The sequence below is a fragment of the Perca flavescens genome, chromosome 5 (assembly GCF_004354835.1).
Source record: "Perca flavescens isolate YP-PL-M2 chromosome 5, PFLA_1.0, whole genome shotgun sequence".
Taxonomy (NCBI): Eukaryota; Metazoa; Chordata; class Actinopteri; order Perciformes; family Percidae; genus Perca; species Perca flavescens.
Window position 1 is genome coordinate 765,262 of NC_041335.1, and position 62,369 is coordinate 827,630.

A 62,369-nucleotide genomic window follows, 5' to 3' on the forward strand; every position below is an offset into this window, starting at 1 on the left:
ATACTTTTTTAAGATTATTTTTTGGGCATTTATTTTTGACAGGACAGATGAAGACACAAAATGGGAGGCGGGGGGGGGATGACATGCAGCAAAGGGCCGCAGGTCAGAGTTGACCTCTATATATGGGCGCCTGCTCTACCAGCTGAGCTATCTGGGTGCCCCGATATCACACATTTAACACAGTTACATTTAGAGCTAAATTGTTAAAGCTAAACTGGATTGCTAGCTTAACTGCTTAAGAAGGTTAATTAGTGAGAATAGATGGAAAAGTGGGAATGGTTTTAATGAGTATGAATTTCATTGAGAAGTTGAATAACACCACTAATGTAAAGAAATGTGGACTATTTAAAGGTTTTTTGAGAAGCTGACGCTAAACTGAATTATTGGCTTTTTAAAGTTCAATAACCCCAAAAGATGTAGAACATTGTGAGGTCTGAATCTATTTTCTAGCTGAAAGTATGATTAAGTAGAGAAGAGAGAGCTGTGAGAAAGAAATATGAAAGAAATTGTTTGAAAAATCTCAAATACACTGCACTGCTGAAAACCCTGGAAGATGAAATATAAAACTGTCAGAGTTAGAAGCTGAAGCATTACCTAAATAAGCTAAGAGCTGAAATAGAGGAATCTAAACTGTAATACTGTCAAAAGTGGAATCTCAAATGAATGGACTGAAAATGCTGAAAGAGGAAATAGTTTGTATTATTATCAGACATATCCATTGCATAGAACAAATACTGTAAGCATGACCCTAAAGAGCTGAGAGGTACGACTTTGCATTGAAAAGCTGATAGACAAAATGCATTAATCACAAGCATGTTCAAAAAATTGTATAAATTAAATAATATAGGTTAAGGCATGGGAAATGCAGATGGATTGTACTTTTACTGTATATATGACCTGAAGTTTACTGAAATGTACTTTGAATTAAAAGTAAGGTCTTCGAAGTAACTTTTATTTTGAGTAATGAGGTCGAAGTCTGGCCGCCAGACACTATGTTCTGCTTTTATAATAATAATAAACATTTCAAACGTGTGTGGACGCATATGTGTCCTGAGCCATATTAAGGACCGCCTACTGAACTCTGAGCGGAACTACATTTGTTTTGCATATATTATCATATATGTGTGATTAGGCGTGGGACAATAGGATCTCTGTCCTGTTATGGTTCAGCAGAATAAATCTGCGTATTGCATTGCCAGACCTATCTCCACAGCACTGTGTACACAGCTCGCCGTGTGAGTCGGAGCGCTCAAAGCAGCGAGTGTTAAACTGTTTAATTCACTATAAATTCTTCACAATAAAAGTCCCCGTTTTTTTATACTTTCCTGTTTCATAATATAGAATGTCGAAAAAAAGTCATAGTATAGTATGTCGAAAAAAAGAAAAAAAAAGTCATAAAGTATGTCAAAACAAGGGACAAAAAAGTCATAGGGGGAAGTTGTATGTGGGGGGTTGGATTAGTGAAAGCAGACATCACAGTAAGGGAGCAAGAAGTAAGACTGCCCTCGCGGCTCATCTGTTGTATGGGTGCTGGTTCAGGCAGAGGTCCTGATGATGTCAGATGGTGGCGGTCAAGTAGAGCCCATTTGGCTTTCATAATCATCTATTCAACTATTCCTGTGTGTTTTAAAAAAAAAACTATCCTGGTGGGTAATAAATGATTTGAATCAAATTAATTTTCCTGAATCAACAATGATTTTTAAAATGTTTTTGAGGAAGTATTCATTGGCCCTGTTTCCATGGCAGTGTGACACGTCTTCCTGTAGTGGAGTGCTTTGAGATATAGGCCAGATCTATTGTTACCCCAGCTCCCAGGCCGATGTGATACCTGATTGAATCAACCTTCTCAATGACATCTTTGATCTAAAACCTGCGCGCAGATATTAAAAAGTATAGTATATATATATATATATATATATATATATATATATATATATGACCAAGCATCGCTTTTTGACACGATGGGAGTGAGAATGTGTTGGTCAAACAGGACAGAACTCCTCCTGGCTCATTTCGAAACAACAGCCCAAGCCAACATCCTTCTGCAAGTAATTTATTGTTGTAAATACTGTTACAAACATTCTGGCTCTGGTACGGGAATGTAGCTCCAATAGCTAGAACATCACAGAAAAAAAGCTAGCAAATAAATAAACATTGATGCTGCTTTACAGAAAGGGTTTTCTTTTTTAATCTTTAGACACATTGAGAGTTAACATTTCAGTTACATTCAAAATGAGTGCACTTATAAATACTTGGTAGCCAACCCTGCTGCCTGCCACCAGTGCTTGTTTCCTTGGTTAGCTTCATTGTGTCATGCTAGCCTACGTTCCCTGACAGACCACGGAGAGAAAATATCACACACACCTTAAATGACCTTGTGCTCTAGCTGCATATATTTACATGAATGTCATTTCACACATTCAGTTTCCTACATTCCACTCACAGTACGAGACCCTTCACATTGCTTTCTACTGACTGAAGTGTGCCTACAGGCCAACCCAAACACACAAAGCCATTAGAAGTATATACCTTTACATAGTTTCCTATATATTTCATCTATATGTGCGATTTTATATATCCAGCTGGTTTTTGTTTGAACATGGAGTACATTGGTTGTAATTACACAACACCCACCCAACACACCCACACCCACACACACAAACACACACACACTAGAAGTAAGAACAGCCTAATCACGTAGCTTTAGAGAAACCCATATCAAAGGTCCAAAAATGGCTGCCATTGCCCATATTCCTCTTCAGCATCAGCTTTAACATCATGTAAAGTCCAGTATAGTAGAAGTAGTAGTAGTAGTAGTAGTAGTAGTAGTAGTAGTAGTAAGGCCAAGATGAACTCCATCGATGAGGTCAGACAAAAAGCAGTGGGTTTGGAAGTTGGGGGATACATGTTGCTGTTCAGCCTTAAACTTGGAGGCATGTAAAAAGAGAACACAGGTCCTGTTCACATCGTCCATAAGGGAAATACAAGTTTGGGTGGTGTAGACAGGTACATTCCTAGAGATGCAGAGGAGTTGGTGTTGGGTTCAAATGCTTTAGTAAATTGGAGAAAAGAGGCTCTACGGATTCACACACAATAAAAAGTCCAACATTTAGTAGCCTTTTAAGCTCTTAACTCCAATGAGTCGTTACCACTTTAAACATCAGTTTAACCTTAATCATGACTACAACACAATCCTTGTTGACTCGACAGCAAAGCAGTAGTCCACAGCATAAGTCATGTGTGAAGTCTATTCAGCCTATTCATAGTGGTTTAGGTGAACTAGGAAGGACATGTGTCCATCATCTGTAACATGAAAAGCCCAATAACAAGCTGTCTGCCCCCAAAACACATCAAACAGCTCTGTTCATGTGCCACATGAGGACAGTTGGGATTAGTTCTGTTTATCAAACAACTTTAAATTAACAATTTGAGCCTTAATTTAGAAGTTAGATTTGCATCTTACAAATAAAATAACTGGTTCACAAATATACTTTTGCACTCACAAACTAACGCCACTTGAGTCAACATGAAATTTACAGATATTTTCTATATCTCACAAGCTATGCTATCTCCTGAGTTCAACCAATCAGCTCGCCTAGGTTTCACCTGAAGCACAATGGCTCGGAGACATTTGTATGTGACTGCAATAACAATGTGAACCACAACATCTTTAATCCTATTTAAAATGTTACACTTTGGCTCTAAATGTTCCGTGGTTATAATACATAAGCAGAACCAGAACCACATGAACACTCTTAGCCAATGATAATCAACATGTTTACTAAGTGGCATAAAAGGCAATGTTTCATAACTTTTAATTAAAGGGTTTTTAATCTACCAGATGGAACTGTGCCATGATCTAGGGACAACTGAGCCACAGACTTCTACTTTACTAGGTCAACTGTATTTAAGGGTTATAATTGATCTCCTGGTCCATGGAAATGATGTGGAGAACATCTTCAATCAAGGTAAACTAGTTTAAAAGGGGCCTATATTGGTTTTAGTTGTAACATACATCTTCAAGAGTGCATGCATGTTAAAACATAGACTTTAACATGTTTGAAGAACACACTGCTAACTTCATGCTAGTCTGTGGCATGTGTTCCCAGTACTTCTACTATTCAAAGTACCTTCAATTCAAAACAGTATATAATCAAGAATATCCACAGAGGCAGCCACTGATTTCCACCGATTCAAAAATTGTCTGAAAATCAGCTGGTAGAGACTGGAAACCTCAACAACAATAATGCTCACTGTGATGGATTATTTCACCCAAGTTTCAAGTTTTTGCTAGCTAATTTTGTAAAAGATGGAGAAAAAAAGTACATGTTTGAAAATGGCCAGCAGTAATGCAAAGAATGAAACATGTCACACCAGTACAGTCATTGTATTGTCATTGTATATCCAGTCTTATTAAAATTACCATTCAAATGTGAAAACAAGCTACTGTAGTGTTGTTTTGTGTATAAATACACAATAAAAATATCAAAATACACCCAAAACATTAAAATAAGAATAATCTAACTCTGAAAATTGTTTGTTAAGGTGAACCTGTGGACAGTTTGGTGGACGTGATCTGAAGACTCCACTTCAGTGACTTCAGAGAAACTACAGCTTTGTCAGAATATAACACACATTGTAAATCAGTCGAGTGAAAATGAAATCAAACTGTACAGATATCACCTTCACAACTCAAAATGGTGTAATAATCCTGGAAATAGATTTCCCATTTATTTAAAATGCCCCTCCTTCCCACTATTTCTTCCCATTGATCATGACTGAATTATTATCATCCATCACATTTATAAGAAAAATACAAATTCCCAAAATGCAACATCTCAACAAACAATTACCCATTCACACATTTGGTTATTAAATGATGCTACGTGTAAACGGTGTACGGAGGATGTCTTTGGTGATCACTGTAAATGTCTCTCTGGCATTTACTTCATTAATGGAAAATGTTTTAACCTAATAATTACACTGTTTCTTATGACTTTAATGGTGTGTTAAAGAGTGCATCTGGGCTCAAGCGTTGGTTGTTGGTTAGTGTAAATTCTAAAATAGTGTCCGAGGCCACTATTTACCTTAAATGAATGAAAGAGACAGGACCTTATTCATTATGTTTCATCATATTTTGTTTAGAAGCCTCCATGTTTTCTGAGCCGCTCCTTTTTTAATGTGCTATTGATGCAAAATCAACACGTCCTCCCTGTTCACTTGTCTTGATAAATTCAGTATAATGCACATTTTCACTAATTCCATCAGTACAACAACAGAGTCAAGCCATACTCCCCACTCTGCTGCTCTCACTGTTTTCACTCTCATTTCCCAGTTCCTATTTCTGTAAAGCTACTGCCAATTCCACCCAGCACCTCCTGATCCAATGTTTCACATTAAAAGCCCCCCCCCCAGTTTGGGAGTGGACTATAATCTGGACTTAAATAGATCCCTAATATGAAGGACAATTGCCACATGTCTGGACTGGAACTAATGGCCATGGGTTTGACTCCTCTATTCTACTTATTGCTGTCAGCATTACTATGGGCTACTGTGCAAGTACAGTGCCCTATTTTGTTGAGCTAATTTTGGTCCCATTTCTCTTTACTATATGGATTAGTCCTGTAGCACTACTGTTTGTCTATCGTTTGTTTATGTATTGCTTGTACATTTGTCTGTAATAAACAGAATTTAGAAAAATAAGTAAAAGAAAAATAATAAAAATAAAAGCCCGCCAGTGACTCAAAGGGCATAATCCCTCCGTTCAAATGTAGGCTTTTAGTGTGAAATGTGCAGGAAGTGTAAGTTTCACACACGTGAAATAGAAGCATCTCGAATAATTAAATATATAAGAACAGTATTTGTGTTATAAAGACAAAGTGAGAGGCTGTGCCATGGCTGTAGTTGTGCTGAACAATTAGTGTTGTGGAAATATTTTTTAGGGGCCGGCCTTTATTTCCCCTTAGCTGTCACTTGACAATTTAAAGTAGCTTGTATGTTTGAGTGTTATTGTATCAGAGCAGTGTTTAGGCGGCTCACTCCACTCTTCTATATATTACTCTATTATCCACTTACAATATACAACCAGCAATTAACAGAAGCCAGATAAAAACCAGAGTTCCTGGTACTGTTTGTGTGCAACACAGTAGGCAGGGGAGTGCTTTACTTTCTCTTGCCCAGTTTTGGGGGAGGAAAGGGACTAGAATTCATATCTTGTTACAGTAGTTGAGAACAGCCAGGGGTTATTTAGACTCCCATTCCTGCATATTGTGCAAACACCTGGACATAGGGACATGGTAGGTCATCAGGTTTGGTGTAAAAGGGTCCCATGAGTCAGCTCTATGTTTGGACACGCTGGTTGGGTCTGTGGTGTAAGGGGAGCATTAGTTTAATGGGGGTATTACATGCTGACTGGAGCTCCTGCCTGTGCTATGTACAGAACATACAGACATGAAACAAATGGAATGGAAACTATGGTAACAAGTGACTACAGTAGAGTTGGAAAGCTTTGCTGTTTGCAGCGGCAACTCTTCTATAATGCAGCAAATGTGTGGAATGTGATGATAGGGAGTGTGAGTTCACACACTCATTTGTCAGCAAGATTCACATACTCCCTCTGTGGAGAGCTCTGCAAAGAACACCAACGCACAGTACTTAGAGTGGATTACAGCCGCAGGAGGAGAGCTGAAATGCAAGCTTGGTCTCATGAAATGTAGCTACAACATGAAAAAATAGTTGCCTCACATGAATGATTTGGTGGAGGAAATTTAACAAGACAGGCTGTGTTCTGCCAGTGAAACAGCAGGATGGCAGAAGTTACAATCAGGGTGTGAAGGTCCACCATCACAGTTCTGCTCTTTAAAATAAGGTTTCTAGTGTGTGAGAAGTTCTCATCCTTCTTGTTTAACAATGACCAAACCTGTGTTAGTTGCCTAAACTGAACATTAAAGATACACTTGTGAACCACAGAGAAAAGTTGAGGATCGTGGGGCACTACTAAGCGCTTTATAATACATCAGGTGTAAACACCCTTTCACCAATTGTACATTTAGCCAAAGCAGGAAAACAAATCTTTTAGTGACGACAGATTTGGGTTTCTAGTTAAGCAACAAAACAATCGTACTAACAACTCACTGTAGTCCACCAGCTGTGAACAGGAGGGGGCAGGATGAGTGCTGGGCTGGGCAGAGGTGGGTGTGGGGGGGGGACAGCTGATTAAAGGGTGTGTGAGCTCAGGGCTTTGTCTTGTTAAATGTAAACTGGCTGCTCCTGGGCGGTCAGCAGGCGGTACATGGCTGCAGGCATCGTCTTCATGTGGATCTGAGAGAGTCACAAACACAACAAAGCATTTAATTCATGGAGTCAATTATAGTAAATGCCTTTGATGATCAAGTGCCAAAGGCTGGCAGTCGCTGCCAACCCTAGACATCCCAGCAGACAGGGGTAACAGCCACTGCTGCTGCTGTTGTAACTATTGTAGCTCTCCTTCTTTCTCTGTGCTCTCTTGGCAGACAAAGTTAACAACGTTAAATGATACGCTGACAAAACTAATGTAGGACAACCAAATGGACATGTTGCCACCTGCAGATTAAAGAAGTTTAAAAACTATATTCCAATGCGTGGCTCGGATCGGATTTGGTACCAGGTACTTTTCTTGATTTCATTTTCCACTGCAGATAGTACCTCTCTAACCCTTACCCTAACCCTTGGTCGTGCATTGGTAAAGTACTTCTCCTAGCTAACTGGGTCCCTTTTATTGTTGAGTAATCAAGTAAAGATATATGAGAAGTGGCTAAGCTAATCATAATCAAACATACATTACAAGCTGCTCACGCTCTGGGTGTACTGGCATGCACCTTTGGGTGTCATGTAGCTGCTGTTGCTGTTTATAACCAAGTACACAGCACAGTTGAAAGTCCTCGCTGCAAAGCCTTTTAGGAGACATGTGATGCTGTTTCTTCTGCTCAGCAACTGAGCTGTGTCATTCACTGCTAATACCTCTAATAATCATATGGCCATGCTGAAGTCATGTGATAACTGCTGCTTATTACCCCTTGGTTCCATCAAGTAGGAAGTTTCAGTAGGGCTTTGATAAATGGATGTATAATCAGTGCCACGTTGAGCTTCGACAAAAGTAGCAACACGTTGAACACCCTGTTGTGTGCTCTGGCTTTTAACGGGTTTACAGACACATCTCTGCTGATTGGGTATCACCTGTGACACAGCCAATAAACGAGAGACACACCAATCAAACAAGAGAAAACATATCTTAAAGCCTGTTGCACAGCGTTCAGATAAAACATGTCTTTCAACACGGAAACCGTAGCAAAACGGTGCACACCATTTTGAGATTGAATGTGCCCCTGACCTGGATACAGCGTTGGAAGCGGAGCCCTATTCATTCCTATGAGAGATGCTCAGTGGCACATCAAGCCAAAAAAGTAGAAATGATCAGCACTGGTTTTGCACTGTGCGGCCCACTGAGCTCCGGTTTAACGCTCTGCTAGAGTGTGGCTCTTCTAGACTTTCCAAAATGTTATCGATAGTGAAACGAGTCATTTTGCGGGGATTGTGACCGGTAATTTTTTACCCCCATTGATTTACAGAGGTCTATTTTGCCATTTAAGTCTGTAAAAAGTCTTTTAGGGCCAGACGATCACGTGCTGGCCCCGGAGTTGTAATTCCACTGTTTCAACGCTATGTCTAATTGGCTTCAAAGCGCGGCGCACTTCCCGGGGGCCTGCTTAAGCAAGCACCAAACAGTGTACTTGCATGCAGTTCACTTAACTTCAATAAGGGTGTAAAAGAGTTAGTTCTGTCTATGTCCAGTGTGATGTCTCACCTCTCCCACAGCGCTAGACAGGATGTGGACAATCTTTTCGTGGGGCGTGGCCACCACGCTCTGGCTGTTAATCTCAATGATGCGGTGACCCACTCTGACTCCGCCACGTTCGGCGATGCCCCCACGCATAAGGCTACAGATCTGATGATGGGACGGATCAATTCTTTTAGATGACAAATCATATTTTACTAAAGCAATTTAACAGAACTGCAAGAATCATTCCACATAAAAACTGTGCTACCCACAATGCCATTCTGGACGCTGAAGCCCAGCTGGTAGCGGAGGTCTGGCCGTCTGATGAGTACAGTGGTCACTGGGGGACATCTGACGAGGTTTAGCTTGATCCCAGACTGGTTCTTCAGACCCTACGAAAAGAAAGCATATGGAATCAGCAAAATGTCAAAAGGTTGACACAGATCTCCTGAGGACTGGAAGTCATGTTTGATTAACATCAACACAATGTCCAAGAAATTGGCAATAGGTTCATCCAACTGAAAATAATGCACAGGTGGCAATCAAACAATTATATGAGTGGAAATTAAAGACTGATGCTGGAGAGAATGGTGCTTCTATCCTACATTTAATTTGAGATTAAGATTGGTGAAACATATCCAACAAGTTGTTTTTAAAGGAACTGAACAGACATTCCAAGTCGCTGCTAAGCTGTCTAATTTGGGCTCGGACCACTGAACTTCACTGCTTGGCAAGCTGTAACTGTAACTAATGGACTACTGTACTTAACCTTGGGAGTCTATTTCTGATAGACTGTTTGTAAGTCAAGTGGTTCTTCTTTCAATAAAATGTTGAATATAAAAAATGGCACACATCACGACACAGACGGATGCTTTCACAGGCTTTCCACCTGCACACACAGCCTCTTTTATATAGCCCTCTCTTCCTCAGAATTTTCATCCTATTGACCGTTCGCAAAACCCCGCCCTCGAACGGTCCTCGTCCAATCCTAGCTCAGCAACTGTAACTAAGGAGAAGGACCCCCATCAAACATTGCGATTTCAGCAAGATGGTGAAACGATGCACCTATGGCACCTGCAAGTCTGACACCAGGTACCCCAAAAGTTTAGAAGGAGGGGTCTTTTTTTTCACCTTTCCAAAGCCCAAGACCCAAGCGGAAAGATGCCGACAATGGATTAAGCAATGTGGGAGACCTCACTCACAGCTAAATGCCTCGAAGATTAATAATCATAGCTAGCTACATATGTCTGCTCCAAGGTAAGTAAAGCTAGCGAGCTAACTCATGGCAGTTCGTGTAAATGTGAAGCGTATTTTGTGGCCACAGCACAAAAAATGGTAGGGAGTAATATAAAAAGCCGAAAATCCGCGGCACGTCTCCCGGTGTTTAAGGCGCCCTTTCCCCGTAAGTTTATTCCTAAACCAAACCTCCGCCATCCCGTTATTGTGGCGAGTCCCCAGCGGGCTGCCTCGCGGGCGCCTCCCGGCTTATGGAGCGTCCTTTTCGGCCGCCTCCCGGCGTCCTTTCCCCGAGAAAATAACTTTACATTTACACGTAAAAAACGAGAATAAAGTCTCCGTGAACACGTATCAATAGATTAAGAATAACATGGACATTTACACGAACTGCCGTGAGACCGGCTGTTAGCCTGTCAAGCACATGTTGTTATCGAAACAGATAATTTAGTCATTGAACACATCCCTCCGCCGCATATTGCAGCCCTTTCTGTCGTGCCCTGGAGGATATGTCTGCTGCATTACTCCAAAACCAATCACTTATACCAACAGGTATGGAGCAGCCATGGCTATGTGTCTGGTTCTCAATTGTTTGATGGGCGTAGTAACAGTAACTAGGGGGCGTGGCTTTAGCGAACGGTGAATTGTCAAGATGCCCTTTAATACACAACATTCTGGAGAAAGAAGTTGCCAAGCAACACCTTGAGGTCTTGGATAATAAATGTAGTCATGAAAAATTTTCCTCTGGCAATATGATTTGCTGCCATGGCATGCCATTTCATCTTTTTGCTGACAACACACGGTTGTACCTTCCATAGCCTCACTTTGCCAGACCTTGGCTAGTCCACACAGCATTCCAGGATGGGAGAGAAACGTGCTCTAGTTTATTGGCATTTCTTTAAACCAATCACAATCGTCTTGGGCGGTGCTAGGCACAGGGAAAAGCTGCGGTGCCTCTGCAAAATAGCCTCGGGAAGGAACTTGTTTTGGTGGAACGTTCAAAATTAGTTTTAGTCGTGCAACAGAAAACTCAGATTGGACAGATAGTCTAGCTAGCTGTCTGGATTTACCCTGCAGAGATCTGAGGAGCAGTTAACCATAGTCCTCACAAATCCACCGGAGGTTAGAACGCCAACACAAAGAAAGCCCAAGGCAAAGGATATCTGGCCGAATTTCTGTCGCCAACGGAGCAATCCCGGAAGTGGAACGTCGAGGATACCTTCCATAAAGCACAACGCTTCTACAGGGCAAACTGAAGTCAAAAAATTATTTTCTTCAGAAGAAGTCAAATATTGTTATTATCGGCTCTCAGCATATTTCAGAACAGGTACAGCCAAATCATGAAAGCTGTAGCTAAAAATCTTCAATCCTAATTCACATTTTAATCACAATAAGCTTGTAAAAAGACACTGAAACGGCCCCACACGCCTTCACCTTATCAAATCTGGATTACTGCAATGCTCTTCTTACCTGCTTCAATCAAAGAGCCTTTGACAGGCTACAGACTGTACAAAACTCTGCCACATATCTTTACATAACTACAACGTAATGGGATTACATTGCACCAGTGGTGGAATGTAACTACTGTAAGTACATTTACTCCAGTACTGTACTTCAGTAGAATTGTTGAGGTACTTGTACTTTTCTTTTCTTTTCATGCCACTTTCTACTTCTATTCCGCTACATTTCAGAGAGAAATATTGTACTTTTTACTCCACTACATTCATCTGTTACAGCTTTAGTTACTAGTTACTTTACACATTAAGATTTCTGCACACAGAACACATGTAGTTTATAAAATCTGATGTTTGATTCTAAAGTAAACTAGCCAACAATATAACAGATTTTTTTTAGCAGTGGGGGCATTTTTTGAGTTACTATATAGGCCAACTTTGATCTTGACATATAGGCTAAGCATTCTGTAGCAAATAACAATAAACCCACTATTAATTACATTATCTTAATGGAGTGTCACTACGTCAGCACACAAACAACGAAAATCACCAGTTAACTTAGTTTAAATTTGCAAGACCAGGCTTAAATAAACTGACAACAGAAGTTATACCACTTACAGTTCTCAAGAACGTACACACACCATCTCAACTGGCTTATCATCCGGACAGCGTCTTTTTTTCCTTTCTCCCTTTTTCTGCCGAGTGACGCGTGTGCCCACTCGGTGTATTCTCCGACATGCACTCTAACAATGCAGCCCTATTTCTGATACCGTGGTTAAACACACAAATGGTTGGATCCTTTACACTTTCTACAATGGTTGAAAACAACAACTACATTTTCCTGATGATACTTTTACACACTTTTACTGAAGTAATATTTTAATGTGGGACTTTAACTGTAACAGAGGTTTTTTTACAATGTGGTATTTATTAGTACTTAACTTAAGTAAAGGATCTGAATACTTCTTCCACCGCTGGATTACACCTCTTTACAATGTTTTTGAATTGTTTCTTGACCTTCATATCTATGCTGGGGGTTCGATGGCCGAGTGGTTAGGATGCATACATTATACAGGTAGCTGTAATGCTTGTCATTCCCTCTCTCTGCATGCATTTACAGTCTGTATCTCTACTTTGTTGCTCAGATAAAGGTAAAATGCCTAAAGAAACATCAAACTAAACTAAATGAGCTCGAACTAAATCAGCAGAAAAAAGAAAGCTCACATTTTCTGCTTTTATGTTGTATTACACTTTGTAACTTTTGTTAGAAAATGGCTCTATAAATGAAGTTTAATTGTGTTTTGTGGAAACACAACCAAGCTGGAGGTACAGCTAACCGCAATCAACCGCAAGGGTCTGTGCAGTGGTAAGCAAGAACTGTGGTAGCGGTGCACTTCTATCATCAGTATCTTCATTCAGAATGTCCGTTATTTAAAATAATACCATACACGTACCTTAATGATGGTCTGGCAGGTGGACAGAGGCAGTCCCACCAGACTTGTCCCATTAACGGACATGATCTGGTCTCCTATGTTCAGTTTCCCAGACCTCTCAGCCGGCCCAGCATGCATCATGTTGGCAATGATGACAGTGGGCAGGATGGAGCCCCACCCACTCTCCACAATGACCACGCCCAGAATCTCACCCTTGGCTTTCTCTATGAACACCTGAAGTCCCAGCAGACAGGAACAACACAAAACCATGTTAAAGTCAGATTACATCATAATGCAAAAACATTAAATGACAGTTCAACAGTTCTGAGTAGTAGGAACCAGTAGCAGTGGTAAGGAAAATACTTTTTTTTTTTTAAAGAAATACAGTATATGACTTTTATTTATAGAAGAAATGAGTGTTGAGGCACCAGTACAAAAATGAATAATACACAGTTCTACTTACATCTTTGCAGTTCTCAGACTTGGAGAAGTGGATGAGGTCATCATTGTACATGTCCTGAGTGTTGAGCAGGTCACTGTACTCCTTCTGGCTCAGATCCTCTGGGTTAATGCCATTGGCTCGTAGAAATTCCTGGTAAGCCACACTGAAGGCCTGCCCGATCGACTGGGCAATCAACTGGGCCTAGAGGACAGCATGGGCCGGGGGGGTGGGGGGGGGGAATGGCAGACTTACACATTTTGAAATTGTTATCATTACTTAAATTATCTTATGGTCAACTAACAATAGTCAATTTCACAGCTGACTAACTTGTCCCTTTTGACAAGCGAAGACATGATCTAACTTAGCTGTTGGACTCACATCCTCAGACTCAAACACGTGGCAGATCATCTTGTACTGGCGCTTGCTGTCTTGGCCTGGGTCTGAGGCCTCCACATTCTCCTGAGAGTCGGATCGAGGCATCCTGCGCCGGGCCATCAGGACCACGATGTTGCCAATGTCAGCAATGTAGGAGATGGTCCGCAAAGGGTGGTCCATCATAGTCTCCTGGGAGTCAAAGAACCTTACATTAATATAGCAGCAAACAATATTTGCTATGTAAAGATAAAGTGGAGTAACAAATAAGGTCACACTCCGTGTGTGTTGTAGTTGTAGCTTCTCTGTTCTTAGTTTTGGGAGCTGGTCCAGCAGTGTGTGCATGTTAGTGCATGTGGGTGTAAAAAACGTACAAAAATGAGTACAGCCCCTTTAAGGTCAGCTCATAACAAAGATTATATAGGTCCGTATTGGAAGTTATATTGTTCCCCTGAATAGATCTTCACTGAGAACTCCAAAGTATTTCCATCCATACAGTTACTAATCTGTTTACACGGTAGCAATCTATTTGAAAAGATTTTTTCTACCATTTTCTACGGTGTCCGAGAGGCCTTAACACCTTTTTAGACCTTTGACTAATTTTATCTTACTTGTGTTAAGTAACTTATGTAGTTATTTGAACCCAAACCACGGTTTTCCTGAACCTAACCAGGTAGTTTTGTTGCCTGAACAGGTTCTGCCCTGCAGGGGCTGAAGTATGGAAGTAAGGTCAGAGAGCACGACAACTATGTTGAACAACACTCAACAACTAGGAGGGCACATGGAGAGCGCAGACCAACGCCCTATCTCACAATGTTAAGGAAAGCCAAAAAGGAATTTGTGCATCTGCCCCTTGATTCTGATCTGCTCCAAAATGTAATGCCAGAAGGTTTTCGGTAAACCTGCTGACAGACAGACAGACAGACAGACAGACAAACCGAACCGAAACATGAGCTCCTTGGCGGAGATAATACCAGCATGTTTGTTGAACGTCGCTATGTTTAGTCGTGTTTATACTGGGACAAAACTCAGGAAAGATATTCTGCTGTTGGTCAGAGTACACATACAAAGTACACAGGCAAGTATAGTCACCCCTGATGTCTTCTCATATGTCATATGTCCTATTTAGACATTTCAGAGGTAAGTTGTGTGGCCTGCTTTATTTCATGATCAGAAAGTCTTTATGGTTCTGGTTAGCAGCACACAGCTAACTGTGTAGCATCAAGAACAACATAAGAAAACTTGGCTCCAATTCAATATTTGTCAGAGATCTTTTAAATTGCAGGTAATACGAGGGCCTTTTCTCAGTGAGGTGACAGGAAAAAGCACTAGGGATGTTCCAATCCCAGTATCAGAAAAACCTCTGATACCGCCTAAAATGTTGGTATCAGTATCAAAAACTACTGGAATCTATATCACGTTATTTAATCCCGAAGACAATCTACTACTAAGTAGTTTATTTATGTTCTTTTTCCATTATGTCTGACTGCCAAACTGGATAATAAAAGAACATTCTACCATTCATTGTTTGTGTTTGTTAAGGTTTCACAAAGAGTTTAACCTGAGCCGTACCAACAACAAAGATAGAAATCATATTCCATCCATACAGGGATGGCAGTATACTGCTGTTAAAACATGATCAAATATATGACACACTGGTACCAGAATCAGTATCGGGAAGTTTTGGACCATCTCTAAAAAGCACTGCAGATGTGTGTTGCACGTCAGTCCGAGCGAGTACCTGGGAGTCAGCGTTGAGCACTTTGATTCTCTGCGTGGAGATGAAGAGATCCACCTCTGTCATGGGCTGAGGCTCACCCTCAGGGGCCTACACACACATTTACACAGCAATATTAGACACACATTCATAAAACACAGACATTAAAAAGGCCAAAACGTTCATTAACAGATGTTCCTGAATGAAGAGACATTCAAAGTTAGAGGTCAGTGACGTCTCATTACTACCAGAGCACAGGGAACAAACAGCTGTAAAATGATGAATTTGCACTTTCTGATCCATAGTCCTCAAAGTCTGGACTATAACAGCTCATAACAGGTAATACCAATTTGTCCTTTTTTTGATGCATTTACTGAACTGAAAATATTAAATGTATAACACTACTGCTGATCATTTTCCAAAGAATGCCATATCAGAGCTTTTTGACTGTTTTTCTTTCTGTACATTATGAAAGCTCCAGTGAACATCACATCTGCTTTGTAATCAGTCCTCACATCTAACTCTCAGCAAATAACTGAATAGGCATATTTCCCAAAATGATGAACTATTCCTTTAAGTCTCATTGATTTTTATAGCAAGTGAATGGAAACTAAAGGAAAGATACAAACAGTACACTCTAATTGAGAACAGTGAAAATAGTCTCCATAAGATGCAGGAAACAGCATAACATATTGATCTGAGGAACCGTTAGCATCATGTCCCTTAGTTTGATGGAATATGTTAGTGTTGGGTCTCAGTAAATGACAGAGTGTGTTTCAGACCTGTACACAGCATGTTATGATTTGACACTACATAGTCAAAATAATAAATAGTAGTATAGTAACAAATAGTCTGAGCAACAGTTTACTCACATGCTGGGGGCAAAACTGTAGCTTGAATCATAAATATCCCTAATATTCAAAAAAGTTTAATATAGTTTTTATAATTTTTTCAAGTGTGCTTATTTACTCTGACATACTTCCTAACCTGGGTAATTGACTAAGAACAAGCTTTTAGTGGTAACATGTGGCGATGTAATATCTGCATTACCTGTAAATGTTATTATATTCATGATAATGTAAATTAATTCCAATTTTGGGAACATAAAGTCCAATGAATCCACCAAGGTGTTTCCCTCACTGTGCCCCTGGTTCACTCAATAAGCAGGTACAAAGATTATTTTACAAATGAGTATTATTATATACATATTTTGGATGAGGCTTCACAGGAAGATGAAATGCCATTCCTCCTTTTCTTCTTCCTAAATGGTAAATATATTTAACATGCGAGCTAGCTCAGGCTCTCAGCTCACACGCAGACACACCTGCTACTCTAATGGTACGTGTCCATTGTCAGCGTCATTTCCACGCTTCATATTCATTTCTATGGTATCAACTGTGCAATGTATTCCTGTGCGTCACGGGGACTTAGGAGAAGTAGGGAGTCGTGTTGCTGGCTCCTCATTTGCATAAAGTTGAATCCAGCCAACTTTATGCAAATGAGGAGCGACCGGCTCAGCTTGAAAAAAGCTGACGAAAATCTCTTAAACTGACCTTTGTCAATCTGAAATGAAGACAGATTTAGCAGCTGCATGGCCTATTTGTTTCTTAAAATGTTTTCGGAAACACGTTCCAGTGAACTATTTTTGTAAAATAAGAGATCGTATTCCGAACGAGCCGCCATGGTCGGTTTTGAAAACCGGGAGCAGACATACCCACGTGACAGTTTTGTGTCAGTTGCACCCCTCGCGGTTGAAGGAGGGTGTAGACTGGTGTAGACGTGTTCTTTTTCCGTGAAAACAATGCGTTTATGGACATGTGCTGTTACATTGGACACGACTGCTTCATCATAGCTCATGGCTTGACCAACCTGCGTCCGACTCAGCCGCCCTTTTTTTGTTCAGGAAAAGCACCCGAATCGCATGATAGCACCTACTTGCTTGTGAGCTTCCTAAAGTCATGCATGAGAACGTGATGTGATGAATGTGGTTGGTAGCAGTGTATTGAGACATTCTGGTGAAGATAGGACTGGTTTAGGGAGGAATGGTTCGGTACTTGTTCTCGCCATGTAACGTGTCAGTATTGGAGACTGATGCAACTGCTGTAAATCCAACAACAATATCCATTTAACATTCACTGGGTACACTGCTTCCTCTCTGTTGCACACAGCGACTTTGAGTGGAGTATCACTTTAACACCAGTCTTATGTACTGTTAGTATGTGTCACATATCTGACTGTCAACATTGATCCCAGGACACAGTATGTGTGTGTGTGTGTGTGTGTGTGTCTGTCTGTGTGTGTGTGTGTGTGTGTGTGTGTGTGTGTGTGTGTGATAGTTTAAATATTTGATGTACAAAAGTGACCAGATGTTTTCAGGACCACAGCAGTGTTTTTAGGTTTTGCTACATCATCATATTCTGTGCTCTTTACAGACAGTTGAGAATTATTAAGTGTGTCCAAAAAAGCCTTGACAAAGGCCAGGACCTAAACACTGACTGAACGCACAGACTGTTGTTGTCAAGAGGATCACAGTTTTATGTTTCTCCAGGCTTTTTAAGGGGTAGATTTGTGCACATAAGACTAACAATGAGACAGGGACTGATGGAACATGCGTGATAATCAAACAATATTATAAATATAATATAATAAAGGATTTGATTCAGTAAAGGCATCTCAATACCAAAAACACATCTAGGAGGCTGCTGCCAGTAAAGGTGCTTCTCACTAACTGACTGTAAGAACAACAACAGCCTGGAACTTCAGTTCCTACTGCTACAGAAAGAACTTGACAGTAATATATAATAAGAATAAGAATAAGAATAAGAATTAGCTATCTGTAATCTAATGTGAAATACGTTTGGATTAAAGCAGGCAAAAACACTAGTGTGGTACTTTGAGGTGGCCGAATCTTTTACAGGACTTATTTATGCACGTTTTTCATTAGTTAGGAGTCTCCACTCAGCCCACCCAGCATCACATCTGGCATTCAGTTAACAATCCAGCTGCTGCAGTCACTGAGCGTCACACAGTTTATACACACCGATGGGTCACTGAAACCAAAATGAAAGAAATGCTAGGCAGTTATCATAATGAGAGCGTGTGCATGTTTTAGTGGTGCAGCAGGTAATGTATGAAATAAAGTGACCATTTCACAGTACAGAATGTATGCCATATGACTATTAAAGGAACAGTTCAACATTTTGGGGAATACACTTCTTTTACCCAGAGTAATACGGCAGGATAATAACTACACACTATGAAGCATTAGTTAAGTATCAGTAAATACTTAATTCATCATTTATAAAGCATTGTTATTACACATTAGTATGTAATTCATAAACAAAGTTATACATGTTTTATTCTTGTTTTATAACTATAATGTGTTTAATGATTGTATTTTCTCATTTTATAAATGATGGATTTACCATTTCTAAATTAGGTTTAACATAAATCACAAACCAGTTATTATGGAGTTGTCAATGGTTCACAAGATCATTAAGAAAGTGCAATTAAACGTGCAATATGTAACTTTCTGCCGCTAGGGGTCTCTCAACCAAAACAATGGATGGCAAACACGGACTTTTGATGACGTTGGGAAGTTGCGTGGAATTATGGGAGTTGTAGTTTTTATTGTTAAACACCATCGCTGATTAGAATGCATCTGTTCAAGGATGAGTTTACCCATTCAAGTTTATTCACGTTAAGTTTAGTAACATTTATTCATGTTATTCTAATATCATAGCTGCAGCATTACGGTTACGAGTATTTTTTCTGTGACATTGTATGATTTACAATTACTCCTGAACGTATCATCTGGGTGCCAGTGTTCTGATGGAAGTTACGAGTAACTAGAGGGTGAAAGGTTATATGACACCACTGACGGGCGACTAAAGGAAACGACCCGTGTCTGAAAATAAAATAACAGATTTCTCTGGGTTTGTAATTTGGTGGAAACATTTGGGATAGACATTTTTTTTTAGACATTTTAATGCAGAAATGTTACATATTGTACCTTTAAATTATTACTATTTAGATGTACATGTATGCATGTATTTACACATATGACTTAGACATGCACTAATGGTCAGTTAGTGTGTTAGTATATGTTTTATAAATACTTATCACTGCAATTCATGATTAATTAAGGTGGTTAGAAAGCATTTACTAGTTGTTAGTTAAGTATTTGTGTGAACTCATCAAGTGAGAACTATCTATGCCTCACAAAGCATTTATAACTGAAAGGCACTTTCTAAATGATTTTGTGAATCATTAACAACTCATGAATAACTTTTTTGTAGTTTATGTAATACTTCATTTAGAAATGGTGAATCCATCATTCGTGAAGTATAAAAGTACACACAGATGAGGTTATTAATCAAGAATAAAACATGTATAACTATGTTTATGATGTTGGAACAATGATTTATAAATGATGAATTAAGTATTTACTGATACTTAACTAATGCATCCATAGTGTGTAGTTATTTTAAAGTGCTCCTATTATGCTCATTTTCAGGTTCATAATTGTATTTAGAGGTTATATCAGAATAGGTTTACATGGTTTAATTTTCAAAAAACACCACATTTTTGTTCTACTGCACATTGCTGCAGCTCCTCTTTACCCTGTGTGTTGAGCTCTCTGTTTTAGCTACAGAGTGAGACCTCTCACTTCTGTTCCATCTTTGTTGGGAGTCGCACATGCTCAGTACCTAGGTAAGGACTACTAGCCAGTCAGAAGCAGAGGACTTTGGGCTTTTTCACTTTGTAAACCTATAACGTGCACAAAAAGATATATAACACAATAAAGGAAAGGGAAAATTTCAAAAAGCAGAATATGAGCACTTTAAAGTGTTACTGGTTTACTTTCATCCAGGACAGAGATCTAGGATGTGTTTAGCCTACGTATTACAAAGATTGGGAGCATGACCATTATTAGATAAAATGACAAAATAAAGGATCAAGGGATGGCGCCACTTTGGTATATCACTTTGGAATATCTCAACAAAGTTATGATGAATTGCTGTGAAACTGGGCACAGACATTCAGGATGATGAATAGGATTTGATGAAGCATCATTATCAGCTCAAACAGTGTGTCTCAGTCTTTGCTTTATGGCCAGCTGCATCACCATCAGCCTCAGATGATTAGCATGTTAGCATGCTAACATGTCATACTAAGATTGTGGCCATGGTAAACATCCCCGACATAACATCCACATGTTATCATTGTCATTGTGAGCATGCTTAAAGCATTTAGCTTAAAGCACTGCAGTGCCACAAGCATTGCTTTAGACTCTTATTTTGACATCCCAGACCTCTGTCTGTGCCGAGATGCTTCAGCATGGCATTTTGTCATCTGACTCTGGGTAGGTTAGCAAAGAAGAGGATGTAGGTTATTATGTACAGTCATACATAGTAGCACTACAAATACAGACTCAGCAGCAGAGAGAGAGAAAGCACACTGAAAACAAACCCAGTCAGACCTCACAGCATCACGAAGATTTCAGCTGTTTCCTGCATCCAGCAGCTGCTTTCTTTCCATCACAAGCAGTTTGACAAAAACTACAGTGTGCCAAATGAGGGGGGTAACAACATGTCTGATATGGAATGAAAAAATGGTGAAGGGACTGGAGACCAAAGGGAGGGAGCGTCACAATTAATTTCACCTCCAACAATACAAAGCTGGATTCAGGAAAATGCCAACAGTTCATCAGAATGACAGTACACTGAAGAGGACACAAAGGACAAGACAGTGATACACAGACAGACAGACAGACACGGAAAGAGACAAAGAGCCAAGCAGAGAAAAAGAGACACTGTGCTCTGCGGCGTGGAGGACGAGACAGATATGTAGGTACTGCACCTTCTTCTTGTTCTGGGCTAATTTCTGGGCCGTCTGCCAGGCATGGAACAAAGCAGACAGGAGAGTAATGGGTTAGAGCAGTGCACAGGAGAGACTGACTGGACCACAGGGAGGGAGGCAGGGACCTCACATTCCTGTACAGTCTTTGATATTTGGTTCACAATGAGGAGGTGTGTTCATGTTTGTCTGTGTAGTATTTGTGTGTGATGAACATCATAACTACTGTAGAATTGGGCATAGAGAACCGGTTCCAACTTGGAATCGTTTGAAAAATTACGATTCCAATGGAATCTTTTTTTTATTGGAATCGTTTGGAAAATTTGGTTGCAAATCCGATCATCAGCAGCCATGGATCACAGTAAGCAGCGCTCTAAAGTGTGACTTTATTTTACGCTGAAAAAGCCCGGTTAAACTGTAAATCACCCTTGAATCAAAAATGTTTATCTGTGAAATAAGCATGTGACCCAGTTCAACTCCACCCCTGATATGGGCCGGGTCCAGGTGTCAGGTTTACATGGACTTTTCGTTTTCATAGTCTTACGTTTGTTCACAACACTCTGACTTGCTCTTGCATTCCTAGTTTATTTCAAGTACTTACTTACCTATTGTTTAGCATCCTGTTGTCTGCTGCTGCTCTGAGCATTACCTCGTCTCCTGCCGGTATCCTGCCTGTTCATACTACTCTCTGTTGGATCTTTGTGAATAAAGCTCACTGCACTTACTCCAATCTGACTCCTGCTCCTTCCGTGCGTGACAGAAGACTCGACCACAAAAGGACATGGATGAGGACGCCCTGGAGGATCATCTCTTCAACCAGAATGGAGACACTCTGGAGGACTTTGTTACGGTTTATCTTGATTACTATCAGAATGGGGCCTGGGAGGAGGACTTTTTGAAATATCAATTCTGGCAGGGTTTAGATGACCCACTTGCTCGGATGCTGTTACTGGAGGACCTTAACCTGCCGTTCAGAGTGTTTCTGGACTGAGACCTTTGGGTTTGTGGTTCCTCCCTCACGGTAGCGCTTGCCGATCCAGAGCCAGCCGATCCTGAGCCTGCCGATCCAGAACCAGCCGATTCTGTGCCAAAGTCCTCACCTCAGGCCCACTTCAGCAGGGAGCCATTCAGCAGCCCAGTCGGACAAGAGCCAGCAAATGTCTGCCCAGCTGACCAGAAGCCAGAGACTGCTCACAGCGACTGCCTAGTCGGACTGGAGCCAGCAAGCGTCTGCCCAGTCGACCAGAAGCCAGAGACTGCTCACAGCGACTGCCTAGTCGGACAGGAGCCGGCAAGCGTCTGCCCAGTCAACCAGAAGCCAGAGACTGCTCACAGCGACTGCCTAGTCGGACAGGAGCCAGCAAGCGTCTGCCCAGTCGACCAGAAGCCAGAGACTGCTCACAGCGACTGCCCTGCAGAGACGTGCAACCCTTCTGTTCCCGAGCTGACGAGCAGCTTTCCTGAGTCCCAGCTACCTAGCAGCTTTCCTGAGTCCCAGCTAGCTAGCATTGCCCCTGACTCTAGGCTAGTTAGCAGTTCCCTTGACTCCAGTGTCCCTAGTATCCCCAAGCTCTCTAGTGTCCCTAGTGTCACAGAGTCCTCTAATGTCCTTAGTGTCCCCAAGCTCTCTAGTGTCTCTAGTGTCCCCGAGCTCTCTAGTGCCCCCGAGCTCTCTAGTGTCCCCGAGCTCTCTAGTGTCCCCGAGCTCTCTAGTTTCCCTAGTGTCCCAGAGTCCTCTAGTGTCCCTGGGATCCCCGAGCTCTCTAGTGTCCCCGAGCTCTCTAGTGTCCCGAGCTCTCTAGTGTCCACGAGTCCTCTAGTGTCCCTGTGCTCTCTAGTGTCCTCGAGCTCTCTAGTGTCCCCGAGCTTTCTAGTGTCCCTGAGCTCTCTAGTTTCCCTAGTGTCCCAGAGTCCTCTAGTGTCCCAGAGTCCTCTAGTGTCCCTGGGGTCCCGAGCTCTGTAGTGTCCCTAGAGTCCCCGAGCTTCCTAGAGCTCCAGAGTTCCTAGAGTCCCGGCCATGTAGCGGCCCCCCAGAGTTCCTAGAGTCCCGGCCGTGTAGCGGCCCCCCAGGGTTCCTAGAGTCCCGGCCGTGTTGCGGCCCCCCAGAGTTCCTAGAGTCCCGGCCGTGTAGCGGCCCCCCAGGGTTCCTAGAGTCCCGGCCGTGTTGCGGCCCCCCAGAGTTCCTAGAGTCCCGGCTGTGTAGCGGCTCCCCAGAGTTCCTAGAGTCCCGGCTGTGTAGCGGCCCCCAAGGGTTCCTAGAGTCCCGGCCGTGTAGTGGCCCCCCAGGGTTCCTAGAGTCCCGGCCGTGTTGCGGCCCCCCAGAGTTCCTAGAGTCCTGGCTGTGTAGCGGCTCCCCAGAGTTCCTAGAGTCCCGGCCCCCCAGAGTTCCTAGAGTCCCGGCCGTGTAGCGGCCCCCCAGAGTTCCTAGAGTCCCGGCCATGTAGCGGCCGGGATGCTATTGCTCCCACTAAGGTCAAAGCTGTCTCTGGTAAGAAAAGATCTCCATGAAGAAATTTTATAGTTGTGAGAACAGAAAAAAAGAGTGTCGAAAAGCTGAACGCAGTTGGCGAAAATCTAATCTCCAGATCCATTATAACACTTATAAAGAGAGACTTCGCATTTATAATATGGAACTAAGGAATGCAAGGCGGTCCTTTTTCTCTGACATTATTGCCAGAAACAATAATAATTCAGGTGCTTTGTTTGCTACTGTTGATAGATTAACAAACCCTCCAGTACCAGTAGCATCTGAACTGTTGTCTACCAAGGCTTGCAATGACTTTGCCTCCTTCTTCACAGACAAAATTCAGAAAATTAGACAAACAGTCAGTGCTTCCATATCAAGTACAGGATATGTGTTGTCGCAGTGTGCACGCAAAACAAATTCCAACATGACACAATTTCATACGATCAACCTTAAAAACCTGGAGGACATTATACAACATCTGAAAACCTCCTCCTGTTGCCTTGATATTCTACCAACGGGTGTTTTCAAAAATGTTTCGAATTCTTTGGCTTCTGATCTTCTACAGATTGTAAACACATCTCTGCTCTCAGGTATCTTCCCACAGGCCCTGAAAACTGCAGTCATCAAGCCACTCCTATAAAAGAACAATCTAGACACGACACTAATGAGCAACTATAGGCCAATATCAAACCTTCCATTTTTAAGTAAAATCATAGAAAAAGTGTTTTTTCAACAACTCAACCTTTTCTTATCGCTAAACAACAGTTTTGATGCCTTCCAGTCAGGTTTTTGACCACACCACAGCACTGAGACGGCTCTTGTTAAAGTCTTTAATGACATCCACTTAAACACAGATAGTGGCAAAATTTCAATCTTAGTATTACTTGATCTCAGTGCTGCATGGGTGGCAGTGAAGGTCAGGGGCCTCGACGGACCAGACCCGGGCGGCAGACGCTGGCTCTGGGGACGTGGAACGTCACCTCTCTGTGGGGGAAGGAGCCGGAACTGGTGCGGGAGGTGGAGCGCTACCGGTTAGATCTGGTGGGGCTTACCTCTACACACAGTCTCGGTTCTGGAACCGTACTCCTGGATAGGGGTTGGACTCTTTTCTTCTCCGGAGTTGCCCAGGGTGTGAGGCGCCGGGCGGGTGTGGGGATACTCACAAGCCCCGGCTGAGCGCCGCTACGTTGGAGTTTACCCCGTGGGGCGAGTGTCGCCTCCCTACGCCTGCGGGTTGTGGGGGGGAAAACTCTGACTGTTGTTTGTGCATATGCACCAAACAGGAGTTCGGAGTATTCGGCCTTCTTGGAGACCTTGAGTGGAGTCCTGCATGGGGCTCCAGCAGGGGACTCCATTGTTCTGCTGGGGGACTTCAACGCGCACGTAGGCAATGATGGAGACACCTGGAGAGGCGTGATTGGGAGGAACGGCCTCCCTGATCTAAACCAGAGTGGTTGTTTGTTGTTGGACTTCTGTGCTAGTCATGGATTGTCTATAACGAACACCATGTTCGAACATAGGGATGCTCATAAGTGTACCTGGTACCAGAGCACCCTAGGCCAAAGGTCAATGATCGATTTTATAATCGTTTCACCTGATCTGAGGCCGTATGTTTTGGACACTCGGGTGAAGAGAGGGGCAAAGCTGTCAACCGATCACCATCTGGGCTCTGGGCAGACCTGGTAAGCCCAAACGTGTAGTGCGGGTAAATTGGGAACGTCTGGAGGAGGCCCCTGTCCGACAGACTTTCAACTCACACCTCCGGCGGAGCTTTTCGTGCATCCCTGTGGAGGCTGGGGGCATTGAACCCGAGTGGACAATGTTCAAAGTTTCCATTGCTGAAGCTGCGGCGAGGAGCTGTGGTCTTAGGGTCTTAGGTGCCTCAAGGGGCGGTAACCCACGAACACCGTGGTGGACACCGGTGGTCAGGGAAGCCATCCGACTGAAGAAGGAGTCTTTCTGGGATATGTTATCCCAGAGGACTCCGGAGGCTGTTGCAGGGTACCGAAGGGCCCAAAGGGCTGCAGCCTCTGCCATGAAAGAGGCAAAGCAGCGGGTGTGGGAGAAGTTTGGAGAAGACATGGAGAAGGACTTTTGGTCGGCACCAAAGTGCTTCTGGAAAACTGTTCGCCACCTCAGGAGGGGGAAGCGGGGAACCATCCAAGCTGTGTACAGTAAGGATGGGACACTGTTGACCTCAACTGAGGAGGTAATAGGGCGGTGGAAGGAGCACTTTGAGGAACTCCTGAATCCGACTAATACGCCCTCTATGTTAGAGGCAGAGCTGGAGGATAACGGGGGATTGTCGTCGATTTCCCAGGCGGAAGTCACTGATGTAGTCAAACAACTCCACAGTGGCAAAGCCCGGGATTGATGAGATCCGTCCCAGAAATGCTCAAGGCTCTGGGTGTGGAGGGGCTGTCCTGGTTGACATGACTCTTCAACATTGCGTGGAAGTCTGGGACGGTGCCAAAGGAGTGGCAGACTGGGGTGGTGGTTCCCCTTTTTAAAAAGGGGGACCAGAGGGTGTGTGCCAATTACAGGGGTATCACACTTCTCAGCCTCCCTGGTAAAGTCTACTCCAAGGTGCTGGAAAGGAGGGTTCGGCCGATAGTCGAACCTCGGGTTGAGGAGGAACAATGCGGATTCCGTCCTGGTCGTGGAACAACGGACCAGCTCTTCACTCTCGCAAGGATCCTGGAGGGAGCCTGGGAGTATGCCCAACCGGTCTACATGTGTTTTGTGGATTTGGAGAAGGCGTGACCGGGTCCCCGAGAGATACTGTGGGAGGTGCTGCGGGAGTATGGGGTGAGGGGGTCTCTACTCAGGGCCATCCAATCTCTGTACGACCAAAGTGAGAGCTGTGTCCGGGTTCTCGGCCGTAAGTCGGACTCGTTTCAGGTGAGGGTTGGCCTCCGCCAGGGCTGCACTTTGTCACCAATCCTGTTTGTAATATTTATGGACAGGATATCGAGGCGTAGTCGGGGTGGGGAGGGGTTGCAGTTTGGTGGGCTGGGGATCTCATCGCTGCTCTTTGCAGATGATGTGGTCCTGATGGCATCATCGGCCTGTGACCTTCAGCACTCACTGGATCGGTTCGCAGCCGAGTGTGAAGCGGTTGGGATGAGGATCAGCACCTCTAAATCGGAGGCCATGGTTCTCAGCAGGAAACCGATGGAATGCCTTCTCCAGGTAGGGAATGAGTCCTTACCCCAAGTGAAGGAGTTCAAGTACCTTGGGGTTTTGTTCATGAGTGAGGGACAATGGAGCGGGAGATTGGTCGGAGAATCGGCGCAGCGGGTGCGGTATTACATTCAATCTATCGCACCGTTGTGACGAAAAGAGAGCTGAGCCAGAAGGCAAAGCTCTCGATCTACCGGTCAGTTTTCATTCCTACCCTCACCTATGGTCATGAAGGCTGGGTCATGACCGAAAGAACGAGATCCAGGGTACAAGCGGCCGAAATGGGTTTCCTCAGGAGGGTGGCTGGCGTCTCCCTTAGAGATAGGGTGAGAAGCTCAGTCATCCGTGAGGAGCTCGGAGTAGAGCCGCTGCTCCTTCGCGTCGAAAGGAGCCAGTTGAGGTGGTTCGGGCATCTGGTAAGGATGCCCCCTGGGCGCCTCCCTAGGGAGGTGTTCCAGGCACGTCCAGCTGGGAGGAGGCCTCGGGGAAGACCCAGGACTAGGTGGAGGGATTATATCTCCAACCTGGCCTGGGAACGCCTCGGGATCCCCCAGTCGGAGCTGGTTAATGTTGCTCGGGAAAGGGAAGTTTGGGGTCCCCTGCTGGAGCTGCTCCCCCCGCGACCCAACACCGGATAAGCGGATGAAGATGGATGGAGAATAGGGACTATTTTGTGTCTATAGGTAATTATACATCTGAGCATACAAATATGACGTGCGGAGTTCCCCAAGGCTCAGTTCTGGGGCCTCTTCTGTTCAACATCTACATGCTTCCACTGGCTCAGATTATGGAAAACAACAAAATAAGTTACCATAGTTATGCGGATGACACACAAATTTACATAACCTTATCGCCAGGGAACTATAGCCCAATACAACAATTAAATATGTGCATTGAACAGATTAATGATTGGTTGTGCCAGAACTTTCTTAAATTAAATTAATAAAAAACGGAGGTGGTTGTTTTTGGAGCAAAAGAGGAACGATTGAAAGTTAGCGCTCAGCTTCAAACGACAATGTTAAAAACAACAGACAAAGCAAGAAATCTTGGCGTAGTCATGGACTCAGACCTAAATTTTAAAAGCCACATTAACATAATTAAAAAATCAGCCTATTATCACCTTAAAATTATATCAAGGGTTAAAGGGCTTATGTCTCAGCAGGATCTGGAAAAACTTGTCCATGCTTTTATCTTCAGTAGACTTGACTACTGTAACGGTGTCTTTACAGGTCTCCCTAAAAAATCAATCATACAGCTGCAGCTGATTCAGAACGCTGCTGCTCGAGTCCTCACTAAAACCAAGAAAGTGGATCACATCACTCCAGTACTGAAGTCTTTACACTGGCTTCCAGTGCCTCAAAGAATTGATTTCAAAATACTTTTACTGGTTTATAAATCACTAAACGGTTTAGGGCCAAAATACATTTCTGATCTGCTACTACATTATGACCCAACCAGACCTCTCAGGTCGTCTGGGACAGGTCTACTTGTTGTCCCCAGAGTCAGAACTAAACAGGGGGAAGCAGCGTTCAGTTTTTATGCTCCACATATTTGGAACAAACTCCCAGAAACCTGTAGGTCCGCTGCAACTCTCAGTTCTTTTAAATCTAAGCTAAAGACCTATCTTTTTGATGTTGCTTTTCTTTAAATAATCTATTTTATTAACTTTAATTTCTTATACTGCACTGTAACTTTTATTCTTAGACTGCACTATCAATTTTATTCTTGTCTTTTAATGTTTTTAATTTGTTTATTATTGTTTTTTAATTGTTTTCTAACTGCTCTTTAATGTTTTATGTAAAGCACTTTGAATTGCCCTGTTGCTGAAATGTGCTATACAAACAAAGCTGCCTTGCCTTGCCTTGCCTTAAAGCGCCCATATTATGCTCATTTTCAGGTTCATAACTGTATTTTAAGGTTGTACCAGAATAGGTTTACATGGTTTAATTTTCAAAAAACACCATCTTTTTGTTGTACTGCCAGCTCTCTCTCACTGCTGCAGATCCTCTTTTCACCTGGTTTCTGTTTTAGCTACAGAGTGAGACCTCTTTTCTTCTTCTTCTTCTGTACTATCTTTGATTGCACTCGCACATGCTCAGTAGCTCAGATGTAGATCAGCTAGCTAACTCCAGAGACAGTAAAAGAAAGCTTGTTTCTCCAACTTTGGTCAGTTACAAGGCAGGATTAGCTGGGAGACTTCTAAATGAGGGCGCACATGTAAGTAGTTCTTTTGTAGATTATGGTGAACTTGTGTGTGTTGTAGCAGTGCTTTGCTATTGAGAACGACGTAGCATATTAGCGTTAGCATGCTAACGCTACGAGCTAACGGTTGTGGTTAGCCAGCTCATTTCCGATTTTGAACAGCTCACTAGGAGACTGAAGGCAGGACACATTCAGAAACCGTATCTCACTCAAAACAGCGTGGATGGATTTTTTTCAAAGTTTGTATGTGTGTGGAAGCACCAGAGACACTAAAGAACACCCCAAATCCCAGAAAAAAGTGATTTTTTCATAATATGGGCACTTTAAAGAAATGGAATCAAGAATCAATAAGAACCGGAACCGAAAAGAAGAATCGGAATTGGAATCAGAATTGTTAAAATCAAAACGATGCCCAACCCTAATCATAACTGGCTACACCCCAGCATAGTACATCTATATAGTATTGGAAGATGGACAGTGCACTGCAATCATGTGCCCTGCATGCTCTGCTTTTAATTTGGATTTAATACTCAACCTGGGCCCGTGTTTGACGAGCATCACAGAATCCCTCGGTGGAATCACTAAAGTGAACACAGGATTGAAACTGGTGGTGGCTCAGAGCAGGACTGAGAGCTCATGATGAAGTGGAATGTAAGTCTTTTAGATCACAAAGTAGACATTTTGGTGACATGCTGTAGTAAGTAAGTAAGTAAATAGTTAAGGTTTGAAATATTGTGCCGATGGTAAAATTCAAAGTGCAACACTTTGTTGTGTGTAGGCTTTATGTGTAAGGGCAAACACTACAGGCCACTGAGTTCTCCAGGTTATGTGTGCAAGGTTGCATTGCTAAATCTCTTAAGTACATTTACGCATAAGAATGTACAGCAGGCACATACACACTGGCTAGACACTTATAAAACAAAGTAGATAGCTTGACTCGGCTGAGTTATCCTCGTTGCTCAGCGCTATCCAATTACACTGTTTACAATGCATCTAATAGTGCTGCATCTTGCCTTTTGTGCAGTACTGCACACACAGTGATGCTGCTGCAATCCTGTGGTGCACTTCTCCATCTTCTCTTCCACTGTTCAACTTTCAGCTACACTCTTTGTTAACTTGTGTGCCCTTACAGAAGGGGGAACATTTGGGATTTGTGTGATGTCAGCCACTCTATATATAACATGAAATGAATAAGTAATACAAGGACCTAATATTAGAGTTCTAATATTACATGTCCTACTCTTATAATTTGTGCGTACGTGTATTGTTAAAGTATGGAGTATCAAAACAGTGAAGCATCTTCCTGAGCAACATAGTGCAAAATATAATAAGAGATAGAATAGGGAAAATAGTTGCTAAGAATAAATATATATTAAAAAAGATAGCACTTATTTACACAATACAATAGAGTGCTAGAACTCACACAAGGATCAATAATAGTTCCTATTGCAAATATTTTGGGGGCAAAGTAGCGCTAGTACAAACATGATTTAGAGTTCAATGTTCTTGTCTGGGATTGTGAAGGTCACTCCAGTGACTTATCACTGTTATAAATATGATGAGATTTGAACTTTTTATCAGTTTCTCCGGGGGCATGCTCCGTTTACATCAGCTATGTGCACTATTTTTCAAGGCATTTGCTATGTTTTGAATCTAATTGTTCTCCAACTGTCTTCATCATTCTAAAAACCAGAACACAACTAATGTTGAGAATTCTGTTCAAAAATCGTCTGTTTTCAGATCTAGGTTACATAACATAGGTAGGGTAGGAATTTGGCGTAAATAGCATTACTAATTTTGAAACCTATTTTGTTATACTAAGCTGGAGAAAAGTTCACAGAATGAATTAAAAGTCTACAAGTTTTTTTCTCAAGTTTTTAAAAAAAATGTCAGAATTCTGACAATAAACTTAGAACTCAATACATTTTTTCACATGTGGCCCTAATCTTCTTCCGTAAGTCAGAGAGACTGAGGGGAAAGACACAAAGTTGAAGTTATTTAAAACCCTAAAAGATTCAGGGCTTTTGGGAAAACATTCAGAGCTGGAGCCTAAGAAGCTCCGGCCCTTGCTCCGCCCCTGCAGCCAACACACTCTGGACTGCTGTGAGTGTTCATTCTCTGTCCATACTCTGATACACCAACCCGACGGCCGACCGTCGGCGCAAAAGGCAGTCTCCCTGAGTTGGTCAAAAAAGTGCCTCGGAACACACCAAAGCGAGGCCGACATGAGCGTATGTGCGTAATACGTCTCCATAACAGTAGGCGGCGCTACTCTGTATTGTCCCCCAAAAAATGAAAACCGGAAATGAGGGAACATCTCTCTAGACCTCGTAAACACAGAGCACGCTGTCGTCAGTCCTTGTTTTCATCAGTGATAGTAGTCAAGAAGGATCGTTGTTGTCATTACTCGCTGACTGAAGAAAATATGATGGCCAGTAATAAGAAGATACTGGCGTTGTCAGCTTGTGCACTGATTCGCTAGTCAAGGGCTAGCACTCCACCAATCAGATTGGTCATTGAGTCCAACTGCCCACTGCCGATTCAACAAGTCAAATCGGCCAAAATGAAGGCCGACGGCTCCTCTGACGGACGACAGCACGGAACACACCGAACAGACTCGAGTCACCAACCTCGCCAGACTGTCCGACAGCCGATTATCGGGTTGGTGTTTCAGAGCCTTAAAACTGCATGCACTCACGGAGCAGTAGGAGCCTTTAGATGGTAATATAAAGACATAGTGTCTTTGCATTAGCCTTCCTCTACCAGCAGGTGTCTCTGTCGTTAAGGCTCCAGAACAGAGCGAGAAGCTGACTGTGTGTAGCACTACATACATCAGCACACTGCTCAGCTCTTCTGTTCTCTCAGTGTGAAATGCTGCAGACAAAAAGACAGACTCTAACCATGGCTAACGTCTATCAAACCATCACATGCTGCATGGGAGGACCCTTTACTGTGTTCTGGGTATATTAACACTCGTTTTGAACTAAAAGCATGTCAGCTGAGCGCACACTTCCAGCTGGTCAGCATGGCTCACACAGGAAACCTTCGCCTGGGGGACAAAAATGTTAATAAAAAATATTGCAGCTTGTTTTGCCACTGTCAACTGCAGCGGTCTTACTCAATACTGGATGGGCAGATTTAAAAGATTGTCCTTTAAAGTTATCCTTTAAAGCTGTGTTTATAGCATCTTGAGTGTCAGAGTATTGAGCATTTTTACTTTGCTTTTCCATTTAAAAAGTTAAATTTTTTTTTCCATGACACACACGAAAACACTATATTTAACAGGTCCCTAGTTTCCTTGCTATCAGGAAAATGTAATTGTATGTAATATGTAAATGTTTTAATCATAGGGAAACATTGTCACAGTGAACAATTAGTACACTTTCTATTAATTCCAAATACCAATACAATTTTTTACCAATATAGCCATCCCTAAGTCAGAGCACAATATGCAAAAATGTCAAATATGTCTCTTTATGGCTACATTCAGACTGCAGGCAAAAGTGACCCAAATCCAATTTTTTTGCTCATATCGGATTTTTTCATGACAGCGTAAACAGCCCAACTCACATGGCATCCGATCTTTTCCAGTTCTGATTTGGGCCACTTTCATATGTGGTCCAAATCCATTACAGGTCGGATATTTAAAAAATGCGACCTGAGTCTGGACAGTCAGATCGGAATTCACGCGACTCTGACGTCACTCTAGAGTGACCATCGTCACATCTCTGCGCCGGGAACAGCACGCCCCCAGGAACAGCGCCAGGCTTTGATGCCAACATGGGCATAACGGCCAATGTTTTTCCCATAGATTTTACATGGCGAAAAACATGTCTATATATATAAGCAAATACATGTTTTTAATGTACACCAACTTACAAGTCTGCATTACAGAACAACCTATCTCTGACGAGCACACACTCCTTCAGGGTGAGCCAGATGAAGGCCACCTGTTGTTCTGTATACTTCCTGTGTTGCTGGTGTTTCACCTCTCCTTCATCAAGTTATAATAAAGTATAAGATAAATAGTAAAAGCTGAAAAACATTAAATGTATTGTCATTAAAGATGTGGATTTGGATGATTGAACATACTAGAGGTTGAATATTCATACAAGTCTTAATTAGGCAAGATGGGAAATAAGAAAATAATGGGTTTAATAAAATGTAGAATATAGAAAATAAGAGATTTATTTATTTGGTACCAAACCCAAAATGCAGCAATGTGACTGAGCTTGAAACACATGTGTGTGTGTGTGTGTTTGTGTGTGTGTGTTTGTGTGTGTGTGTATGTGTGTTTGTGTTTGTGTGTGTGCGTGTTTCTGTGCATGTGTGTGTGTTTCTGTGTGTGTTTGTGTGCGTGTGTGTGTGTGTGTGTGTTTTCACCTTGATGCGGCTGACGGCCTCCTGTGCCTGCATCATGCGGATGTTCTTGGACGGAGTCTTATCCGACAGCAGCTGGGTGGAGCCCAGGTAGTTGGCAGCGAAGATGATCCCATCGATCAGGTCCTCGGGGTCACAGGGGCCCGGGACTGCAGGGAGGACAGGGTGTCAGTCTCACTCTATCACACAATCTTACCCTTCGCACTATGACATTAATATATTAAGAAGAAAAAGAGGTAGAAGTTTGTTTAGGAATCTTTCATGGACATTCCTTCTCTGACCTACCCTATATGGTGTCAAATTACATAATGCTCAACCTGGAGGATGATCAGCAAGATCATTATTTACAATCTGGCAAATGTTCTTATTACTGGTTTATTACTGATCTATAAAGCATTAACAGATGATTTATAAAAGCCACTAGTTACACCTTTTCAACCCTCAACAAAGTATGTCCCATAATGAGAATAATAAACTACTGCAGCAGGACGAAGCACTCACCTTCTACATACGTGGGGAAAGACGCAAGGCTTCTCCTGGACTATTGATAAAAAGGAGAATGATTCTTTCAAACATTACTTCAACTTGATGTGCAAAAGTAAAAAAATGATAGATATCTGATAAATAGTAAAGTGTTGAACACACCTCTTTACTGGAGGGAGAAGAGTCCACGCTGTCATCCTGCAGCAGCAGTCTGCTGGACGACTCGGCTCCCAGAGGAGAGGGCGAGCCTGATCCAGGAGACTGCAGGGAGCCAATGAGGAGCGGGCACACAAAGCAGAAAACACAAGAAAGTTCAATGAAGAAGCAGCTACATGTCTCAAATGGAGGCCAGGACTCATCGGAAAAAGAAAAAGCAGTGGGAGAAAGTAAGACATTCATTACATTAAGGACAGCCAAAAAGAACATTAAAACAGACATAGATTGCATTCTGGAAAGCTGAAAGTTGTTGCGATGTAAGCTGAATTTCACAAGTTTTTTGGTGAGCACCTGAGAACACGTTAGATTCACACCTGTCAAAATGATCTGAACTCAGCACAAAGGTTATTAACGGTGTGGAGGTGTGAATGACACCTCCACAGTCTATTCCAAGCCAACAGAGTGCAGAAAGACACTAACCCTTCGATCATTCCATTCAATTCAATTGTATTTATAGTGTCAAATCACAACAGGAGTTATCTCAGGACACAGGAGTAGGTCTAGACCACACTCTATAGACCCAACAATTTCCCCTCCAAGAGCAAGCATTTGGTGTGACAGTGGTGAGGAAAAACTTCCTTTTTACAGTTAGAAACCTCAGACAGACCCTGGCTCATCAACAGCATTACAATCAGGAGAAACCTCACGTTGAGTGAACAATTATTTACTGACGTGCACAATAAAAATGAGAAATTAGAAAAGTCTTTGGCGATTACACGCCACGGTGACATCATCGAATTCCCATCATGACGTCATCATATGTAAAGGGGGTCGAGAAGCTGTGAGTAGGGTAGAATTATGCAGGCTCCGCTCCAGTGCAAAGAAGGTGAAAAGAATTTAATTTGTGGTGCTCACAGCACTGAAAAGGGACAGGAAGGAACATTGTACCCATGCAATGTTCCATGTTAGACACATCAAACTGGATAGATAGCACTAGAGGGAAGTGATGTACAGACAACACAACAGCAACACGTACAATATGACTCAGCAGTTTATCACGCTCATGAAAGTGCAGTAATTATACACACTCAGGCTGTACAATGGGTGAAATAGGCAAAATAGGTTACATCATTAATTGAAGTAATTAAAATCAATTATATAGGCGCAAATGCCATTAAAAGCAATTTACAAGAATACCACAGAGCCATAATAAAATAATACGGTAATACCACTCGTGGTTTGATTGTGTGTTTATCTTGCAGTTGTCAGCACTTCCTGTCCTGGCTCTGGTCTCACCTGCTATCAGAACTGAACTGAGTTTTGTTATACCGCCGTAACAGGTAGGAGAGGAAAGATGGAAAGTTCCTAAAGCTTAGTTCCATAGAAATGCACGGATAATTTGTTGTTGTGTCGTTAGTGAAAAACAATATTGATCTTGTAGTTGAAAAAGGAGTCTCATATAAGAATGATATTTCCTCCCATGGAGTCTGTTCATTCACAGTCAGAGATTAACTCTTTTTGACTGACAAGATGGTGGAGAGCGTAAACAACAAGTGCTAAAGTAAGTTGTTCAAAACCTTTCTTTTTAGTAAACTCTGGGAACACAAACAATGTTCTCAATGCTGAGGTCATGTGTAGAGCCCCTGGTGAGACTTAGAGCAAAGTCTCACGTTGTGTCGAGCCTTCTTAGTGGTTTAAAAATAGTGATTTTGATGCTATCATAGTAGTGCCCCTAGCTTTCCCATTCAAAAGGCCATTTGACCCAAAACAAAAATATGGTCAATCTTAAAAGTGGCGCTACCGTCCTAATTATGCTTTTAAACGAAAGTTTGACTTGGGTATATTCACAAAAAGACCCTAGGTTGCATTTTGGCGAGAGTTACGCTTTAACAGGGCAAGACATTAAAAACGCACCAACGCGTATGGTCTTGAGCCTTCCTCAGGGTGTAGTGACACAAGGAGACAAAGGGATTGTCATTTGCAGGTGTGCATAGGTGTGAGCATGATTTGTTTTACTTGGCCTCTAGAGGCATAACACTACAAATATAATACACAACACATGGTACAAAATGCAGCATCTAGGCCACCATGTCAACAAAGCCAAATCATAAGTACAGCAAACACAAAATGGCAATATATACTTAGGGATCGACCATTTATTGGCCTGGCCAAATATCGGGACCAAGCTACTTTGGCTCGCCTCCAGCCCTGTCTCTCTCCCTCTGCTCCAGTTTTACTGTGTATTATGTTGAAAGTTTCTGATTGATTAAATATTTGCTTAAAGCTTTTAAATAAAAAGTTGTGTGTTGGAGTTTGTAGCATTCCAAAATCCTAATTTTGACTAAAAGGTTTCATTTTTACTGTAAATTCATATCTGTTCCAAATATCGGTTATTAGTTTAATTAACTACTGATAATCAGTATGGGCCCTGAAGAACCAGTATCGGTCAACCCCTAATATATACTTTAGTGCAGGGATCTTCAACAGGGCGTCCAAGACCCCTAGGGGGTCCTCAAGAGTCACTGAAGGGGGGGCCTCCAAATTATTGTCAGTCTTTTCAAAAATTAAAAGGTCTTAAAGGGGTAATAGAATGATTATATAGGGTATTTTACACTGTTCCTTAAGGTCTCGTAATGGGGTATGTAACATTGGTTGGGCTGAAAATTGCCCGAATGCTATTTTATTAGGCCCTTAACTACTCTGTGAATATGGCTCTATTTGGAACAAGAGCTTTTCTTCCAAATATGGTATGCTCATGAATATTCAGAATGAGCTACGCGCTGATTGGTTTGAGCAAACTACATAGAAACACATGGGAGACTCCACAGCAGGTCTCATTGCAAAGTTATACATTGTTTGTCGGACTATTACGTTATTAAATTCACTTCTGAGACTTTTTAAGCGAGAAATCAACTATATAAAGCTCAAATATGGGACGTTTTACAAAAATTGATGGCTTATTGCAAATTTGGTAAGACTGTGTGTCGGAGTTCAGCTGCCGGTGCTGCCTGTGTTGCTGCCTCGCTGCACGGCCTGCCTTCCTTTACACACCCCGGCTTGCTCTAAGCTCGATTGAGCTCCGTTACGGCTTGCAGCCCACAGCACTCCATACCCGCGCAAAGTCACCGTTTTGGGGTTAATGGACCAAACGCTGCTGCGCTGACAGAGCTCCAGGTCCTGCAGCTCCCCTCTGTGTGACAGTGATAGCGCGGTCAGCGAGCTTGTTACACCAGCAATCTCTTACCACAGTTCCAGTTAATCTTGGCTGGCTGTCGGCATAACTAGCTATATTTACAGTTTGAATTTTGTCACGCCACTTATACAACATATCTCTAAAGGTCTTATAAAGCTAACAACGGTGTCCGATTTCAAGTTAATGAATTTTTGTGAAGATTAGGGGTTTCGTTATCTATGACTGTCCCTTAAATCCTAGCTATGTGTGGCTAGCTACAAATCACGGATAGTTAGCTTCATTTTTGGTGTAATTTCTGTATATTTACAGTTTGAATTTCGTCACGCCACTTATACAACATCTCCCTAAATGTCTTATAACGCTAACAACGGTGTCCGATTTCAAGTTAATGAATCTTTGTGAATTTCAGAGGAATTCTAGGAGGAGCTAGCTCTCATTGATAGAGCTACATCCAGCCGCAGGCTCTATCAATGAGACTCGCGGACAAGCGGCGTTTATTTCCCCAATCGTTTGTTTAAATAACTCAACACATTATAATTACACACATTAAAAGATTAACTGGAACCTGTGGTAACAGATTGCTGGTGCAACAAGCTCGCTGACCGCGCTCTTACTCACACACACCGGGCATTTAGCTAGCAGGAAGAGGGGAGCTGCAGGCCCTGGAGCTCTGTCAGAGCACCAGCGTGTAGTAGTCCATTTGCCAAAAAACGGTGACTTTGCACGGGTATGGAGCGCTGTGGGCTGCAAGCCGTAACGGAGCTCATTCGAGCTCAGAGCAGGCCGGGGTGTGTAAAGGAAGGCAGGCTGGGCGGCGAGGCAACAACCCAGGCAGCACCGGCGCTGAACTCCGACACACAGTCGGCCAAAATTTGCAATTAGCCATCCATTTTTGTAAAACGTCCCATATTTGAGCTTTACATAGTTGATTTCTCGCATAAAAAAAGTTTCAGAAGTGAATTTTGTAATGGAATAGCAGAGATCTGCGTGACCTAGCTAGATTCAGAAGACCACCTGATCTCAGATCAGTTGTGTAGCCTATGTAAATGTTGGGGTGTGACTGTTCTCTTAAGGTTCCGGATTTTGAGATGCTTGCGTAAGCAACTAGCTTTGTTGAGATTCGCCCATTTCAGCGGCAGTTTCAAAATATGAGATTTTCATAGTAAAGGGGTGTCAGTGGGACTTTGAGCTTCTATGTATGTCCTATTTACCCACCGAACTGTCGTTATTCAACTATGGCAGGGTAAAATCGGTTTTGCATTCTATCACCCCTTTAACATGAATCCAACATATTATTAGCAAATATCAATCCGCACTGAAGGTAGGCTTACTGGCCCATAGCTAAGGTAGTCACTAAGGTAGCCATCCACAGATACAGTTCATCCTAAGGATTCACTGTGCCACATATATGTTTTAAAATTTAAAATGTAATTTATAAAATCATGCCAACAATTATAAGGCTTTTTTAAAAGCTTAGTATTCTATGTAAAAAAGGTATGTAAAAAGGCTTTAGGCTGCCCTACACATAATTGTAGGCCAAGTTGATTATGCAACTTCATTTTATACAATATATGTAGTAGGTGTCCCTGCTCCGTCTCGCTTAAAATTAAGGGGTCCTTGGTTTAAAAAACGTTGAAGACCCCTGCTTTAGTGTTTTTAGGAACATATCAATAAGATTGTTCAATTACAAAAAAAGAAGGAAGAGGGGAAAAAAGCAAAGAAACTCTTTTGGGTATTGTCAATCAAACAAAAAACCCAGAGACAACCAAGGACTGGAACCCAGAGCCAAGGCATTACTATAAAAACCAGCTGAACATGGTCTCTATTTTCCACATAACCAGCCACACAATATGAACTATATTCTGCTACAGCGACCTGGGTCTGCGGTTGATGTACATACTGTAGCTTTTTTAATATAATTAACAGAAGTAAATATTTCATTCATCACTTTTGTTTGTTTGACTATTCCTCAACAGCTGTTATGCAAAGATCACTTTTCTTAATTAGTTCAAAATCACACAGGCAGGAAATCGTTAAGAAATGATGACTCCCAACAGTATATAAAGTAGCATTTTTGATACTTAAAATTTTGCTGATTTGTTCTCTTACTCAAGATTCTCTTGCTCTTTAAAGTTCTGAATGCAGGCTTTATTTTTATTGTGTGTGTCATTATTATAGTGTGGTATTATTTTACTCATGTAAAGGATCTGAATACTTTTCCACCAGTCATTGTCTCGGGCTGACAGGCTTCTGTACTTAATAGTTTATCATTATAAAGTCATTTCTGTCAGCTATGAGAAATAGAGCCGGCTCAGACAAGAAATGTTGAGATATTAAGATAATTAAATCATGATCACAAATTGTTGTGTGTAAAAATCAGACAAATACCAAAAGAAAACATAATAAGCTAACAGCACCTCTCTCAGCTTTTGTATGAATCCACAAAAGGGCTTTGGAATGAAAAGAGTGGTCTAATAAACACACACAGAACCCTCCACACATCACAACACCCATGAGACTATTGATTCCACCGCTACAGATATAAACCATCACTTCAACACACCGATGGAAAGGTCAAACTGTCCACACCTCATCTCCATCGTGTTGGCCAGGCTGCTGCTCCTGCTTGGCTTCTTCCTCCTCCAGCTTTTCTACTTGATACATCCAATAGTTTTCCATGGCCTTCAGTAAGTGCACAAACCCAGCTGAAGCTCAACAAGTGCCCCAGATGAAGTAGCGCTGAGAGTTGGCAGTGAGCGGTTAAATGCAACACCAGTGTCTACAGACTGGAGGAGTCAGCTGCTCAGGTAACACTCAGGTATCAGGATTCATCATGGGATCAACAGACTGTCAGTGTGTCTGTGGGCCTTGTTCTGCTCTGTTCACAGTGTGATGTTGTGTCATCTTCAATCATCAAATTCATTTACACTGAATGTCAGGGACGCAATCAATTTAAAGATGAAGTTTAAAACGAGGCTGCATTTTTGTTGTGATCATGCTGATGTAAGCAGGAAAACAGCAGTGTCATTCTGTTATAGGATCCTCACTGAATTATTTACCTAAGCTCTCTCTCTCTCTCTCTCTCTCTCAACACCCTTACTGAATAAATCATTGGGGTGGCGGGTGGGGGGTATTTCTATTGAGGCAGAGACAGAACAAAGTTTGGATTAATCACCATAACTGATAAGAAAGCCACATAATGTAAGGGGTAGAATGCATTACAAAGACAGTTTATAGCAAGGTTTCTGAACCACTTAGGGACATCTTTTCCAGGTACTGGGAACAGACCGGGAACAGACCGGAAACAGACTGGAAACAGACTGGAAACAGACTGGAAACAGACTGGAAACAGACCGGAAACAGACTGGAAACAGACCAGGAACAGACTGGAAACAGACTGGAAACAGACCGGAAACAGACTGGAAACAGACTGGAAACAGACCAGGAACAGACCAGGAACAGACCAGGAACAGACCAGGAACAGACTGGAAACAGACCAGGAACAGACTGGAAACAGACTGGAAACAGACCAAGAACAGACTGGAAACAGACTGGAAACAGACTGGAAACAGACTGGAAACAGACCGGAAACAGACTGGAAACAGACCGGGAACAGACTGGAAACAGACCGGGAACAGACTGGGAACAGACCGGGAACAGACCGGGAACAGACTGGAAACAGACCGGAAACAGACCGGGAACAGACTGGAAACAGACCGGGAACAGACTGGAAACAGACTGGAAACAGACCAGGAACAGACCGGGAACAGACCGGAAACAGACTGGAAACAGACCGGGAACAGACCGGGAACAGACCGGGAACCGACCGGGAACACGATTTATGAAATAGACAAGTGTAGAGCCCACTACACAATCACTGTCATTACGCATAGAAAATGGAAGAAAATAGACTTCAAGGAATAAAAGGTCATTTCTTTTAATAAGCATAGCACTTCCTGCGTGGACACGTTGTTACTGACATACAACCTGTTGGTCTATGTTTCTGTGCATGATGACATTGTTCCTTCCGGTCTTTCTTCAGTGTTGAGCACAACGTTCTATATAAAGAGATTTACCTAGGGGGCAGTGAGAGCTGTGACTAACAGACTATGTTGCTTTATGTTTCTGTGCTATGACAATGTGCTGCCCTCTGTCCCCACACACACCTGACATGTTGTGATGTCTCTAAGCTGTGATTGGTCCAGTCTGTGTGTCCTATCACAGCTGGCGTGTTTGAGTTTCTGCAGTCTGACCCATTCAGACTCTGAGTCAGATGAGGTGAACTGTGTAACTAATGCTGTTGCTAATAGAAGGGTTCTGGTTCTGGTTCTGCCATCTGTTGGCTTGGAATAGACTTAAATGATGACCGTTAAAATAAGTGAAGTAAACCGATACACATACACAGGTATATATATATATATATATATATATATATATATATATATATATATATATATATACACACACATACATATACACATATAGTAGTAGTAATAGTAATGGAGAAAGATGATTATTTTGCACATTACGTTTTGCAAGTAAATTCTTATTTGTCTTGTGTTGTGAATGAAAAAAAAAAAACGGATTCAAACGGGAAAAGTATGAAGGGAAAATTCACAGTTCCAAGGTGTATGCACTGCTGATTTGTTTAAATTTTTCAAGTTCAATAATTGCAACATCTTACCAAAAGTCAATGAGTAATCGTGTTAAATAGTCCTGATTTAAATTATGACCAAAAATAATGGTGATTATTATTTTTTACAGAATCAAGCATCCCTAATATATCATATCATATGCAACCAACAGCTGGTTAACAGAACAGACACGGTATCCAATACAACATCAGGTTTTCCCCCAGTGTATTGCAAACCCGGTGGCCCACCTGGCCTAAGTTGCCCCCCACCAGGCCTAAGCAACTGGGAATTATTTTTTAATGACTACAGTTACAACGGGGCGGCTCGGTTGGAAACTTAGACGTAGTCATATTTTCAAATCTCCAGTTAGCTTGCACTAACTTAATGTAGGGCCCTATGATGTCTTATAGCTTTTTTAAATTATCAATTTTGCGATTCCATCCGTGATTTACAGAAACTTTTGGGCTCTACATGAATGCTGCCATCAGTCTGTGACTGGCCCGAGCCGTACCGTCGTCGAAAAACGACACTTGCCACCGGGCTTAACGATTTTTCTGGGGGAAACCCTGAACTTGATCAACAGTAGCCAGAGCGGCTGTACTTACGTCCCCCCCCAGTGATGGCTGGAGGTCACACTCAGCGGTGGGGCTCAGGTCCTGCCTCATTACCCAGATGGGCTCCTTGGGCTCATCAGGTGTGTATGGAGATCTCACTGTTCTGGTCTTCACCTCCTCTATGGCCTCCCTAATGTCCTTGATGGCCAGGGAGATGGCGTCCCTCTTCTCCTGGCTGTTCCTCGCTGCTGCCGGCTCCTCTGGGGGACTCACAGATGCTCTTCTGGCTGGCTGCCCTGGGGCGCCAGCTCTCTGGGTCTCATCACAGTCCATTTGGGACTTTTCTTCTTCCTGCTGTAGCTCATTTTCTTCATCTATGGTGTCTTCCACAGCACGATGAAGACTCTGAGAGCTCAGGCTTTCTTTGACCTCAGCCACGATGCTGTCGATGTCCTCCTCCTGGTCGCAGCTGTCGGCACGTGGGTACGGGGCAAACTCCGCCTCCTTCTCAGGGCTGTCTGACTCGCCGTCAGAGCGTTCGTCGTAGTGGCGAAGACGGGAGCCCACCGCCTCCTGCTGATGGTAGTCTCCACCCCCCGCCCGGCCCTCCAACAGCTGAAAGCCGGCCCGCCTCTGTTGGAGAGACTCTGTGTCCTCAGCCCCGTCTGCAGCAGAGGAAACTGAAGCGGGAGCGTCGCAGATTTCCTCGTAAACATGCTCAGAGAGTGAGTAAATGTCATATGGCTCAGAATAGGCTTCGTCCGCAAGAACAGCGTCTAAACTCTCCGAGCTTTGACTGGCCGAGAAGTCGGCCGTTCCTCCGGAATGGCTGAGGGGCCGGGTGTACACGTAGTTGGAGTAGCCGGTATTCAGCATCTCCTCTGCTTCATCCTGTCTCTGGGGGTTTTGGATATCAGGCAGGGGCTCACGTGGCAGTGGCGGGGGCTGAGGAGGATAGTCAGGATGGAGTTGTTGGTGTTGCTGTTCAGCCTCGGCACTCTCTGTGTACCCCTCCGCCTCCGGCCGTAGCTGGACCTCGTAGTTCCCCGCCTCATCCTCCGCCTCTGGCTGCCCATCAGGCTCCAGAGACATCATCACCAGACCATCGTCCCCCTCGGCCCGGTCGGTATGGGTGTGGAAGCCACTCTCCGTGCTCGCTGAGCGGGCCAGCACTGAATCGTCCCTCTCTCGTTCATCCTCCCGGGTCATCTCGGCACGCTGCTGCCTCTCCTGTTGTTGTGCTTTCTCTGCCTCTCTCTGCTGCCTCTGTCTGTGCCTCTGCTGCTGGGCCCTGATCCGTGCCTCGCTGTCCCCCTGCCGGCGGTACCGTGTCACCGCGGGTCGGGGGATGGGCTGGGACTGCTGGGGCTGCTGGGGCTGTGCAGACTGACCTCCGTGTTTCAGCTCCATGTCCGGCTCCTCCTGTGGCCTGCGCTGCTGCGGCACACTCGCTCTGCTGCCAGCACTTCCTCCAGCAGGGGCCTCAAAGCGTCTGTAGCGCTTTTCCTGGTTGCTGTGGTTATGGGGCCGGTTGTTGTGGTTGTTGTGGCGCTGGCGAGGAGGGGCGTTGTTCTCCTCCATAACCTCCTGGCCGAGCTCCGTCTCCTCGGGGTTCATGGCTGTCTGGTTCTGGTTGGTGGAGCTGAGTCAGAGAAAGGTTTTAGGAGGCGCCTCTGTGGATCAGGGCAAATGCTGCTGGGAGGAGCCTGAAAGTGGTCAACACAAAAGGACAAACGTGAGTGAAATGTATTAAGTTTCTGGTCACACCAGAATCAGACACAGAAATCGGTGCTTTCTTGTGAAATAGGTGGTGCTGGAAGTTTGATGACATCGTAACTACTACAGGTCTGACTGGACAATTTTGCAGCTGGCGAGCTAACCAATCACACAAATGCCTGCCGTATTTGTACCATTGACTTTTGTCTCGTAGCCAGTGTTGTAGTACTCTAGATTGGTCTTAGTCTAGAGACCGGTCTCAAGACCACGTTTTGAACGTTTCGGTCCCGTCTCAGAATCAACCACATTTTTACTCTCTCTTGTCTCTGTCTCACATAAAGAGGACTCAAGACCGGTCAAGACCACAATTGCCTTCTTTTTATTTTATCAAGGCATTTCTCATGATACACTTATGGCAATAAAAGAGGTGAATGAAGAAGAATCTTACTTTGTTTTCCGTGAGTGTTTTCTTATGGGAATGTGGATCTTTTAGATAAATTTGAGGAGTGTCTATGGTTAGCATTTTCCACATTGTATCGTTTCATGCAGTGTGGGACTCGCACTGGTCTGGTCTTGGTCTCGACTCGGTCTCGACATAATCTGGCCGCAAATGACTGACACGAACTGGAATAGAACACAAGGCACACACTGGAGCACCAAACGAGTCCAAGAGAGGTGCAGAGATTTCTACTGACAGAAAGTATCAATACAATTTTAGCAGAAATCACAAGGTGTAAGTTGATCTATTTTCACACGCTATCAAGCGTTATTCAGAGTGCAGAATAAATCCTCTGCATAAAAAACACACATACAATATCAACTAAGTTACTCGTGAGTAACTTAGTGTTTTGTCTTTTGTCCAAGTTAGTAAAGATTTGCGTATATATCCTGAGGCAACATGGCAAAACGTGTTCCTGGAGACACGTACTGTAGCAGGAACTACCAGAGTACAGAGGCACTTTGAAGTACTTTGCCAGGTGTTTATATGTCTGCAGACAGATGTTGTTACTGTGATAGCGTCGCAACTGTGCCAAACACAGGTGTGTAGTTAAGATCAAAATAAAGGCGAGGTTTGAAAACATCTGCATATGCCTCTCTTCCTACCAATCTACTGACTGCCCTGCAGGCAACATCAACACATCTACTGTATCACAATGTCACTTCAGTCATGGGTCATGACAGTCTGCTCATCATTTAATTGAGTGAATTTTACATACAATGAAACAAGAATTTTCTTGGCTTTCTCTCATTGTTCTCGAACAACAAAGTCTACTCATTTTGACCTCACTGAATGACTTTGTTCATTATCGTCCCCAGAGACAGATCATCACTAAAGAAAGAAAGCACTTAGGATATTAAGTAGAAGACGGCAAAGAGGAAAAATGTCTTCACAGATTGGGCCCCCAGAGGAGAAATGGTCACAGCATTGAGGACATACTCATGCAGAACCGTTATAAGGAGAGCATACCTATCGGAGTTGGGGTTGGGTAAACCATCACGGCACTCAAGTAACATGCACACACAACATTCAGTTACTTCTCATGCTTTGGCTACAAGTACATAACAGAGACAGTGGTACATTGAACTGGACCAGCAGTGGCCCCTAGAGGCTGCAATGTTCATTACACTCCACAAAATGAATGGAAAAAAACATTGTGACATTGTCAACTAAAATCATGGCACTCAGTTTGTGTTCACATTAAGCAACATTACCATAAAAATGACAATCTTTAAAACAGCCAAGGATCAATAGAATGATGTATGACACAATCTATTAGGTGTTAAATCCACGTAAGGAGGAGGCAGAGCGGTTCACAGTCTCGGTGCTACTGACTCGAAAGATCAATCTCCACGGGTCTTAAACCGGGTGCAAGGAACAGTCAATAGATTTAACATATTAGACCTTAGAGGGCATTACGACAAAAAAGGTTGCAGTATGTTGGTCACAGGTGTAGGTGGGAGAGAATATCAGGTGACCAGGACTGGAGAGAGTGAGGGCATCTGCTTCCATAAGGTGACAAGGTGGAGAAGGGAAAAGGACTGAAGAGGTCAAACTTCACCAACCCTCGTACAGAACAACTTTACTGTTGGACCAGCTGGTTTGTGCTTGTGGCCTTTATCAGGGTCATCATAAAACACTATAAAACTCCACAAGGCACCTTTAATGCACCTAAAGATATTTTGGTTTTAGAGACCATACTTCAACCTAAGGTCCCAAAGCTCATACATGTCTCATACACTCGCAGATGAACCAAGCCATAACGTAAAGCACTACCTATTTGTATGTTAAATAATCAGTAAATGTTTGTCAGCCATTCACTCACCTTATGTTATCAGGTGTACGATGACAGCAGCAGTTTGATTCCGTGAGGTCCTAGTTCTCAGGTCCACCCTGAAACAGAGAGAAGAAGTGAAAACTTCAGTGCAGTTTATACAAGTATCTATTAAATCTAACATTTTGGTCCATGTAAATCCTCAGAGACCCTTGCTAACTAATCAGAGCTCAACATTAAATTCTAGATGAGAGACCTATAGAGAAGACAGAAATCTTGTTCATCCCTCTCTAGTCTTTTCTCCAGTGATGCATAATAACCATAGACTGTAAAAATAGTGGATGTAGCATCAGTGACATCACCCATTGGTTTGTGGACTGCCGATATGAAGCCTCGAGTTTGGCATTTTGGATGTTGACTCAACTGCGAGCTGTAACCCAGATTCCCTCTGCATGGAAAAGATAAGGCCTCTGAATCTGAAATTAACAACTTTATCATTTCCAGTTTTTTTATGAAACCTTATGGTCAACACAGTCTAAAAGGGTAAATTAGCTATGCTTATACCAGATTTAAAAGCATATGCACACCTTCAATAATATAATCAAGAGTATACTATCGTCAATAAATAATAGTGTAACTATGTCTGCTTGTACATTCTGTGTCACACTAGTTAAGTTAGCAAGGTAAGCCTAGCCTCCAGTTTTACTGCTGCAGAAATGTTCATTTAACCCTCTGCTTGCTAACAGTCACACACATTTTCCTCTTGAATATGTTCACAAATGGTGGAAACAGAGTGAAATAATTGCTCTAGGTGTCTCAAGTTTATATTGTATATATCATGTTCTCTTATATAGAGATGAAGGGCTCTCCTATTCCAAGTAATGCAAGTCTAATGGTACATGTCCACATATGCTTTGTTTTCACAGAAGGGATCACCCCGCTTCCCAGCAATGCACGCTGGCAGGCTTGCCACCAGCGGTTATCAGTGTCTCTTCACTGACCAATGACAAGCGAAGAAAACAGTCTACACCCTTGTACAACCACGATGGCTGCACCTGATTGGACCGACGCTTCACATGGGGCTCCCAGATTTGAAAACGGAACATAATTTGAAAAACAATCTCTTATTTTAATAGGCTGTGCAGATGTTGAATCTGTCTTCATTTCAGATGGTCAGTTTAAAAGGGTACTACAGGTGTGTATTACATTACGATGCAGCTTACTTATGTTTAGGCATGCCAGTGTAACACGGAATAGCAGTGTTGACTGATGCTTCTTCTGGTCTGTTGTGGTAATGTTGTGTCTTAACAATGATCATCTGACAGTGACATGTATTTAACTCCTGCTAGTGTGTTCCAGACAGAGGGAATACATTATTTGAAGGCTAGCACATCGCTGTGCTTCCACTCCCCTCTCACTCTGAGAACACAGGCGGCAGCAAGACTGCTGGTTGCCATGGAAACCAGCGGGTAATTGCTCTCTGTGGGAGGGCAGATGAGGAGGTGACCTCTCCGGGGGGCAGCAGTGTTCTCCCAGCTCCAGCACCATGGCTGTCGCTCGCTGCCCTTTACCAACTGCTATCCAAGTGTTGATGGGAGAGTCGAGGTGAAAGAGAGATTTTAACATCACTATCTGAATAGTCTCGCATGTCCAGCTCTATCTCTACACTGCTGCGGAGGAGGGTCTGGCTAGTCCACACGACATCTGGGATCTGGTTTATTGGCATTTCTTTAAACCAATCACAATTGTCTTGGGTAACACTAAGCGCGTAGACGGAGCCACGGTGCCTCTGCTAAATAGTCTCAGAAAGGAACTTGTTTTGGTGGAACGTGTACGTTCAAAAGTAGTTTTAGTCGTGCAACAGAAAACTCAGATTGGACAGATAGTCTAGCTAGCTGTCTGGATTTACCCTGCAGAGATCTGAGGAGCAGTTAACCATAGTCCTCACAAATCCACCAGAGGTTAGAACACCAACACAAAGAAAGAGGAAGGGGACGGACATCGGCGGCACCGGGACAATCCCTTAAATTAAACGTCACTGATATAGATTACTATCTGAATGATTGTAATGGTGCACCTCCTACTCATGTTGATTTTATTCATCTCTGGTGCTATAAAGTCTTTTATATTCTGCTGAGTGGTCAGTGCTGTGTGGTGTTTAATGCCTCAGTCTTTGCCCCCACATGGTGTGCCATTTCTGACTCAATACACTTTGAATGGTTGGGTTTTGTAAATGTCAGTAAATGTTACTTTCTTTCTCTGCTAAACCAGCCTGCAAAGGAAACCAACCACTTTCTCTTAAATATCTGAGTGAATTAAGTATAAGCTTTATTTTCTGATTTCCAGAATATAAAACCTCATCATCACATGATGTAAAAAAAACACCACTGATGCCACCAAATGTTTGAAAGCTGTTTTTCTCTCTCTATCGATGTGTCAAAGCAATACTTTAAAGGGGTGATAGAATGATTATATAGGGTATTTAACACTGTTCCTTAAGGTCTCCTAATAGGGTATGTAACATTGGTTGGGCTGAAAATTGCCCAAATGCTATTTTATTAGGCCCTTAACTACTCTGTGAATATGGCTCTATTTGGAACAAGAGCTTTTCTTCCAAATATGGTATGCTCATGAATATTTAGAATGAGCTGCGCACTGATTGGTTTGAGGAAACCACATAGAAACATATGGGAGACTCGACAGCAGGAAATCAACTATATAAAGCTCAAATATGGGCCGTTTTACGAAAATTGATGGCTAATTGCAAATTTGGTAAGACTGTGTGTCGGAGTTCAGCTGCCGGTGCTGCCTGTGTTGCTGCCTTCCCGCCCGGCCTGCCTTCCTTCACAGACCCTGGCCTGCTGTGAGGTAAATGGAGCTCCGTCAGCCTGGCAGCCCGCGGCACTTCATACCCGCGCAAAGTCAACGTTTTGTGGGTTAATGGACTACCAAACGCCGCTGCCTGGACAGAGCTCCAGGGCCTGCAGCTCCCCTCTACCCTGCTAGCTAAATGGCCCGTGTGTGAGAGTGATAGCGCGGTCAGCGAGCTTGTTACACCAGCAATCTCTTACCACAGGTTCCAGTTAATCTTGGCTGGCTGCCAGCATAACTAGAGTAGCTATATTTACGGTTTGAATTTCATCACGCCACTTATACAATATCTAAAGGTCTTATAAAGCTAACAACGGTGTATGATTTCAAGTTAATGAATATTTGTGAAGATTAGGGGTTTCGTTAGCTGAGACTGTCCCTTCAATCCTAGCTTTGTGTAGCTACAAATCACGGATAGTTAGCTTCATTTTCGGCGTAATTCAAGTATATTTACAGTTTGAATTTCGTCACGCCACTTATATAACCTCTACCCCAAGGTCTTATAAAGCTAACAATGGTGTCCGATTTCAAGTTAATGAATTTTTGTGAATTTCAGAGGAATTCTAAGAGGAAGCTAGCTAGCTCTCATTAATAGAGCTAGCTAGCTACATCCAGCCGCAGGCTCTATCAATGAGACTTGCGGACAAGAGGCGTTTATTTCCCCAATCGTTTGTTTAAGTAACTCAACACATTATAATTACACACATTATAAGATGAACTGGAACCTGTGGTAACAGATTGCTGGTGTAACAAGCTCGCTGACCGTGCTCTCACTCACACACACCGGGCATTTAGCTAGCAGGAAGAGGGGGGCTGCAGGCCCTGGAGCTCTGTCAGAGCAGCGGCGTTTGGTAGTCCACTAACCCATAAAACGGTGACTTTGCGCGGGTATGGAGTGCTGTGGGCTGCCAGCCGTGACGGAGCTCCATTTACCTCACAGCAGGCCGGGGTCTGTGAAGGAAGGCAGGCCGGGCGGCGAGGCAGCACCGGCCGCTGAACTCCTTGAGATCTGCGCGACCTATTCAGAAGACTAAGCTGACCTCAGATCAGTTGTGTAGCCTATGTAAATGTTGGGGCGTGAAATGAGGAGGAGCCGCCGAGTTGACGTGAACTAGGCGGCTTGTTGAGATTTGCCCGTTTTCAGAGGCAGTTTCAAATTGTGAGATTTGCAGAGGAAAGAGGTGTCAATGGGATTTAGAGGTTCTATGTATGTCCTATTTACCCACTAAACTGTCATTATTCAACTATGACAAGGTAAAATCGGTTTTGCATTCTATCACCCCTTTAATTTGAATATTTTACTTCAAAATCATATTGATGATACTCTGACTTGTGTTAGGGAGATGGTCTATGTAACTTTGGTGCTGTAACGCTTCACTGCACCACCACTGATTTGGGTGAAACTGGATCAGATTTTATGGAGAAAATGTTTTCTGGTTTTCCCTCTGATGTCCTCTGGCTGCTCTGCCTCAACTCTCTGTGATTTGTGGAGTTTCCTGATGGATAGAAAGTTTTACTAGCTGCTAAAGTAACGGTAACCGCTAAGTGCTGCTGTCTGTAGCTGCTGGCAGCTAGTTAACTCAGTTAGCCGTGCTGCCAGGACTGGGAGTGTTGGCGTTTACACCGCTAGCACAGGAGCTTTGGACTGCTGGGAGGAGGTTTTCAGGCCCGGTGCGGGGCGTGAGGGATAGCCTACTGGTGGGAGCGGCGCCGGTGTCGTATCAGAACCTGGAGCAGGGCGAGTGGGCAACAGATCCAGCAGCCTCTACGGGCATCGTGACAAAAAGACATGAACATAAAGGAAGCTACGAAAATATAGGACTGAGCAAGAGTAAACCTCAGACAGGCTTTTAGTAGTTGTCGAGAGCTTCGTAAAATAAGACTGTAGACAGATGGCGAGCTAGCCTTCTTGCTGTTGGACTAGTAAGTAATATTAGCTGGTGTGCTATGTCTTGTGTGGTTGCCCTTGCTTGATGATTGGCTGTGTTAGCAAAGTTGTGAACTAGCTGAGACTAGCTGGTGAACATAGTGAAATGAAGTGACAAAACCAAAACCAGCTAAAAGAGAAAGAATATTTGTGTAAAAATGGCAGGGAACACCTCTGCCTTAGCATCACAACTATACTGAAGCTACTAGCAGGTTAGTGTACCATATTATAAGACACTTATGATGAAGATTATATCACAATATCAATTATTTGCTACACCCCTAACCAATACCTCATGTCAAATAAGTCTGAACTGTCTCTTAATAATAGTGTCTGACATTATTTAGCACCCTTTAAAGTGGTGCGGGTCTATTATTAGGTTCTGACTTGAAGAACTAATTAGCAGGAAGCCAACAAACACAGCAGCCAAGAATAGGCCAGAGCTTGTGAACCCTTATTGCTGTGTCTCATCCATTTACATCTTCTCTTTTGAATTAGCAGCAGGGCTGTAGCAGGCTGCTGGGGTACTGAAGAAGGAGCGACTGACAGGGGCTTTACAGGATGTTTCTAAGCAGAAAAAAACAGGGCTGCATAATATGAGGAAAATATGCAAAATGCGATAACGTTGTTGAATATCGCAATAACGATATTACTTGAGATAAATAAACAGATATTAAAGTGTTCTCGGTTCTGCGGCTTTCAGTATTCTGCTAAAATACAATTGCTTGTTGAAATTAAAACAAATGAAAGGAAATCATTTCCAACATTCTTTTACTGAACATTGAATTGAATATAAAAAGCAGCACACAAAAAAGAATAAAGTGTAATTTTCTACTGATATTTTCTTTCAACTAACACAAACAAATCTCTATCTAGAGTGTCTATCGCAATATGTCTCAGCCTTTTGCGATACGTATATTGCGTCAGTTAATATTGCGATGACGATAAAAAAAAATTATATATTGTGCAGCCCTAGAAAAAACTCTGTAATATTTGTGCTGATTGTCATGAACTTGGTGAAAATGTCATTAGGAGAGAAGATGCGCTGAGTAAGGTCACTGATTGAAATGTTTGCACTCCTGTAAATAAATGATGGGAATGGGACTTGAGTGCAGGAGCCTTTCTACACCAGAATATTTTTGGCCGGCAGAATTTCTGCTTCTTTTTAAGCCTAAAGAATGATGCGCTGTTGCAGTAATCAAGCCTGGGTGTTATGAATGCATTAATGAGTGTTTCAGCAGCAGTAAGTGACAGTAATGGTCAGAGGTGGGCAATGTTACTGAGGTGGAAGAAGGCTGTTTTGATTATGTGGTTGACATGAATATGAATGACAGCTTGCTCCCATCAGGGATATTTGGGACAAATGGGTGGAACACTTGCCATACACGTAGCCTCATTCAACAGCCCCATGCAAGCATCTAGGTGTGATTTGTTGATCTCCATCTAACAAACACCCTTCCATGTTTGTTGTCTGTTCTTCTCAACAGATGGCAGTATGAACAACTCAAATGCTGTCTTGATGTCTTGGACATGTGACACAGCATGTTGGTGCTCCGCTTTGGGTGTTCATCATTCATGCCACCCCCCTAAAGATGACACTAACGTGTGAGGGGTTTTAAAGGTGTGTGTGTGTGGTAGGGATGTTAACATTCAAGTTTATTTTTAGTAAAAATTTATCGATAACCTACATATGACGAATAATACTTGAAACTTGAGGTGAACTATTTGCTTCAGGCTGCCTTAAATGCTCAAGGAGGCAGAAATTGACATCATGAAATGGATTCAGCCTCTAACCATTTCATGTATTTGGCAAACCTGAGTGTATTCCCACTGAGGCCAGAGGATTGGATGGCCTCTCAGGGGAAATTCAGTCTCTGCTCACTGATACACTCACTAGCAGGAACGTTCCAAACAAATAGGGATGCTATTTGCCGGTGGCAAAGGGCTCCTTTTCCATGTCTGCCAAGATGTCCACTTATTGTATCCTCCTTTTGTCTAGGCAGGTGGCTGACTACAGGCTGCCACAGCCACCTATCCACTCACACAGACACAAAGAGCTTGAGACAAGCAGGCTGAAAATAAAGCTAATGGACAGTAGTGGAGCGGTCTGCTTGTTACTGACCACTAGATGGAAATAAAAAGAAGCCAACAAAGTAGCACCCCGTTTATGCTCGACACAGTGTCAAAAAGTGACATCATCAAGCCTCTTGCGTTGAATGTGCATGGTCACACATCCAGGGGCGGACTGGCCATCGGGAGCTTCGGGAGATTTACCAAACAGCAGGCTATCATGGGCCAAGTCCGCTGACGGTCATATCTTATTTTTAGATGTCGGTTACAGTCGGACATATTATAACATTATATAGGTGACAGTACGTCCCTCAGCATTGACGTGGCATGGCCTGGCTCTCACATCCGCCGATGCAAAACGGAGCTCTGGCCCGGCTGTCAGACTGGGCCAATTTGATACTGGGGGGGATGTGAGTGGCGAACTACCCCTACCGACATGGACTGCTCCGTGTTTTGTTAAATCTGTACCTAGGCCGGGACCAAGGAGGTAAGAATCGCGTAGCTCCTATGGCGCCATTTTGATGCTACAAAGCGATCACCCCCCCGTTAGCATCCCATTGACTGCCATTCATTTTGGCGTCACTTTGACAGCGAATAACTTTACATCTGAAGCGTTTAAAGACTCTATTTGTCCATTGTTTATTTCTAAAGAAACACGACAATGTATAAAAGGCTCCATTACCTTGTACCTCACGTTATGGCTCCGTAGCAGACGCTTTTGTAAAAATAGGCTAACGATTATGTCATAACCACACAACTTACTGTCTCTGTAAGATTGGGAATGATTGAGATTTCTCTCGGCACAGCTACCAGAAGACTTCACACTTTCAGACAGGTTGCTCACGTCACATCTACGTCTTCAAGCTCAGTTTTAGGCTGCTCAGTAACGCTCAGCCAGCACCGGGAAAGAGACTTCCGATATCCTTCACTGGTCTCAGACCAGAGACACGGGATCTGGTAGTCCATTCTTATATACTGTCTATTGTTGGGACTGGGTACAGTAACTTACTTCCCTGAAGTTATGATCACAGAGAAAACCCAAAAAGTCAAAAAGAAAAAATGGTGGTGAAGATGAAAAAGAACTGAGGTTAAAAAGAAGTGTAGTTAGAGCAAGATGCGGTTAAATGTGCAAAATTAACCAACCTTTTCCATGGTGGAAAGGCCAAAGTTAATACCACTGTCAGCGAAAGCACTGATGAGGCAGGACCAGGACCCAGCAGCAGAGACATGACATGTGTGCAGTAGGTCAAAGCAGGTTTAAGAGGGAATAGTTAAGGCATTTATTATCATAACAATGACTTTCCTAAACTTATAACTCATTAATATAGGCCTATAATTTAATTTATTGCATTTGTCTTTTATTTTGTTATTGTCTTTGTATGTCAATACAGCATGCAAAGTATTAAAGTTTAATATTATAATCATTAAAGTGTATTATTATAACTATTGTTGACTATAGTGGAGGTGATGCTGCGACACAGCGTGACTCCAATCATGGTGGTGGTGAGGAGGAGGAGGAGGAGGAAGAGGTAGACAGGCAGGAGGAGTAAGGAGCAGGAACCAGCAAAGATACAGTGAAAGGTACAGGTGCAGTGTGCAGGGCTGGATAGGCATTTCTTTTATAAATAATAATACAAACTTATGGAAAGAGTTGCATGATTGTTTTAAATTATATAAAACAGAAATTAAAAGAACATGCACTATTGCATAAAATGTACTGGCCTGCTGAATTAGAAATCTTTGTTACTTTTCAATGTTAGTTATTGATAATAATAATATTATTAACTATAAGTTACTGATGTCATTTATACTACTGCATTTACCCTGCAGATGTAGCTCTCAGTCAGCAAACTGAGGAGGGCGGTGTGCAAAGCATCCTGAGTTGAAGTCTTTTGCAACATCCAATTTTCTGGCTGGATTAGTTTTTATTGTTTTGCATCTGTATTACATTATGTAGTATTATATATAGAAGTATATAAAATTACTTACAAAAAATGTTCTATGTTCACTCTTCACACGCTCTCATAAAAGGCCGCTCCATCCCAAAGTCCCGGGCCGAATCTTTGTCCCAGTACATCCCTGCACACATCTCCCAACGATGAGTTTGAAGGTAGAAAGGATGAACAGGTAGACCTGTACAAACATCTGTATCACCCTTCGTTCAGAGACCCCAGGGACAGTCAAATGGTCTTACAGTTTGATAAAAGAGATACCCTTAGTACTGGTAAAATAAGATTTTTTTGTCAAAAAAAAAAAAAAAAGGGACTTATAGTCCAAGTGGAAACAAAGTGGTCCCACCAATTCTGGTGGAGCTGGGAATGCTGTCCCAGAGACTGGCACTTAATGAACATAAAGGACAAGGCATTCATTACCGGTGTACTCTGATAATGGCAGTGTTTAAACAAATACTTCACTTTGTTTGCTTTATCATATGGTGAAGAATAAATCCCAAATCGTATATATCGTGATTTTTTTTTTTGCAAGGATTTTTTAAATCAACTCTTTTCCTAGAATACGGGACAAAATGGGGCAGGACTCACAGAAACAGTAAAAGTTTAGAAGCCACAACTAAAGTTTTATATGAACAATGTGTAGTTAATGTGTAGTTGACATGCGGTTCATATTAAGCTGGTGTGGCATGAATAGTCCTTTTTCACAGCAGAAATGTTGACTTGTCAAAGTAAGAAAGCATAGATGTTACCAATGACGGTGATGATAGCTCAGTGACAGTGAGCCAGCATGAATGTACAATACCAGGACCCTGAAACTGAGACAGCCATCCTTAATTTGACTATTTACACCTGTGCGTCTCCTGCTAAGACATGTCAACATGTCATCAGTGTGAGCAACATCTGAGACACACCCTAGCTGTGTTTGAAACCGTCCCTATCACAGAAATAGTGCACTATAAAGTGCGTTCAATATTTTGTAGTGGTGTTCGAATTCTCCGCGGTTAGTTTCATTCACTATATAGTCCACTATAAAATACTCACAATGCACAGTTAAATTGAGTGCATTTTCCTCCCGTATCCCACAATGCAACGCGGTCCTGTTTTCCTGGAGGAGAAGAAGAAGCAGAAGCAGCCGCCAAAAACTGAAAAGGAAAAATGGAGCGGGCTTTGGTTTCTAAACAGTGGAAATGTAACATGCAACATATATAATATACAACTTTCCTATTCTCCTGACGGCTCGCTCTGTTTCAGGGACGTATTAGAAGTATTTTTGTTTACATGATGCTGGGCGCTCCTGCCTCCGTCACACACATAACCGGCGCATCTACTGACGCAACGTTTTCAGAAAGTGTCCGAAAATCTCATTTGATCTGTTTTAATTTAAACACTATTTAGGGAATAGTGAGTGAGTGAACGGTTTTGAACACAGCTCCTGACTGTCACCTGACAGCTGAATGCAGTTCACCAGCTGACAGAAGGTATAGCTCCGCAGGCTGCCCTGCTCCTACTCCAGGACTAGACCTGAGAGTCCCTAACCTCTGGGACCAGGACTGAGAACCAAAATTGAAACTGGAAACTGCCTTAAAAGCCAGACGGCAACCTGCTACACAACACAAGAACACAAGAAAACAGACTCTGAACAACACCCCCCTTTAGCTCTCCTGCTACAGCGTTCTTCTTATCCAACGTACAAACAGGAACACACGTCCGGTCCTGCCCCTGAGCTTGTTGAACGCGCCACCAAACAAGCATTCAGTGGGGAAAGGTGCACTGCTAACATCATTTTGCAGTACTTGGTACTTTTCAGATTTGAACCGGTACCTGGAATTCAATACTGGCACCCAACAGTATCTTTTTCAGGACTTCACTCTCAAACCTATTTATCCTATTTACTTAAACTATTTTGTTTAGAACATAGTTCTTTGTGCATATAAAAATAAAACATAAAAAATATACAATAACATAAGAAAATGCACAGGGGTAAAGAGGAAGAAAAACCCTGAGTGTGTGTAAGAGGAACCCACCTATCATTAAAATTAAAGACAGCTCTACATGCTGCCTACATACAAACAAAAAATACCTAAAAACAAATAAATACATGAACAAGAAATACTACAGATAAAAAACACAACACAACACAAACATACAACATCCAGCCTGGCAGTCAGTCACCATGGCAGAGAGACTGCTGTTGTGCCTGTCAGTCAGTCACCAGGGCATAGAGAACGCTGTTGTGCCTGTCAGTCAGTCACCAGGGCATAGAGAACGCTGTTGTGCCTGTCTCAGAGGAAGTGTAACCACAACATGGCCGCTATGGGCTCACCATTATTTGATATGGCTGCGAGTGTAACCACACTTGCGAGCGCTTTATCAGCATTTCTGTGCCTCACTTAAACAGACGAGCAGAGGCGATGTAGTCCAACTCTCTGTGAGAAGCAGAGAGGACCGAGAAGATCGCGCTCACGCACTCTCAGGTACCAACATTTGGCACAGATTGATTGAACATGAATCAGTACTCGAATTACGGACGAAATTTGGTTGGTAGCCTAAAAAGTACTAACCTGACTCCGCCAGATGGATCGCTTCGCATTTGCTCGGCATATCCATCTGGGAACTTACCGTTGGAGAACTTTTGGGAAGGGGCGAAAATACTGGTTAGCTGATTGGATAAACCATCTGTCTATCACCACCTATGTTGGTGATAGACGGGCCAAATCAACCAATCAGATCAACGAAGCATATGAAAATACAACCACAAGCCAGGCTACCCCTGCTGCTGCTGCAGGCAAAGCATAGCTCGTTAGCTCAGCAAGCTAGCAACATGTCGGTAAAGGAGATTTGCCGTTTGTGTAACGAGAATTTAGGAATAAAAGGCACCATTTCAGGTTCCCGGACCATATTCCAAAAGAAGGATCCAAGAGAAAAAAGCATTAGCGAGCGGCTAATTAGGGCTACTGCTGGCTGAAAATACTGGTTAGCTGATTGGATAAACCATCTGTCGATAACCACCTAAACCCGCCTCAAAACCAACGCTGATTGGCCCGGTCGTTTGGCAAACAGCTCCAAATTTTCTCTATCTCAAGATGCCAGACTGATCTGGGAGAGGAGAACTGGAGCTTGCGAGATCAGGACGGTCTCACGAGGCTAAAAAAGTACAGAGTTGGGTAACATTTGTGAGGACTATGGTTAACTGCTCCTCAGATCTCTGCAGGGTAAATCCAGACAGCTAGCTAGACTATCTGTCCAATCGGAGTTTTCTGTTGCACGACTAAAACTACTTTTGAACGTACACAAAAGAAGTTCCTTCCCGAGGCTATTTAGCAGAGGCACCGTGGCTCCGTACGGTGCTTAGCACCGCCCATGACGATTGTGATTGGTTTAAAGAAATGCCAATAAACCAGAGCACACTTTTGTCACATCCCAGAATGCTGTGTGGACTAGCCAGACCCTACTGTGCCGCGCTGTGGAGGAAGGTCTGGCTATGCGAGCCTGACTCCACTATAACAACACACTTCCACCCATGGCTTGCAAGCTACAGCGCCTTGGTTCTTCCCCTGCTGGGGCTCAGCCTGCCAGCTGCTGTCAATCAAAATTTCTGCCACGCCCCTCCAACTGCTGAGGGGAAAATGAGCATTTCTGATATTTCCCCCAAACCTTTTTTCCTTATTTTATGTAAATACTATTAACAATACATTTAAAACAACATGTTGACACGTTTTAACGGTTAAAAGGGGATGAATCAATGTGATTTCAGATGGACTGTAAGACAGAATGTGGACTTTCCAGTAGTATGGCTCCAGGCCATGATAAACCTGGTTTCGCTGTTGCAGCCCAGACAGACTGCACAGCCAGGACCGTGCAGCATCCCTGTCAACAACAACACAGCCACACAGACAGGCTGCCTCAGCACAACAGGGCTCTGATGTTGGCTTCTGCATCATATGAGGTGATGGAAGCCACGCAGTCCTGGTTTAACAGAAACATAAGCCACGAAGCACAAAGAAAAGACTCAACCAGTCCGGAGTGTTGACTGGAGTGTTGTTAGCCCTGCCGGGACTCTGCACCTGCCAACAACAGGGCCTATATGGACCATTTCACTCCTGTCCACCCGCCGATCAGCCCGGCCGTCACAAAGACTTGGAACGTTACGTACAACCAGTATTGCGTTTCCTTCCATCTGAATCCCGGTATGACAATTCATCCTAAACGTGCCGTTATCTTTTCCCGTAGCCACTCCTTAAACAGTTAACGAACCGAGCGGCGACAACCCGCCGTCACTTAGCGCTCACAGCACAACGCAGCCGTCTCAGAGCTGCTCTGTAGCGGCTGCGTTGTGCCGAAAGCTGTCGGCGACCAGTGAGCGCTAAATGAGCCCGACGACAGGCCAACTCACCGGCTATCAGCAGGCTGGAGGTCCGCTCCGCCGCTGCCACACCATCCTCCATCTTCCCTGTCTCTCTCTCTGTGTGTGTGTGTGTGTGTGATCCTCCTCCCACCGCCACTGTCACATCATCATTGGACACAGCAAACAGCCTGTCCACTGTGGCAGGGTTGAGAAGCTTCAGAAATATGGAAATCCATATGATTCAACAATACAAACAGACTATGAATGATCCTGTAAAACAAGAGGGGAAAAGAGTTAAAAAAAAGGGCTATATATGTATTTTTTTTTTAACTATCTTAATTTTAGTTTTGTATTTTTGGGGAACATGCAGCAGTTTTATTTTGCATTATTATACATGCCTTTTACAACAACTTTACAAAAAATATATTTATTTATTCAAATGTTCAATCACTTTTTCTGTCATTTTTCTCTGTCCCTACAGCATGGTCTACATTTGACAAATGTAGGACAAGTAACAAGGGTACAATTAAATTCCCTATCTTAAGGATTTATTTTAGTTTTGTATTTATTGGAGTGCACGCAGTAGTTTCATGTCACATTATTTACATTTCGCTTTACAAAAAAAGGTTTTACGAATGTATTATTTGTTCAAATGTTCAAACACATTTGTAATTTTTCTAAATAGGTTATTTTAAACCGTGTTCTACATTGTTAGGTACTATGATTGTGGTGAAAAAAAAAAATCTTTTTTTGTTTCTTTTGCTGTTCAAATTTAAAGCTAGTGTGTAGTTTTTGTCTCCCCCATGAGGAATTCTAAGTAATGACAGCAACACTGTCAGCACATCTACATCGACAGTCACAGCAATACCAACCGAACTTGCAAGATGGTAAATTAAAGGTTTTATATATATATATATATATATATATATATATATATATATATATATATATATATATATATATATATATATATATATATATATATAGAGCTGTTCTTAACAGCCACACTTGAGACCCGTCAGAGACAGGGGGACAGGATTTCATTGTAATATTATGGAGATAATAGAGCTCATTTTCAGACTGGGAGACATTCATGTTGTTGCACTCATTTGTTCACACAAAAAGTGACAGAAATAGTTGTGTAAAGAAGGAAAAAAAAAAAAAAAAAAGAGAGAAATTCAAACCCTGGCTCCTTTCTCACCTCCACACAGCTGGCTCACCAGCGGAGTGTGGAACACTAAGTTCACCTTAGTGACACGCTCCCCGACTCAGCTCTCCAACTCTCAGTCCGCTGTCTTACAAGTCACATCACGTGAGATTTCAGAACGAGACTCTCTCTGAGTGAGACACAATAACAAACAGACCGGATAAAGTGAAAAATTTAAGAAAAACGTTTTATTTCTCTGTAGGGATCCTTTCCATAATCTAGTCAGACACTGAGAATAACAATCTCAGCCTGTCAGCGGTAAAATCAGCACTTTCAGTGGACAGACATTGGCAATGCGTTATTGCCCCCAAGGGTTCCATTTCAGCCCCTTTCATGTCTGCAGGGCTTTCACTCAATACTAACCAAAAAAATAGGGTCTAGGTTGAAAAGTACTGGAGTTCCCCTTTAATGTCTTCCACATCAGCGCAGTAGTTCATCAAACACACACAGACACAGACACACAGAATAAGCAGCAGGTAAAAAAAAAAAAATATATATATATCTTAACCAAGATGAGCTTTATTGTCTTGGTAAGCAGATGACAAAACACTGAAAGTGAAGATAAACTGTTCTATAAATAAATAGAAAATTAATGAGATGCTAGGAATTATTCATGAAGGACACAGCCTCCACTGAAATAAACAGAAGAATAAATTAGAAAAACAGAAGCTACATTATTCTTTTTAAAAGCTTGTTGAACCTTAAAAAAAAAATTCTGCATAGATAGTCTTGTATTCAAAGTTTGTGTTCTAGGTGTGCAAGGTTGATAATATCCCCCCCCCCCCACACACACACAATACAGTTCTGATATGCACATGTTCTTGATGAACAAGCCAAAAGAATACAAGGCCCAAAAATACTAGTTTCAAGATTATCTATGATCCTGTACACAGTGATTTGAGGTGATAAGAGCATTTTACTTCATAACTCTGACATTGTAGTTTCTAAGAGAAGCTAAGGGTTACATGGAGACAGTGTAACGGGGAGCTAGGCCATTTTGGCTAGCCAGCCTGTGCACAGTGGCCACTGAAAACAAATGCAGAATTTTCGGTCTCCTCAAATCCGCCATTTGTCTTCAAGAACGAGCCTATGTAGGCAATCCAATGGAACCTCGACATAAATAAGTGATGGCACCCAAACTGCATCAAGGGCCCACTGGAACGCCATTTAGATGTGACCACATACTGCATATAGTGAATGCCAATGTGCCCATGGCTACACTGTTGTCACATCATCTGTGTAAATGTGTGCATTTGTTCACTTGTGTGCTGATAGTGTCATTGACAACGCTCAACTTCTAACATCGTTGGGCAACAGAACGATGGATCCAATTTAAACCGCAGTCCTGTATACATTTTCTAGGCAACTACCTGGAATACGCAGGTGACTTCAGATTGGATTATATTCAAATTCAAGAATACCATTCTTCCC

General features: G+C 42.8%; 2 protein-coding genes across 6 annotated transcripts in view; one reads left to right on the plus strand and one right to left on the minus strand.

The window, feature by feature from the left end:
• Positions 1 to 66, plus strand: part of fam189a2 (family with sequence similarity 189 member A2) — a 25,892-nt gene extending 25,826 nt beyond the window's left edge. For both annotated transcript variants that reach the window (XM_028578334.1, XM_028578335.1), the window contains one exon: positions 1 to 66. This exon is cut by the window's left edge and continues 649 nt beyond it. The gene's annotated coding sequence lies outside the window, so the exon portion shown is untranslated.
• Positions 67 to 6,988: 6,922 nt separating this feature from the next.
• Positions 6,989 to 59,839, minus strand: apba1a (amyloid beta (A4) precursor protein-binding, family A, member 1a). 4 transcript variants are annotated; one of them, XM_028578326.1, is made up of 15 exons: positions 59,780 to 59,829; positions 55,424 to 55,513; positions 46,618 to 46,685; positions 42,629 to 44,283; positions 34,203 to 34,301; positions 34,059 to 34,098; positions 33,561 to 33,706; positions 21,329 to 21,361; positions 15,491 to 15,577; positions 13,756 to 13,941; positions 13,399 to 13,578; positions 12,957 to 13,169; positions 9,088 to 9,207; positions 8,843 to 8,983; positions 7,249 to 7,320 (listed from the first exon to the last, which is right to left on the minus strand). In XM_028578326.1, exons 4-15 carry the CDS (start codon positions 44,192 to 44,194, stop codon positions 7,249 to 7,251), a joined length of 2,883 nt encoding a protein of 960 aa, XP_028434127.1. In that variant the 5' UTR covers positions 44,195 to 44,283; positions 46,618 to 46,685; positions 55,424 to 55,513; positions 59,780 to 59,829. The 4 variants fall into 4 exon arrangements, with proteins under 4 accessions (XP_028434125.1, XP_028434128.1, XP_028434127.1 ...); XM_028578325.1 differs by lacking the exon at positions 55,424 to 55,513 and adding an exon at positions 46,929 to 47,014 and having other exon boundaries at positions 59,780 to 59,822; XM_028578324.1 differs by lacking the exon at positions 55,424 to 55,513 and having other exon boundaries at positions 6,989 to 7,320; positions 59,780 to 59,839.
• Positions 59,840 to 62,369: the final 2,530 nt, after the last annotated feature.

Bases quoted from the DNA above. Each gene is read 5' to 3' on its own strand.
- apba1a (XM_028578324.1), bottom strand. From the start codon at position 44,194: ATGAACCCCGAGGAGACGGAGCTCGGCCAGGAGGTTATGGAGGAGAAC. The intron at 34,099-34,202 runs GTGTGTTCAACA...TTTTATCAATAG, and splicing joins CTTCTCCCTCCAGTAAAGAG to TCCAGGAGAAGCCTTGCGTC. The intron at 15,578-21,328 runs GTGCAGTACCTA...ATGTGTGTGTAG, and splicing joins TAGCCCAGAACAAGAAGAAG to GCCCCTGAGGGTGAGCCTCA.